The sequence below is a fragment of the Oculina patagonica genome, chromosome 6 (assembly GCF_052425735.1).
Source record: "Oculina patagonica isolate OP01 chromosome 6, crgOcupat, whole genome shotgun sequence".
Taxonomy (NCBI): Eukaryota; Metazoa; Cnidaria; class Anthozoa; order Scleractinia; family Oculinidae; genus Oculina; species Oculina patagonica.
Window position 1 is genome coordinate 15,320,802 of NC_135763.1, and position 66,081 is coordinate 15,386,882.

The 66,081-nt window shown below is 39.5% G+C and overlaps 4 protein-coding genes and 1 non-coding gene across 6 annotated transcripts; all 5 read right to left on the reverse strand.

Annotated features, from left to right (window-relative positions):
- Positions 1 to 4,996: 4,996 nt before the first annotated feature.
- Positions 4,997 to 58,745, reverse strand: LOC144655938 (protein mono-ADP-ribosyltransferase PARP4-like). Of its 2 annotated transcripts, XM_078516125.1 has the most exons (38): positions 58,517 to 58,745; positions 55,649 to 55,847; positions 55,152 to 55,227; positions 53,962 to 54,040; positions 53,316 to 53,444; positions 53,051 to 53,212; positions 44,539 to 44,856; positions 43,375 to 43,535; positions 42,587 to 42,695; positions 42,248 to 42,276; positions 40,863 to 40,961; positions 40,248 to 40,329; positions 38,684 to 38,782; positions 38,266 to 38,309; positions 38,078 to 38,181; positions 37,452 to 37,594; positions 35,930 to 36,014; positions 34,095 to 34,228; positions 33,373 to 33,537; positions 32,268 to 32,308; positions 32,047 to 32,137; positions 30,889 to 31,026; positions 29,994 to 30,086; positions 29,531 to 29,624; positions 16,384 to 16,457; positions 15,833 to 16,029; positions 14,940 to 15,039; positions 14,197 to 14,367; positions 14,035 to 14,115; positions 13,366 to 13,446; positions 11,186 to 11,287; positions 10,213 to 10,335; positions 9,343 to 9,486; positions 8,320 to 8,414; positions 7,686 to 7,986; positions 6,684 to 6,788; positions 6,098 to 6,233; positions 4,997 to 5,211 (listed from the first exon to the last, which is right to left on the reverse strand). In XM_078516125.1, the coding sequence occupies exons 1-35, from the start codon at positions 58,667 to 58,669 to the stop codon at positions 7,686 to 7,688; spliced, it is 4,296 nt and encodes a 1,431-aa protein (XP_078372251.1). In that variant the 5' UTR covers positions 58,670 to 58,745; the 3' UTR covers positions 4,997 to 5,211; positions 6,098 to 6,233; positions 6,684 to 6,788. The 2 variants fall into 2 exon arrangements, with proteins under 2 accessions (XP_078372251.1, XP_078372253.1); XM_078516127.1 differs by lacking the exons at positions 4,997 to 5,211; positions 6,098 to 6,233; positions 6,684 to 6,788; ... (3 more) ...; positions 10,213 to 10,335; positions 11,186 to 11,287 and adding an exon at positions 11,457 to 11,811.
- On the reverse strand, positions 16,635 to 20,491 carry LOC144655980 (membrane progestin receptor gamma-B-like). The gene has a single exon (XM_078516180.1). It carries the CDS (start codon positions 19,790 to 19,792, stop codon positions 18,635 to 18,637), a length of 1,158 nt encoding a protein of 385 aa, XP_078372306.1. The 5' UTR covers positions 19,793 to 20,491; the 3' UTR covers positions 16,635 to 18,634.
- On the reverse strand, positions 20,530 to 23,654 carry LOC144655978 (uncharacterized). Its single transcript, XM_078516179.1, has one exon. It carries the CDS (start codon positions 23,513 to 23,515, stop codon positions 20,645 to 20,647), a length of 2,871 nt encoding a protein of 956 aa, XP_078372305.1. The 5' UTR covers positions 23,516 to 23,654; the 3' UTR covers positions 20,530 to 20,644.
- LOC144656618 (membrane progestin receptor delta-like) lies at positions 26,020 to 27,664 on the reverse strand. Its single transcript, XM_078516862.1, has one exon. It carries the CDS (start codon positions 27,382 to 27,384, stop codon positions 26,263 to 26,265), a length of 1,122 nt encoding a protein of 373 aa, XP_078372988.1. The 5' UTR covers positions 27,385 to 27,664; the 3' UTR covers positions 26,020 to 26,262.
- On the reverse strand, positions 36,674 to 36,747 carry Trnag-acc (transfer RNA glycine (anticodon ACC)). The gene has a single exon. It is a non-coding gene; the product is annotated as a tRNA-Gly (tRNA).
- Positions 58,746 to 66,081: the final 7,336 nt, after the last annotated feature.

A 66,081-nucleotide genomic window follows, 5' to 3' on the forward strand; every position in this document is an offset into this window, starting at 1 on the left:
TTTTAAGGCTTGATTTAAACCTGTTTACATTAATGTCATTGATGTCGTGTCCGAACAAATGGTTTGGCAAATTGTTCCATTCCTTAACAATTCTAACAAAGAAGGAATACTTGAAGGCGTTAATTCTTGCAGATTTCGTTTGGATCTTAAACGGATGGTTAAATCTAGTGCTTTTGCTTCTACAACACTCGAAACAGGGATCCTTGTCAAAACCCCGAATAACCCCTAACAGTTATCATTGTTGTAGGCGTGGCTCAAATTTAGTTTTATCCCTAGGAGGTCTTACGGAAATTGGATCGAATATCTTCTACTCTTGCTAGAAAGCCTCTCCATCAGGGCCATAAATGGAGTCCCCCGGGGTGTCAAAGCGCCCCGCACCGAAGCATAATAAACCGATAAGATACAGTGAACTGGCGCTCAGTATTAACTTGACTTATCTGTGTGTCACTTTTAGATGATTATTTTCCGAGGGATTTGCAGTACCAGTGAGGCATCCGTTGTATTCCAAGAACGTCTACTCTTAATAATAACTAGTAATACGTGACTCGCAGGGCCTCGCGAAGCTCTGGGTTGGGGAGGGGGGGGGGGGTGTTATAAATAAGGAGTGGATTATTTGAACCGGTGATTTGTTGTTGCCTAGTAACGGGCCTGGCCGCGACACCGACACCCTCCTTCCCAGGGTCTACTTCGCTTTGAAGATGGCGGCTCTTTCTGATTCGTAAAGAGGTATAAAGCGTTGGGAAGCGCAGGCTATTTTCAAAATCATCGACAAATTATTGGATAATCGCATTTTGGACATTAATTTGATGGCATTAAAAAAAAGAAGAAGAACGAACAGCAGGAGGATTCGAAGCCTCCGCCCGCGCGCCCCTGATGGCCATGAAAGGTTTATAGCCTGAATAGGCGTTGAGGGAGTATTATGTGGAAATCAGTGTTATTTTAATCCGAAAAGAAAAACGATAAAAATCAAAGGCTCAGGATTCGAACCCACAAAAAAAAAAAAAGAAAAAAAAACCTAGCCGGATTCGAACCCCCGACCTCAGTTCCGAAGATCTGATTTCAAGTTCGACGCCTTACCATTAGGCCAACAGCGCGCGGCGGCCGTGTGACGTCATTTCCGCCACACACCAAGCTCACAAATATATATATATAGAAATATATATGACCGTAAACTCCACACGAGATTTCATCCCGCCTGATCCCTTTGAGGGACAAAATTATACACCCCGCTACGCTCGGCCTTCGGCCTCGCTTCGCGAGGAATAATTACTAGTAGGAAGAAGTACTAGTGTTCTCATAAAAATAAATAAATTACGAATTAAAAATGTTCTATAAATAACCTAAGAATAAAAAGCAGAGATAGCTTGGAAACGTTCCTTTGGCTGCATAGTCTTAATGTTCGTCGGAAGACAATTAAAAATGGATGCACCATGATAATAAAAAGACTTTTTAGCGACATCTAAATGAATGTTTGGAAGTATAATATGTCTTGTGTTCTATCTTGTAACCATTAAATATCAAAAGCATATTTTTTTCGAAAAGCTGTCCAATTGCTCCAAAGTAACGAACGGAAGAAAATCAACTCTTCGCCCTTCTGCATAACCTGCATACCCTGCATACATTTCACCCTTCTTAGAGATTGTCTTACTAAGACAGAGTAAGGGGTCCCTTCAAATAGACATCGCACAAGCCTTTGAAAATGATTTATTTTCTTGGGGTTAATTGGCGTTGTTTACATCAGTGGTTACGTACGGGCACGAAATGTAAATTATTTTAACTTAATTTTAAGTGAAAGGGTTTACATCATTGGACTTACCAAGAGATCTGGCACCAGCGTTTTTCAGCAAATCAATAAAGGTATTTGTGTTTATACCAATGATAGACAAATCATCCACTTTCCAGAAACCCTCCTGAAACACCGCAAAGGGAAGAGAAGTCATCGATTAACACAAGTCACGTAGATAATCTTGATGTATAAACAATTTCTCAGCATTTTCCTAATTATAACAGGACGCACCGTTGCAAGGATATGGTCTAATCAGCTTTCGTTTGTCTTCGTCTATGGTCGAATCGTTGGTTGATGATTGTTAATGATCGGGTCTCTGCGAAGCGTTCTTTGCGAGTTTTAGGGAAACCGATCGGGTATTTTCGGATGAGATCTTTGAGAGGTTACATGACTTTGGAAAATAGCTTAAATTGTGTAAAAAGGTCCAGACTAACGAAGGATTCAGTATTGAAATTATACCCAATTAATTTTTTTGCGTTGTGTACTACTCACCGAATTTTGTTTGGTAAAGATCTCTTTCATCTTTTGCCGTCTTGAGGAGAGTGTGTTAAACAGTTTTGGTTTAGGTTCCATTTTTTTACCAGAACTTCTTCGCGCTCTTGGCGCACGGTGTAAACCGTATTCTTCTAAAAAAACAAACAAACAAACAAACAAATTAACTCAATCAATTTAAAAAATAACTCAAGCAAGCAAACAATCAATCAAATCAATCAAATCAATCAATCAATCAATCAATCAATCAATCAATCAATCAATCAATCAATTTGGTTGGGTTGTCGAATAGGCAAACACGAAAACACAGCAATCATATAGCAAGTCAGTTTTGATTGGCCAACCGAACTGATCTTCAAAACTATAGATTATTGTGACGGTTCATGACGTCTCTTCCAGCATAGCAACCTGGCACGATGAAAAAAGCCAGCGTCTCCCTAGTTTCGTTTTTAAAGAAAGCCCAAAGAAACATACACTGAACTGCGGACTTACCCAAATTCAGCATTGCAATGTTGCTTTGATCATCCATCGCCTCGTAAAGTTCCTGCTGGAGATTCACTGTGGCTGGCTTTTTGATTTCTGGTTGAGGCTTGGGCTCTGCTGCAGCTTTCATCAATCGATCCGCGCGTGGGGATGCGCGGATTGCATGTAGCAGCGACATCCTTGGTGTTCCAAGTTCTGGTGACTTCCTAGCAGCCGGCTGTTTTGCCTCGCGGGGAAGACCGTGAAGAGAAACCCTTGAGGGAGGCCAAGGAGGTGGGCGTGGAGGGGAAGAAACTCCTTGGAAGGGTGGTCGAGGAGGAGGGGGTGGACAAGGAGGGGCCGAAACACCTAGACAAGGAGGAGGTCCTCCTGGGCAAGGTGGAGGTGGGGGAGGTGGGGTAGAAACTCCTAGACGGGGAGGAGGAGGAGGAGGAGGAGGTGGTGGTGGTGGGGGCACATCTCCTGTTTGAAATACTGAAGTCGGCAGTTGTTGTTGTTGTTGTTGCATTTGCTCTGGTTGAATCTTTGCCATTCGCCGCCTGAGGAAACCTACAATGGGCTCTGCCTCTTCCGCCGCCTCAGCAGCTGGTGTGCTGTCTGGGACTGCTACCTTTTTCTTCTTTAGTTTCCTTTGAAGGTTAGTTTTCGTAAGGGGAATTTCAGGTGGAGGAATTTGTTCTTCGTCTGTTGGTCTGACAAGTACTTCAGCTTCTTCTGTCGTCTGTCTCGTAAAAAAGCTGAACTTGTTCTTGGCTACTGGAGAAGACAACCTAAAAACAGGTTCTGGCGAAGATTGGTCTGTGACAAGGGGAGATGCAGGAAACCCAGCTTTCTTCTCTTCTGCCTTTGACTTTGCACTAGCTGAGGCCAAGGGTTCAGGTTCTGTCTGCAGCAAAGACTTGCGCATGCCAAACAACCCTCCTCCAACAGCTAATTGAGGAGCTGCTCCAGATTCCAATTCAATTTGCTGTGACTGGCCAAAAGAAAAACCTCCCATTCCTTTCAGCGGTGCAGCTAGTTTGGACTTTGGCTGTTGCGGCAGAGCGGAGCCGAACAATCCTCCAGCGGAAGTGGGTGCTGCAGTTTTCAATTGTGTTTCTTTTGACTGGCCAAACGAAAAACCTGTTGCTGCTGCTTGTCCTGAAAAGGAACCAAACGAAGAACCCCCAGTGATAGCTTGAGCTGGAGCCCCGACGGCAGCCGGTGGCTTGCCAAATAATCCTCCCCCTCCTTCAACAGTCAAAGACTGGGGAGTTGAACCAAATAACCCAGCTTGCTGGCCAAACAAAGAACCCGGAGGTGCTGCTTGCTCTGACGAGGCACCAAACAAAGATCCTCCAAGGGTAGCTGGAACTTTGAATGCAGAATTGTCAGGCAACAGTCTAGATAGTGCTCTTTTTCCAAAAGGAGCACGAGGTGCTGGTTTTGGTGGAAGAGCAGAGCCTCCCGGGGGAGGGGGTGCTGCAGCTTTTAATTCTGCTTCTTGTGACAGGCCAAACGAAGAATCCGAAGTTGCTGCTTGCTCTGAAGAGAAGCCGAACAAAGATCCTTTAACGGTAGGTAGAGCGCCAGCTGATTTGAACGCTGTCGCAGTTTCTGGTATTTTGTCAAGCTTATCTTCACGTGATGCAATCTCCGCGGCAAGCAATTTACTATGTTCCACGAGTTCCGTCAGTAGGTCTTGGCTGGGTGGAGGTAAGGATGACGGCGCCTCTTCTACCTCCCCAAACATGTCATTCGTCGCCTGAAGCATGTCTTCGCCCTGAACTACGTCTTCCATCAAGGTTTTTCGTCGTATTGTTTGTTCTTCTTCTCCTCTTTCATCTTCTTTGTCTTTTACCTTCTTGCTTTTCACTGCTATAACAAAGACAAGTTACAAGCAATTATTAACAGATTAATTGAAACAGTTGTGACTAAATTCTTCGACATTTCCAAACATTAAGAAATCGCCACTACTGTAACTTATTTTCGCGAAAATGAAGGAAATGCTAAACGTTAAACTACGCATAGGTCAGCATTAATGACGTGTGTGATAAATCGCGAACTTTTGATTGCTTACTGCTATTCTTTCTTGCCAATGAGGTCGACTGGTTAACCGTCACCATATTTAGCCCGGTGGTCTCCAGTCATAGCTGGCAACCCAGCTTTTAACACAAGGTAATATGTTTTCGTAGCACTCTGTTTTAAATATTTCCTTGTACTATTCCGTGTTGTTCAATCATGCAATACCTTTGACTGGCCTTCGTTCGCCTCTCCCTCTTTTTCACGCCGTGACTCCTCTGGTGAAGTGGGCGGGCTATACTGGGGGGACATTTCCCATCTAGGAATATCGGCGTATTCTAGTTCAAGAGGTGCAGGTGATGTCGGGCTGTACTGGGGAGACATGACCTTCGAAATAGCCTCTGACACATCGCATTCTAGGTCATAATACGCTTCAGGTGGAGCCATGGCTGCAATGATAATGAAAACATGATTGATTTAACGCTCCTGTGACAAGCAGGAGTGCTTTTGTTCAAGACTTGAATCTAATGACATGACACATTGTCCAGCGTCTTGATCAGCGTCTTCCTTTAAAAGAATTTTAAATATTTTATTGTAACGCGCATTTGATCATTTCCACATGACAATTTTGCGCGATTAAAATGATAATTCCTTCATTTTGTAAGATTTGCGATTTGCATTTCCCTGTTTTCAAACACGTTGAACTTTTTTCAGTAAAGCTAAAAAAAATTAGTAAATCATCAGGATACTGGTAAACTATCAACCTTTGAACAGTGAAATTTAGAGCCTTATCTTTGAAGTACTTTTCTTGCTTTTTTGAAAATTTCTGTTGTTTGACCGCGGTCGAGGTTACGAGTCGCTATACCGTAAAATTCCGGTTATAAGCCCTGGGCTTTTACAACTTCGAGGGGTTTGGGTGGGCTTATAAGGGGAGGGGCTTATATCCGGGAGGGCTTATAAGCGGAATAAAAAAACGTTCCCAAACGGGCCACGGGAGTGTTGATCGAAATACGTTTTTAAGTTAAAAACGCAACATTTAGCCCTGTTAAGCACTGTCATCCGGTAGAGGGGGGCTTATATCCAGGGGGTCTTATAATAGGATGTATTTTTTGGTTTCAGGTAGATAGATGTATTTTTGGTTTCAGCTAGATAGACCGGGGGAGCTTATAAGCGGAGGGGCTTATAACTGGAATTTTACGGTAGTAGGGACGTCACCAATCACAGCTGCATGATTATGAATGACAACCACCCTCAGTCACGCAAGGTAAGATTTTTCTTGGCACTGTCTCAAACTTGTTGTTAGACTATTTTTTTTATTGTGCAATCATGTAATACCTCTGGCTGGCAATTGAAGTGCCTTTAGGACGTTCAACTCTGGCATTCGTTCGGCTCTCTCTTTTTCTTTACGCCGTGGGTGGATGCGAGGTTTCCTGGAAGGCGTTCAGACGCTTCAAGGGAACGTCGGCACATTCTAGTTCGAGAGAAACTGGCGATTCGGGTATATTGGGGAGACATGTTTTCGGATGTTTTTTTTTAAATGAGAGGCAGAAATACAGCGGCAAATCAAACTACGAGACGACAAAATGGTGGACGACTATAACTGAATAGCCCTCTTTAGCTTCGTTTGTTGTTGTCCATTTCAGACCACATGAGTACCCGTGAATATTATCTCTTTCAAATTAAAAAAAACACGTAAACATGAACGAATAATTTACAAATAGATAAAGGAACAATTCTCTGGAGAACATCATATGATCTGCACATAGTTAACTATGATCTGCAAAAGCCTCGTTAAAAAACAAAACTGCAAAAGCCTCATATGTTGGACCGCTCTGTGGATGACGAAAAGTCAACGTGACATGCTAAATTTTCGTGCAAAAATATTAGATGACAGTGCACTTTCATGGCCGCTAATTCTTACCGAAACACACTTCCGAAGCGTCCATTCGTGTGGAAAACAATCCGTCATCACTATCACCATCGTCATCCCATGCATCGCTATCATCACTATCCTCCGAAAACAGTCCTGTCGAAAATCAATATCCATAATAAATCACTATTCTAGGTGTAAATGTTAAGAAAGCCGACTTTAATTTGCTATCCGTGAATTATTATCAGTCACGGGGATAAGTATCTTAAATCCAGTGCCAAAATCCGGTCTCCAAAATCAGACTCTAATGGTAATAAGCCACCCAACCTGCTATGATAAGTATTTGTGCTTTTTTTTGAGACTGTTCATAACCTTTCAAAGCAAAAAAAAAAACGTTAATGAAACTGCAAGCAAAGCCAGCGCAAGCGCGCCTTACGTTTGCGTTGGCGTCCAGTTCTCTCGCGATTTCTTTCCCGCGTTCAATGATCAAAGAAAAGAACGAGAAAATGGAGGGCTAGGAACAGTCGAGCTGTGTTTTGATTGGATAATACAATCGGAATAGACTGCTTCACTGATGTTTTGCCGAAAACGGCACTTGTTCCCCCGAACGGGATAGTGACTCATCTGCTGGATGGCATTATCTTCCCATGTGAAAACCCCTTTCACACTAACAAAACACATTAAGTTAAACCAGGTATAATAAAGTCGAACTTGGCAATCGAAAACTGAGAAACTTACTTTTACATAGGGTACTATTAAGATCTGACCTATGCTTTCATTGTGCTAAATTTGAAGTCGACCAACATCAGTTAGCAATTCCTATAAAGAAGCAATTTTAAACCGTGTTTAAGAAAACGGCCTTTAAACGTGTTTCAGCTGTGTAAATGGAGTATAGATCTACTGTGGACCAAGAACAGAAAATGCGTTTGACAATAAACACCCACTGAACGGTAAGGTGATCCTGCCGCCAGCAAAAAACGCACAAAAACCAGACAATCTTTCAATTTACAATGTACTTCATCCAATAAATAATTCGTGTGAAGTTTAAAATACCTAAGACGTTTCGTCTTTGTGTCTGTTTCCGATCCGATCCCGATCCCGATCCTGATCCTGATCCTGATCCCGATTCTGATCCCGATCCTGATCCTGATCCCGATCCTCCTCAGGCTCCATTTCAAACTCGTACAACTCCTCCTCCACCTCGACTTCCATCTCCTCTCCCTCTTCCATCTCTTCCTCACTGCTACTTGTACTAGTACTACTACTGGTGCTACTGGTACTACTGGTGCTACTGGTACTCGTACTGCTGCTACCACAAACTGAATGTTCGCTATTAAAGCTTGAGAAGTCTTCACTGAAAATCCAAAAAAATCAGCTAAATAAGCCGTCTTCCAATAAGCAGTATACAATTTGATTCAGTACTTAGTTGGAGGTGGAAATAAGGTATCGATTCTTACAGTTCAGACTATGGAAATAGGGTATGGAAATCACATATTTTGGTCTGAAATGGGGTAAAGGTTTCAAGGGGCAGACCGCACACCACACGACACCAAACATTTTGGGAAGTACCCACCCCTCCCTCGCCCGGGTTTAAAAGCCCCATCTACTCAGTGCCCAGTATCCAACGTTATATTCTAACGATTACTTTCCTCGCGCTATTGGACAAAACACATCACGTGGTACAGACCTGTAATCTGCAAGGTCGTTATCTGCAAGAATTTGACGCGCCTTTTCGTTTTCGCCCATCAGAGAACTGTACAAGTTTGATAGGGCGTAGACTGCCTATAAAACAGATTTCAAAGCAAATAATTAAGTAAAAAGGTAAAGGATTGTACAAGGAATGGAATCGTAGCCTCACTGTGTAATCGTAGCTTAACTTTTTTTAATCAGAAGTATCTCGTAAATATTGTAAGCATAGTTAGCGTAAGTACTATATCGTAGGTATTGTAAGTTATGTCTAATAGAGCGGTTTTCACTTGAGTGTCGAAAGTAAATTGCGTTTGCTTTGGTTTTGCATTACTACGCTCAGTGATTGGCTTAAAAATCTCGCGCCACTTTCTCAGCCAATCAGGAGTAAAACCAAAACCAATCGTGACTCGCTCGCGCACGTTTTCCCGCGCTTCGTGCCAGCTACATGTATTTGCTTCGAGTTTTGATTGGTTCACTGGATTGTCTGTGTCCTTTGTGATTGGCCGGAGAAATTACTTTGGTTTTGGTTTTACGACACTCAATTGAAAACTGCTCTATGTAGGTATTAGTACGTTTATATTGCAAATAGCAAAAGTAAACAAAACAATTCATTTCATTCGAAGACAGTTGAGCAGGAAATCCAGTTCAAGTTTCACCTTGATTTGGTTTACATTGCAGGGTTACCCAGAACGCTCAATTCGCGCGCACCAATTTATACTCCCAGGTGAAGAGAGGCACTGTTCAGTGAGAGTTAAGTATCCTGCCCAAGAACACAACACAATGATCCCGGCCAAGGCACGAACCTTGACCACCAGATCTGGAGTTTAGCGCAGTGACTATAAGCCCAGCACGCCTTCCCCAATTTCGAACAGTTTCAAATTTGTCGAGAGTCGACAAGATTGCGTGACAAATTCTGGCTAAGCAGAAGCAGCAGGCTGTAAACTCGGTTATTCTGTTCCCATTTGGCCGGGGATTGAAACTAACAATGTGTGGGAAAGGTATCATATATATTCCTGTATACCTTAGTTGAAACGGGTTCATCAGCACCAAGCTTTTCCTGTGCCTCCTTTATGATTTCTAGGTAAAGTCGCTCACACTGCAATACGTTGCACGTCTCCAGCACCTTCGCCTCCTCAAGCCTTTTCTCCAGCTTCTCTTCAGTGCTCTGTGGGAGGGGAGGGAAAGGAAAGTAACAACAGGCAGCCTGATGTTATATTTGAAATCTCTAATAAAAGGTTACTTGGTTTGAGACAGCGTTACTTTTAGAAAGTGGAAATGCTGATTAGTTATGTCTTTAGTTGGCGAAATGCTATAGTTAGCAAAATATGTCTTTGACAAAATTGATTTCCGGGAAGTTGTATAATAAACAGAAGAAGATTATAGAGGTATCCCATGATGCATAAACTTTTTATAATATGAATGGTTAGTTTTTAAGGTCTATATGATAGAACTTTTTTCCCAAGCCAAACGTCGAACTTCACATCATGACGAACCAAACTGAACCAAAACTGCAATTTAGTTCGTCATGATGTGAAGTTCGACGTTTGGCCTGGGCCTTAGACGATATTAAAGCAGGGAATGATGAAGAGCTTAATACACTCACCTCTTGGTTTCCGTATTTGCAAATAATAAGTCGCAAAATAAAATTTATGTGACATAAATAAACTGATTCGAAAAAGAGTACGCATTCCACTGCTTCTTTTTACAGTGGTCAAAAACCCATCTTTATAGGAAAATATTTAAGTTGAAACAAAATACAAAACACAAGCAAAGATTACGAGACAAACTGAAGGTCGCCTTTACAGGGTGAAAACTTTTACAGAATTTTTTAGTCTTTGATAATTGACGACCGCGGCATAAAATGTACATCTGGAAATGAAGGGTCTCTTACCAGTTCTTTCTTTTTGTCGACGTCAGGCAGTTGTTGCAAGCCCATGTAGGGTAATATGTCAACATCTTCCGCCAAAACCAGATCGGACATGGTGGGACCCTGTGCTTCGTCGAATTTCTCGTCCTGAAAAACAAATTCTTGGTTTCACGTGACGTCATCAAAATTCTAAAATCCAGAATCGCAAGACCTGAGTTTTCATCCTTCACTGGCTATTAGACGTCCTTAATATATTTTGTAGGTTTTTAGCTCGATAGCAATCGCCGTCTTTAAGATAGAGCATTTTGAATTTCGGAGTTTCACGCCACACGAGATCCAAGATGGCCGCCAGAAGGCTGTCACGTTCTCTTTAAAAATACCTTATCTTGCGATTTATAACAATCTGAACAGTTGATGTTTTGCTAGAAGTGTTTATGTGAATGTTTACTTGTTCACGAGGGGATCCGACCGCTTTTTGGCAAAATTTAATTCCAGATGTTTTCATTGACTTCCGGCGGCCATGTTGGAGTCCAACCAGTTGGACTCCAGCATGGAGTTTCCATACTGTGCTTTCTAAATTTGCGTGAAACATTTTGACGGATAACTCGAGTACGGAATTAACATACTGACCTGAGACTTGGATAAAAAGTTTATTTAGTAGTTTTCTACAACCTGTAATATTCTTGATTTTTTTTCACTCAATAGTTCTGGATTTATTTTTTCGCTGCGTGACAGTTGCGTGATAGTGAAAACCACCTTTAAAGCAGATTATCACATGTTTAAACAGACTGAAAGACGCACGACAAAAGGAAGACCGCCAAAAAATAACAAGAAAGACTCAAAGACTTTTGAAGATGGCCCAAAGATTTGTTGGGTGTATTTAAAGATTTTCAAAGCTAACCAGTGGGCTTCCGAAGACTTTGGAACGTTATCGGGAAATCACCAAACGTTACCGATAGTCTCCCGAAAAATAAACGAAGATAATCGGAAATATTACCTTTTCTCTATGCTCAACCGCTACAAAACTTGTAAATTTTGACACCACGGAGAACTCCTTGCTTAAAGAAATGATGTAATCTTTCCTGTCCCTCTTGACGATCTGAGAAACAAGAAGCCAATATAGTTATATTCATCTGAAGGAAGACCACACATGATCAAAAGTCAGTTTCTCCTTCTGGCATCAATACATCGTTAAGCATAAAGGTGTTGAGAATTATAAACAAATTTTATGTCTCGGAAATGTCATAAAGGCTGGTTCTCATATGATCGCCCTAATCGTCTCTGTCGCTTTTGTCGTTTGCAAAGTCTGAGGTGATTGGAGCAAGCAACCTTTTTTAAAGCGACAGAAGCGACAGAGACGATCGGGACGATCATATGAGAACCAGGCTTAAAGAAGCAATGAACCGATTAGCCAGCGAACGCTGACAGATGTTCGCCTATATATGGCTTCACACCACCGACAATAACTTCTCGGCGCTCGGCGGGTGAAAAGTTAAGTTTGAATTCGAGAAGTGGTCCATCAGGCCGGAGCCTGAGCTTATCCCAGCTTTTGTTGCTTGAAGTGTCTAGGAGAATTTCTACTCCCTCCTTGGAGGGATGCTTGTCCTTCCAAAGACTTTGCTCCTTTTAAGGAAACGAAAAAAACAACAAGATCGAAACAAGTTAAAATAGAATCCGCCAGGACTTCGAATAGTTATTGAAACAAATTATGTACCAAAATTATTAACACCTTATTGCAAGCTTTTGTGTAAGAAATCTTTTCTAACAACACCAAACATCGAAAACCAAATTCGAAGTTCCACTGAATTACACTGAATCGTGTGGAGGTTACATCCAAGCTTAGTGAAAGTGCGGATCAGGCAACAAAGTGGTACGAGTTAAACTTGCTGGACGGAAACCTAAAGAAATATCAGACGTTGAACATCGGCTGCAGCAAGACAACTGACTCAGGCACTAGTGCAGTGATCTATACTAACAATCAGAAAATTAAGACCGCAGATACTCTTAAACTTTTAGGGGTAACTATTGACTTCAAACTGAATTTTTCGGAACACGTTAGCTCAGCCTGCATAAAGGCAAGTCAGAGAATCGGCGTACTAATGCGACTAAGGAACTTTTAAGTTCCGTTAAAAATCCCTACTAAGGCCAAACTTCAGTTATACAAGTCAGCTGTACTACCATACCTTACTTATTGTCACCTAGTGTGGCACTTTTGTAGAGCTAGCGATGCACGCAAACTTGAACGACTACAGGAAAGGGGCTTAAGGGCCGTTTACAAGAACAAGCATGCTAGTTATACTGATCTACTGGAGAGAGCCAAGTTACCAACGCTAGCGAACAGGCTTTTACAGGACATATGTAGTCTCATGTATAAAGTTAAACATAGATTATGTCCTAATAGCATCTGTAACATTTGTAATGAGCATACTTCCACATATAACCTGGGACAATCAGATTTTCCTACTCCTAGATACAACACTGTTACTTATGGAAAGCACTCTGCGTTATGTAGGACCCAAACTATGGGGCAAACTTTCTACGGCTGACAGATCAGCAAAGACACTGCAGGCTTTAACAAACTGTATTCGCAAAAGGGATATAACTCGCTTAATGGACACCGGCTGTAAAGGCAGTGCATCCTATGCTGCACATAATGCCTCTCAAGTCAAATCATTTTTTTTAACAATTAGCTAAAGGTTTTAATATAATATTTTTCTACATCATAGATTATAATAACATTTTTATATGGCATATATATTTTTATTGTATTTATAATATTAGTATTAGTTTAGGTTTTAGCTTTTAGCAGTGTCCCCTAATTAGTATGGTGTTATTCCCAGGCTTATAAGGTTTTGACACTTAAATAAAGTTTCTTATCTTATCTTATCTTCAAGGCGATTTTACAAAATGCCTTCACGTGAGGTTTTGCCTATAGCTTCTGATTTTTGAAATTCATTTTCTAAGACTCTGATAAGAAGTTGTTGTTAGTGTTATCACGGATAATAATCTTTACCTTTTATTAAGGGTAGGAAATAACGCAATAGGATTTAAATTATTCTGGTATTTCATTTTTGTCCAACTTAAATAAATGTTACTCGAATTCATGGTGGATTCCGTGTTAAATGTTCTAAAACTAAAACAGTGACTAACAAAATGGTAGTTTCTTTCATGACAAACCTCGTGTCCAGTTCTCTCTTCGTGCAAGCTACCTTCGTCCCAATCTCTTATTATTGCTCGCGCGGTCAGTTGATGAAGAATCTATCAAAGAGGAGCAAAAAAAAAAAAAAAAACCCGAAAACAATCCTTTTGTGAGGGTCTGGATGTGTTTTACTAACAAACAGGCATGGTTTTAAGTCTCAAATCGTAGCACTGGCTGCCTGCCCTTTATACTCTATAGTTATTTCAGGCAGCCAGACCCCTAATTAGTTATTGTTACTTATCACTAGCTTTTTGCTTTTGTAAAATATTAAGAGGTGAATAAAGCTTTGATTTTTTAACTGATGAAGGCTTAAGCAATAGCCGAAACGTCTTGGAAAATAACATTAAAAACACAGTCAGCGACAAACCTTCAACAAACTATGTCTTCCCCTGACTACAATTACACTATTTTCAAACGTGAATAAAGTGTTGTTGCTTTTGTTACTTTGTTGCTTACTCACCTGGCAAATTTGAAATTTTCCTATTCAAACTAAACAACTCGTAAACAATAGGCCACTTCAAATATTTGCTGACTAAAAAATACATCACACTTATGACATTCATGTTTAATTTACAACGACGCGTGCCCCCCCTTTTTTGCTTTTGATGAAACACTGTCACATGTTTGATATATTAAAAAACACTTACTTTGCCTGTAGTAATGTTTAGGTCAGCGGTAGATACCATGGTTGATACCGTCTTTCCATTAACCTCTGCGGTCAAGGTCGCCTAGTTACGATAAATAATAAGAAGGAGAGCTACAGCGATACCAAAGATTTTGGATCAGAATGTAAACAGACCACCAGTTACCTGTGTACAGTTATCAGCAAATCCATACACGACTTGTCTGGAGCCGTTAAACAAGGACAACAGTTGGTGGGGGGCCTGCACCGGGGGACTGGTACCGGAGTCGTGTTGCTGCCAAGTAACCGCTACTGATGTGAGGCCTGGCTGCTCAGCTTTGGACAACTGCGACTTAACCTGAAATGTGAAGCAATAACTTATTGCGGTTTTCAGTGATATACGAACTCTAAAATTCAAAATCCAACTAACGATTGTGTTTTTCGCTGTTGTCAATCACAATTATGGTGACAGTCAATGAACCATGAAAAACAGAAACAAACAAAACGGATCCAAAACTGCTAATCACAACAAACAGACGCGACCTTTTGACCCGGTTGAAGTGAAAATGTTTTCCGAGAGGTCCGCTAAGATGAGTGACGGCAGCAAAAAACGTAAAGCGTTGGTTGAGAATTGAATTTCAGAGTTCGCATATCACTGAAAACTGCAATAAGCTACGGAAACCGGGGTAAGTAATATAAATGAACTTTAACAGCAAATCTTACTTACAGCAAGGCGCCCAAAAGTGTGACCACTTTTAATTTATTCACATTCTTTCGTGCAAATTTAATCCAATCAAAAGCCGTGGATAGCTTGCAGTTGACTTCTGATTGGATTAAATCTGCACGAAAGAATGTGAATAAATTTAAAGTGGTCACACTTTTGGGCGCCTTGCTGTAAACAAAACTGCACCGTGAAGAGAGATTGTGTACCTTCCTTTCCCATTTAGACTTGGCCTTGCTGTCGAAAAGCTCAGAGGCACCAGCTCCCACTTTTGACATGGCTCGCAGAAGGTAACGGTTGGCCGTGGAACTATAGGAATGATTTAAACCATACAAGGAAATAAGAAGACCTCAACATCGTCTAAATTACAATGTAGAATTGCTGACAATGTGATTTCAAGATAGTTTCCTATAACAGATGATATTCCAGTATCTTTGAATTCTCTACAAAACTTGTCCTTTCTCGACGTGGAGGTTCGCGTGGGGAATCTTTTTAAATGCAAATTTAAAGGAATTTTTCCACGGAGTCTTCATTCATTTTAGTAAAAATATCGCCTGCTTTGCTCTTATTTTAGCCCGTTCTGCTTATTTTGTGTCCATAAGTGAGCTACAGGCTGCAAAAATGCAAACATTTCCTGTTGCTGATGTTCAATTTGCAATATTTGTTTGCTGAAAATTACGACAGTAGTGCTTAATTCACCGACGCTAATTAAAAAGCCATTTTGTTTTTCCTTTTTTTTTTTGGAAACACGGATTTTCATAAAAATGCTTCATCTTGGGACTTTAAAAACAAGATCAGGATGAAGTGTCTCATTTGGTCAAAATAGTGCCGCTTTGCGTAAATCTTTTGGAAAGCACTTGAGTTTCCAGCTTTTCTTCTCCAATCAAAGAATGTCTTGAGCACCCACAAAAGATTCTAACGCTGGTGTTACAACGTTTGAAAAAGCGTCACGTTCTCGGTAGAAAAACCCGAGCTCCAAAAAATCCCTATTGTTCTCCAATTCATAAGTAGCGGTGACTACAGGGGGAGGTACCTATGTATTACTTTATATGACAACCGAAATCTTTAAGCACTTTGAGAAGAGGAAGTTTTTACCACCTACCTCACCCCAAACGTAAAGAGCCTGTCACTTTGACAGTGCTTGCGAATCAGACCAAGGGTGGTGTCCTCTTCTGTCACGTGACCATCTGAGATGAGGAACAGGTTGCGTGGGTGGTCAGCGGTGGAGAGTGCGGGCAGAAGGTAGAGTTTCTGAAGGACGCGCCATAACTCCGTGCTTCCTTTAGTGGCAGTTAAAGACTGGGTAAAGAAGTCATGATAACTACAGTTATTCAAAATGAAATCAAGTATTGCAGCTTATATTTTCTTAATCTATCCCAAAGTAGATAAGTCAATAGAGCGATTTTCGATCGAGTGTCGTAAAACCGAAACCAAAGTTATCACTCTTCAACCACAGAGGACATAGATAATCCAGTGAACCAATCAACACCCGAAGCGAAGCGTGGGGAAACGTGTGTGAGCGAGTCAACATTGGTTTTGGTTTTACTTCTGTTTGGTTGCGAAAGTTATGCAAAGCGTAAACAAATGCGAGTAAGACCAGCAAATATCTCTTAACATAAAAAAAAACTACTTGAATGTTTGCTGCCAGCTTACCTTGACAAATTCTACAGCGTCTTTGTGAGCATCTTTGTCTTTTCGCTTGCTACACGGAAACAGCTCAGAATGCTCTACAACAAGACAACAATACCGCATTTATTTGATTAAACGCCGCGATTCGAGGTGGAGGCTCTTATGGGAAATCTTTTTAAATGCCGTGATTCGAGGGCGGCGTTTATACCAGGAAAGCTATAGAGAACAAAGCTATAGAGAACAAAGTCAAAATTGTTTAAACTAATAAAGTAGGAATTATCACGTGCATTACAATTATCTACCGAATGCAAATAAATTCCTCACGGAAAAGGAGGAAATGCCAAGTGAAAAATACCGCGTACGCTTGTATGTTTCTCCATTTACATCTAATTGATAAAGATAAGAAAATTGTCAAATGCTAACAGAAGAGTAGACAGCAAACGAATTGCAATTAAGCACATAAACCGCCATTCAGGTATAACCTATACACAGCGACCAGCTAGAAGGCATGAGAAGGCGTAAGCTTCTTTTGTCACTGTGCACATATTGTGTGTTTTAATCAAAGTCTTTTCGAGATATCGACGTTTTTGCATGAAGTATGAGTTGAAGGTTTATCCCGTGCATTGTTCTTCGAACTTATCATTACAGTTTCTTTGTAGTTTAGTTTAACAATTTCCTATCTTCGCGGAGGAAATGCAGCCATATAATTTTGTCAAAAATGGCTCGTCCGCGCCGGGTATTTATACACATATTCCTTAACATTACACAAATAAACAGTGCAAATTTCACCGAGATCTGACAATTCTATACTTTAAAATTGCAAGGACCTTTCGAGGCAGTCGATTACGGCAGCGAAATTAGCAAATGAAACAGCAAAATATGCGTTCGACGCTTTGTTTTTGCGACGCCATATTTGAATTGTTATAGGTAGACCGCTGTTCAATGTGTTCAAGGCCGTATCGTTACGATTGCTCCACGAAAAAGCACGAACAAAAATACGGATATTTCCGACTACTGTCGGAGAAAACATTGCGCATATAATTGCGGCGTAAACAAATCGTTACACTCAAGCTGCGTTTTGTCTAGGCTCTGCGAGGGTCGGATATCAAGACCCAGGATTAAACAAAAGCCATATATACAGTGAATGCTTTCGAATTATATTTGAAGATGAAATACGAAAGAATTTTGCTGTCTTTGACTGAAATTCCACTCGAACTGCGTAGATACGATCGCATGTTGTAAAGCCGATTCATGCAACATTGCTGTCAACGGCTCAACGCGAGGTCTCTAAAAGCTAAAAGAAGCCCCCATCTCTTGCATTTGTTTTAACTTCAATAATATCTTTGAAAAGAGCGAGTTTTTTGGTATGGTTTATTTTTGACGTTTGTAATTTTTAAACGATGTAAGTGCTAGTGATTATTTATTCGTGTTTTAGTTACGCAATCCATTGTTTGTGCGACGCTTTTTATAGATCGCCTTTCAGACACACGTGCGTTGATATAAGAAAGCTGACATGTCACTTTTAAAATTGTTATATAACGTTTGTAAATGTGACAAGTCACGTTTTTTCCACAAGATCGCAAGTGATCACCCACAGCGGAAAGTAATCCCTTGAGAAATTAAAACAGTCCCTTGAGAAATTAAAAAAGTCCCTTGAGAGTTTACAAATATGTGGTTCCAAATCTTGTCCACATAACCCCTATTCTACCATTTTAGCTTGTAAACAAGCAAAAACGTCGAAAAAATGAAATAAAACAGATACAGAATAAAAAGTTTCCAAAGTAAAAAATTGTTGAAAATATTTATCTTTTGGAAGAACTCAAGTCCTGCATGAGGTCCAAAAAGAACGCCTAGATTATAACTTTTGTTCTTAAGCACAGAGTTTCACTTCTTGTAACTAATTGACATATATTTCTTTTAACATTAGTCATAAGAATTTTGTGACACATTAAGATTTTAAATTATCCTAGTCATCAGTCTGCTTGGCGGTGTAGAAAAAAGTTCTAATTCATAATTTATCAAGTAAAAACAAAGAAAATCATAACCGGAAGAAGATTTGGATACCCGGTCTTTATTAGCATAGTTTTTGCGATTTTATTTCTTCGTCTACTCCTTGAGACGAGATATCAAACACTCGAGACAGTGTTTCATCGGCTATCCAAACACCTTCAATTTCGTCAAAGATACTCCGATGCGCGTCGTATTTTCAACTCTCTTCTCGGTGTTTGGATATCCCGATGAAAAACTGTCACTGCTGTCGCTTGTGTTTGATATATTACTTCTCATCTCTTGGTTTTCGCTTTGCAAAGCTTAGTTTACCCGCAAACCACAAGACGATAGTAACATGTCCAGTCAGCACAATCATGGCCATGCCAACCGTGTTCATTACAGTCGGCTGTGAAGCAAAACGTTCCACGAGCACGCTTCGTCTTTCTTGGAGATCCATTTGTGCTGTATTGAAGGCCTGTTGAATGCCCATGGCGATCAGAATGTGAGCCAAGTTGTGACTTTGACCAAAATTATCGAAAACACCGGTCATTAGCCGCTCGGGAACTCTGGCAGCGTACAACACGGCGCCTAAACCGCAGAAAATCACGTGGCGCTTGAAATAGACCATGGACACGCCGTTATACGCCGGGTCGGCGTTCTCGCACAGTAGCAGGCGAACGGTATACGGCGACGTAATGACGAGCCAATTGACAACAAGGATAGCGACCCTGAGCACGGCTTTACAATTACGCCAACGTGGATGGCTGGAAGCACAACAACAAATGGTTACAAGGAGAGAGAAGACCGTGGAAACGGTCTGGAAAACAGCCAGCGAATCGTAAATCGCCCATGCTGACGAGCCCGCGGTGCGGGAGTAGAAAAACAGTGCTTGCCCAGCCGTAAACGTGTAAAATCCTATAGCCGCGTAATCAAAGAAGAAACATATTCTGTGGGAATTCTCCGACATGCAGTTGAAAAGATGAGCGAAGGAACTTGTGAAATACAGAACGGATATCCCCACGGCGAAGGAGATCAGCGGCAGGAAGAACGGATCATCAGTGGGTAAGGACGTCATGTTAACCGAAACGAAGAGTACCAAAGCAAGCAGGTGGCTCCAGACATTAATGGTTTCGTTTGTTGATCGAAGCAAACTTCTTATACATTCCCAGAAAGACAAACCAGGTCTTCGATATCCAGATACGATGAATGGTATTCTAAAAACATCGGGAACTTGGCAGTGTTTCATTTCATACGTCGTTTTGTCAGCCATTTTTAAATGATCTTGAACACCAGAACACCTGATTTTTTCTTCACAGTCGGTTGATTGTGAATCACTTTCGCGTCGGTAAAACTCTTTCTCCGGTTTGCAGTCTTGCGAAGAAGCCGCTTTTTCTTCACTTGGTCCTGAAGCTTGGTGAAGCCTTTTGTAAACTGTTGAATGCATTGTCGCCGTTTCAGGAAACAAAACTTGCTTATTTCAGCGGTGAGTTTTTCGATGACCTTGTCCTCAATTTGACTGAAGTTTATTCATTCGTGGTCCTCGGTGAATTAATACCACTTGAAGATTCCGCTAAAAGGAAATGCTTTTTGCCGCGGGTAGATTTCTTAATTTCTTAATTGTTCAAGCAGCTCGATGAAGATTTTAAAATGCAAATGAATAATTTCACGTCCTGTCTTTTAAACCTGCCAAATTGCCGGTATTGGAGAAGAAGCAAACACGTTTGATTTAATCCGTCCGCTCTCACCAGTCCAGACGCTTATCATAAATAAATAAAACCATCTTCTATTGACAGAAAATAAAACCAGCCATATGCTTGGAAAGTTCTTCACAAACAGTACGAAGCCACAAATAAATATCGCGGAAAATTCTCGCCGGCGAAACTGAGAACAAGACGAAACGATCAAACGGTCAATCTCGCTCTCACATCGTTGTCTGTCGCTCGCGATTGTGTCGTACGACGTTATCGTGGGCCTCGTCACTTCAATTTTAAATCATTTTTTTACCGGATTTGTTATACAGCTGAAGATAACTCTCAGCGGAAGAATAAAACACTTGTTAACCAGACAAAAGACATTTTTGAAACCTGGCAACTATCTCAGTCGAGTCGCCTTTGTTGCATAAATTTATATATTTAGAAGGTGAATTATTGGATGGATGGATAATCTTTATTTAAAACACGGTCAAATTCATCAGCTCACAATACAACAATCTAATTATAATATATATACAAGAAAGAGGGGAAATATAAAAATATATGTACAAAAATAAAAAGCTGCTTTCCACGAATGCCGTGCCCTAGAGTACTCGTTCAATTAGTTTTTTAAATTGCCCAAGGGACTCTGCTTGTCTTACGTTAATAGGAAGACTGTTCCACAAGATGGCGCCACTGTACGTAAAGCTGTTTTTGTAATAGTTAGTGCGCGGTAATGGAACATTGAGTTTGTTTTCAGAGTCCCTTAGGTTGTACGCGGTTTCTCGTTTTTCAAATTTAGATGATAGGTAGTCTGGAGCCAACCCGTGCAGAGACCTGTAAACCATCGTGGCTCTTTGAATTTGCTGCTGGCGAGCTAGATTTTTCCATCCTAGAATTTCAAATAAATCACCAGCGTGCGCGTCATAGTTTGAGAAGGTCAAAACACGGGCTGCTCTATTCTGTAGCTTTTGTAGCTTGTTTTGCAAAGTAATCCCACAGTTTCCCCAAACAGTACTGCAGTAGTCGAAATGCGGTTGTATTAAAGCTCTGTATATTAGGTGTAAGGTTGCTTGAGGGACCAGGTGCCTTACTCGTTTTAAGGCCCCAATCCCAGAAGCAATTTTCTTTGTTAGTTTCTCGATATGACTACTCCAATCAAGTCTGTCGTCGATGATCACTCCAAGTGATTTTGCAGACTTGACCTGGCTAACTTGAAAATCGTTTATTGCAACTTTCGGGGAACCTGTAAGATTACTAAGCCTCTGCCTAGATCCAATAAGTATAAACTCGGTTTTAGTCATATTTAGAGTAAGTTTGTTTGCTCTCAGCCAGTTGTGAACGTTTTCTAGATCTTGGTTTAGGCGTAACTGAATATTGTCTGTGTTGTCACTCGCGTATGTAAGATGGGTGTCATCTGCGTACATCCTTGGCTCACAATTTGAGAGACAATTCGGAAGATCGTTTATATATAATAGAAATAGTAGTGGCCCTAAAATCGTTCCCTGGGGGACACCACAACATAATGAACAACTACTGGAGAGCGAACCATTGATAGAGCACATTTGTGTGCGGTTTTCTAAATATGACCTAAACCATTGGTGTGAATTACCATATATACCGTAATGACTTAATTTAGACAAAAGGATCTCATGGTCAACTGTGTCGAAGGCCTTTTTTAGATCTAGGAAAACAACAGCATTGATTTTGCCGTGATCGATATTATATGCCCAAGTGTCTGTGGCCTCGAGGAGAGCCGTTACAGTTGAGTGAATGGCACGAAAACCCGATTGGTGTTTACAAATGATATCGTGTTCTTCTAAATAAGCATATAGTTGGTCATAAATAATTCTTTCAAACACCTTGGCCACAATGGAGATCACAGAAATTGGGCGATAGTTGTTAAGGTCTTTTCGATCGCCTTGTTTAAAGAGTGGGGTAACCCTCGCGCATTTCCAATCGTCGGGAAATATACCTAGACTTATTGATTGGTTAAAGATATCACGAATAGGAATGCAGATGAGATCTGCGCAGTCTCGGATGAGCCTAGCAGGTATCTTGTCAAGGCCAGTTGCCTTTGACTTGTTTAGTTTATTCAAAAGTGAAAGGACCTTATTTGTACTGGTCGGACGGAGCTGGAACCGTTTGTCTGTGCTGGTGAGATACTTTTGATAGTTGTCATTTTCTAAGGGATCAAAGTTACTGGCAAGTTTCGGACCGATGGTGGCAAAATAATTGTTAAATTCGTTTGATATCTCCGTTGGGTCAGTAACAGACACCCCGTTTACTTTTAGAGACGTAACTGATGTTTTCCCAGATTTTCGTGAAGTTAATTCGTTAATGGTCTGCCAGGTCTTCTTAGAATCACTAACATACTCGTTAAAACTATTTTGATAATAGACTTGCTTGGCTAATCTAATTTCGGTATTAACTGCATTACGTTGTTTTTTAAATTGCGTCCAATCATTGGGATCACTGGTTTTCATTGCTTTAATTTTTAGAAAATCGCGATGACGCATCTGTTTTTTTAGTTCGGAGGTAATCCATGGGGAACTGCGTGAGCGAACACGCATTGTTCTCAGTGGAACATGCTTGTCGACAATCGAAAGAAACAAGCATTTCCATTGTGACCACATTTCATTGGGATTAATTGAGTTATATACCGGATCCCAATTTTGTGACGCAACATCATTTCGAAAATGATTTCGATTGAATTTTCGAAAGTTCCTATAAGTTATAGTATTGTGTCCACCAGATATTCCATTAACGGATAATTTTCTGTAGGCAAAAACTAGGCTATGGTCGCTAATACTGATATGACATACTCCCGAGCATACAATCTTATCAGGACAATTGGTGTAGATCACATCAATTAAAGTTGAAGAAGTCGGAGTTATCCTCGTTGGTTCAGTTATAAGTTGCTGAAGTCCATAAACATCCATGATACTCATTAGTTTGCGCGTGTCATTGTCATGTCGAGTAGCATTCATGTTACAGTTGAGATCTCCCATTAGATAATATTCAATATTTTCAGAGTCGAGTTTCCCAATCAGAGTTTCGAAGGATGAAAAGATACCTATGGGAGAATCAGGTGGTCTGTACCACGTGACAACAACAAACGGCTTTGATCTCGGTTTTTGAATTTCTAGGCATAGATTTTCAAGAGTATCCATATTTAAGTCACTACGTATGGTAAAATTTATAGATTTTTTGACATAAAAGCATACTCCTCCACCACTGTCTGTAATTCTATCACGTCGAACTATATCGTAACCAGGAATGTTGACCTCACCGTCAGTGACAGTTTCATTGAGCTTAGTTTCATTAATCGATATAATATCTATTTCGTTATTTGCTAGAAGAATTCTAAGCTCATCTATGTGGGTGGTTAATTTATTGATATTTAAAGAGGCTAATTTAAAACCGCGTTGTAATGGCAATACTGAGCTAAACTTCTTAACGCTTTGATTTAACATTCGAGATTCCTCAGCATTGCCATTAGAAGGTTGAACAGGCACGGCATTAGTGGAGAGCGCATCATATCAACCTAAGCTTGACTGAAAATTCTTAAAAAATAGTAAGTTACCTTTAACATTAGGGTGTATTCCACCCCTGTTTAATCCCTTTTCTGAGATGTTTTGATGCTGGATAAGTTCCCATCCATTTTGTCGGCAGTAATTCTTTAGAAGTTTATTCGTTGTTTTCACCGCTTCGTTGAGCCCGTCCCTTCTGGAAACAAGTTCCGATAAGGTAACTGTGGCATCAGATGAGTTTTCGATCTGTCTGGCGAGATCAACGATCGCGTCGGCAACTTGCTGCGGTTCTTTATGCTTGAGGTCGTTAGTGCCAACATGTAGAATCACTTGATCCGGTGAAAGCTCCAAATTTGGTTTTAGGTAATCCTTCATAGCTTTAGTGGTGGCACCAGAGAACGATTTCACCACCACGCGATGGCCAACAGCCTTTCCCAACTGTGTACCTTGGATATTTTTTATCATGGAGTCTCCAATCAATAGGGTAGTGCGTTCTTTTTCTGGCACGGCATTTTCGGAGTCGTTGGTGTTAGGAGGTGGCTCTTTGTTCTTGTTTCTAGATCTTATGTTTTTCTTTTTCGCGCCATTCTTTGATTGAGCTAAATTCCACGCGGGGTCTTGATCAGAAGAATCCCTGGAGGGTTCTTGTGTATGCAAATTTGCTTCTTGATTTGATTTGTTTTCTTTCTCAATTTCAGAGTTAAGAAGTCGTAAAGCCGTCAATAAACTTTTGTTTTCGTCATGTAGTGCTTGTGATTCTTGCTTCAACGAGTTATAACGCTTTTCCATGTCCTCTAGCCTCCGTTTTAAATCATTGTTTTCGGCTTGGAGTCTTGTTTCATCTGACGTTCCCGCAGGAGAAACATTTGAACTTCTGAGTTCAGATATCTCACACCGGAGCTTGCCAATTTCGTTTGAGAATCTTTCGGTCAGCCCACGGATTGCGGAATCAATTAGCTTAGGACACTCAGAGTGGTTAATATCAGAGTCCAGTTTATGTTCTAATGATAATTTTTTACAAATTTTTTACAAAAAATATTCTGATTCGTGTTTATCTTTGTTGTATCAGGTTTTCACAGCGAGGGGTTCTCTCATTCTATTGTTTGAACATCGTACAAATAAAGGGAAAAAACGAAAATTTTGTCCTCATGTTTGTTGTGATTATGAAGCTTTTCTTTCGTGGGACTCGCAGCACGAAAGTCGCCGTTTGGAATATTTTTTGTAAAAAATTTGTAAAAAATTATCATTAGAACATAAACTGGACTCTGATATTAAAGATATTATACTTGTCAACCGCATGGCTTTTGCTAAAAATATATTTTCCTTTTTGGTATTGATTTTTGAAAAGGACGCACATACAAAGATGACATCAAACGACATCAGATAACGACATCAAAGAGTTATTTCATTAGGTATCATTTGGCCAGTACAGTGCATTAGACACCTTGGAACCATAAAATCAAGCAGTATTAAAATATTGGCCCGAAAAATGTAATTGGAGATAGTAATGACGATTTTTAGGACGGTTTTCAGTGAAGGAAACAAATCAAACAATATTGATTCGTTTGGTTTAAAATTTAGCTCGGCATTTTCTTGGTAATTCACCGACTTTTTGGCGTCGCCATCTTTATCAGGGTGTTAATTACAACACAACTTAAAGACGGTTTAAATTCACATAGTGGTAAAACGCAAATTTTCAACGCCAAGAATTAGCCCATTGTGCTAGAAGTTAGTAAGAGAATGATTAACATACAGCGAAAGCCAAAATACGCAGCAACAAAACTGGTGACAACATTATGGTACATTCCCTATGCAGTGTTGGCAAACAAAGTTTAAATTTGCAGTTATGTCTACATTTTTGGTTTGAAAGTAGAAGAGTTTGAAGATTTAGACATTTACTTGCAGTTTTGGCGGGAACCAGGCCGAGACGTACATTTGACTGCTCTGCGGTTTTTTTAACGGTTGATGCGCGTGTCGATGTGCGCGCGCCAGGGTCAAAGGACAACGAGAGGCACTTTGAGTTGAATATAAATTTTGATTTTTTTTCGCTTTTTCTTGCTTTTTGAAGTCGTAATTATCAATGCAAAATATGTCAGTCAACGCTAAAAAATCTCTCGAGGCAACAACGAATTCATTCTAAATATTTTCTTGTGCTCCTACATACTAAATAATTAGTTTGTGCGCGTGAAGTTCAGAAATTACACATCGTGACTGCCCTCTCATGTGTTGTTTCAAGAGATGTCACGCAACGCATGTCCTTGCACGAGGGCGTGACGACAATCGAACGACAAGGCCTTCATCGTAATGGTTTTTGGATAGTATTGACCAGTAGAATAAACTTGATTTGACATGAGTTACTCGAAAAACTAATCTGTTTTCAATTCAAACGAAATAAAGTACCACAAAGACTGATACAAAGTTTTAGCATAACGCATTGTTGTGTTTTAATGTTAGCATAACATACCATATAAACACTCGTTTAGTTATTAAATATAGCAAACCAATCTTGCTTCTCGGCGTTTTACAAAAGCTTTTCACTTGGAAAACAGAAGAGAAAACGCTAGTTTTAAATAATAAAAATATTAATTATTTCGCAGATCGCGACGACCCAATTCGGTTTACAAAAACTTGCAGCATGTAATTATCTGTCAGTAAAAAAAAATAAGTTTGCATATATTGTAAAGTTCAGTTCACGAGGATTTCGAGTGTTTACTGTCACTGTGTGAAGTCAAGCGAAGAGATCTTGCAAACCAAAACACGATGAGCAAATTTCCAGCCAAAACGAGCTGAGTCAATCCAATTGTCTCGAAGAAACTTGGAATATCTTCTGCAGCCAGAGCTTCTTTCCTCGCCGCGAGATCCGACAAGAACACAGAATAGGCAAAGTGGTCACCCAGTGTAGTGAAAACATGAAGGAGATTATGACTGTGCCCGATAAAATCGAACAACCCGGGTGCAAATCGCTCGGGTACACGGGTCATGTTTAACACCGCAGCGATCCCGAACGAAAGGAAACATCCTGTGAAGAGACGTACGGAATTGGGATTGCAAACAGGATCAGAAGAGCAGAAGATCAGCTGGCGAATGATATACGGTGAACAGTTGTACGCCCAGGAGACGATGTGGGAACCGGTGCGGATGATGAACCGAGCGTGCAGCCAGCGATGGCGAGACCTGCAACAGGAGTACGTCGCTCCAAACGAGACCAGAGCGGAGATGAATAAGAACAGTTCACGCCAGTCGTACAGGAGAAACCCAGATCCCAGAGGATGGCAGTAGAAATAGAAAGCTTGTCCGGCGGTGAACGTGTACACGCTGATGGCGGCGTAATCAAGGTAGTAACCGATGTGGAATTCTCGTTCGGTCATGGAGCTGAACATGTGAGCCAAGCAGCTCATCGAGTACAGAGTGCAACAGCCTAATGTAAAGGAGGTCAGAGGGAAATAGAAATGATCCGTGGACGGATTGTGGTACCACACGATTGAACCGTAGCGGGCGAGGAGAAGAACAATGGACAAAATATGGCTCCAGAAATTCACAGACTCGTTGTTGGTGTAGAACATACTCTTGGCGCATTCCAAAGCGGACAGGTTTCGTGGACGGTATCTGGAGACCAAACACTTATCCCGGTAAGCTGGCGGTATTTGATAGTCACGTAAGATTCGCGAGTGGTTCTGAAGCCGGGCCGTGCCATCTTTCACAACTCCATTCTTGTTGAGATTCTTGTCAAGGTCTACTGGATCGTGCGAACTAACCTCGCCATTTCGCTCGATTTGTGTCAGCTTCCCTTTCCTTGTGAGTCTCGTCGTCATATTTTGCGTCTTTTAAGACGATCGGTGCGGTCAAAGAGTTTATGTCGTTTTCTGAACCGCGTGCATTAAACCCGTTTGCGAGTTGATATTTTATAAATTTAGATATCAAGTGTAATTATGCAAATTGAATTGTGCAACTTATGCGCGTGACGCAATCCTTACACACAAGCTAAAAGGTTATGACATGACGGTAGAAGTTATTCTGCTGACGCTTTTCTTCAAATGAAAAAAATTCTGGTCCAAAAAGCGAAACTAAAAAATATATTCTATAAACCATCAAAAATAATGTTTTTTGTTGTTTCTACAGCGCAAAATATCAGTTTTAACATAATCCATTGTCTACAGTTCTTTTGTGTAGCCCGCCTGTATGAACTTGCTTTTGTGCTTTTCAACCTTTAATCCCAAGCTAGCTGGGCATGTAATAAGAATATATTACCTGAACATCTCAGTCAATAAAAGTATTACATACAATCACATTTAACGCCGAGTTATAGAAACGTTTATAATAAAGGCAATCAGAGGAATTATTGTGGCTCAGTCCTGGAGCTCAGCCGGTGGTTGATATTTTACAAACGTTTTAGAGAAATGCTACTGGCTAGAAATTAAAAACAAACATCTTACTAAATTGTTCCACCAGAAAATTAAATTTAAAATAAAACATTACGTTCGAGAATTTTAAAAATGCAGACGGTTTGAGTGGAAACGGAAAGACGAAACTGGCTATAAACATTTCCAAAATGCTACAAAAACCGCAGTAGATATATACAGGGTATTGTATGGAAAAGAACAGTGATGACAAGCTCGTGTATTGGCGAATGAATTGCTTCTCAAATTATCACAATATCCGTTCACAGCCTCCTCCTCTGGCGCTTCGAAGCGAGAATAACAAGGCGAGCCTCCCTTGCGCGCCCATTTCCCCCCAAAAAGAGAGAGGCGTCTGGGTACGAGGCACATTCGTATAGATAGTTGATTGCACTCATGTTATTTTGTTAAATTCTGATTGCATGGGTATAATAAGCCCGGAAAAATAAAATAAAAATTGCTGCAATGAGCGCCAAAAGTGTTGAGACAGTCGGCACTTTTTGAGTACCTTGGACAAATTTTACCCCTCACCCCTTCAATATAACCCCCTCCCCCCCGAAACAATGTTGTATTTGCTATCTGCAAGACTTGCCTCGTTTGAGTACAACATTGAAAAGGGGGGAGGGGGAGTGGTTCAGAAGCGGCAGCAGATTAAAGGTGAAAAAACGGGAATTTTAAATTAGTATCAATTTCATCCAACTGTCTCAAGGACTTTTGACGCCCATTGTGAGTATAGCTGAAGCTGTAATGCTGAGGTTGGCAAAAAAGTGAAACATTTAAAAGGACAAACGTTTCATCTCTAGGACATTGTCTTGGTGTAGATTATTCGAACACAAGATCTCCTCGCTACTGGTGCAGATCTCGAAGGCGTTAACTTGGCTCGCAAGTAACGCTTCCCATCCGTTATTTGGGCGGTCACATAACTCTTTTTGAAAGAAGGATCTTTGATTCCCGATGTTGAATTTTATCGTTGACGAAATTAAGTTTGCAATATTATTGTTTGATTTGCTTCCCAGTCCCCCCTCGGCGCTTGGGCATGATAAATGCACTGAAAACGAACGTGAATTTGCAAGGGCGACCGTGACAAAATAGAAGTACCGGATCAGCTAAAACCGAACAGCTAACGCAGAAATATTGCAAGGCTGTTTAAACGGTTTGGCACTATATTTAAATTCCAATATTTCGGAAGGCACGGCGTTCCTTCTTCAGGGTCTTACAGAGAATGATATGCAAATGCCTGTTTGAAGTCGTTACCGCCAATACCGATTGAAACCGCAAAAAATCTCGACAAAAAATAGGTCCTCTTTACGTTCACACTGCAATTGTGGATTCTCGATAACTCTGGACACCCCATAATCAGGGGGCGGAGAGAATGATAGAGAATGATATGCAAATGCCTGTTTGAAGTCGTTACCGCCAATACCGATTGAAACCGCAAAAAATCTCGACAAAAAATAGGTCCTCTTTACGTTCACACTGCAATTGTGGATTCTCGATAACTCTGGACACCCCATAATCAGGGGGTGGGGGTGGGGGATAGCCTTTCTCCTTAATATGCACTTACTGCTTCCGAACACGAGTATGTTAAATGTCCAATCCTCCTTCATATGACTGAGGCACATCAACAAGATTTTCTTGGCTTCCTCAAGGGGAGAACCCTGAAAATGGAGAGAGAAGAAAATTGACACCTTTGAATTAAAAGTGAGTGGAGGCGTCTATTTACTCGCAAGCCAACGCAACGTATTAACGATAAGACAGCTTCATTCAATCACAGACAACAGGGTCCCAATGAGGTTTAGGGCTCCAGGGCTTCAGGCCCTAAAAACCTGAGCTCCAAGGCCCCGGGTCTCCCCAGAACAAAGCTCCGGGCTGTGTAGCAAAACCGTTTTTAGGGCTCCAGGCTAAATTAACTGGGCTCTCAGCATCCAAATGGTTGGGGCTCTAGGTTCCACAGCGAAAATTTTAGGCTCCCGGGATACGGCCATTCCTTTGAGACCCTGAGAATAAAATAACACCTTAAAATTTACCTTCATTGAACAGGAGAGATCGAGCAAAAATAAGACTTCAACTTCTGACGGACTCTCAGCCTCAAACTCAGGATAGAATGTCAGCATGCACGCCTAGAAAAAAATACGAGTGATGAGAGTTAATACCTAAAACCGGACAATAGCTATTAAGAGGAAAATAAGGGTCGCCTAAAGCAACAGTATTCGCCGACTTAAGAAATTTCTATTTCAATTTTGAAGTAATTAAGTATGTATAGTCATTTCTTGGTGGAATGTTTATTATAACAAGAGATTATTTTGAAATACAATTGATAATGAAAAATAAGCGAAATTAAATTACGACGTTGCGAAGTAATAGTTACCTTGACTCCATTAGCGACCTTTAGGTTTGACTACGAGTACGAGATCGAGTACGAGTACGACTTTGGAATTTTGAGACAACTGTATCCCCCAAACTGTAACTCTTTCAGTGATTATACGAGGCACACAAATTTGGTTTGACAACTCGTAGTCTTACCCAATCTTGTACTTGTAGTCCAATCTCAAGGTCGCTATTATCAAGTAGAGAGAGAACGGTTGTAGTTTCGAATTTAAATATAAAGAACAACAGTTATCTCTCTACTTGATAATGGGGTCAAGATGACTTAATTTCATAGACAATTTGAATGTTTATTGCTTTAGATATTTCCAATAACGCAAGTAAAAAAGAAGACTTTGCTTGACGTCTCAAAATGAAAGACGAATGGTAGGGTTCTATACTTCAAGCAGTCTCTTCTTCCCTTTGGTATATTTTTCCTTCTGGCTTTCTTTAGCCTGCCCCTCTGGATAAAGGGCGACTGCTTGTAGTGTAGTTAGATTCTGGTAGATTCTGGTGATCTCAAATTCTACTCATGGCTACAGAATGTTTGCTGCTGACCTGACTGTCTGGCTTGCTGACGTGCCGTTCAACCCACATACGGGGTACGTGAATCTCTGCTAGACCAATCAGAAGTTGAAAACCATCTCCTAAAGTCTGGCCACGCTTCATTAACACTACTGCTTTGGTAGCTGTCCGCTAGACAAAGAAATCGACGATAAAGACTTCAGTGTTATCTCTTGTAACAAACATGCTCGCCTTTTTTGTGGTATTGTTAAATCCATGTAACAATGCTCGTTAAACACCGCTCAAATAAAATGTTTTAACACTTAAAGGGACCGTGTCACGGATTTTAGCCAAACTTAGGCATAGGGAATGACCATCAAATTTGTTTATATGTATACAATAACCTCTTAAAACAGTGAAGGAATATTTAAATAACACACAAAATGCAAAAGAAGGTACGGATGGCCAAAAGTGTCAAAGATTGAAACGGATTGCGATGTGGGCTTTTGAAATATGGTCCGGCGGAACAGTTTTCAAAGTTAATTTTGTCTACTTGTAACTTTAATTCATGACGCCCGAGAGACACATTTAGCTGAAAGGAAGCTATGGTTTTGTCATTTAGTATCAAAGAATTAATTTCTTTGCAAACATTTAGTTTCATAGCGAATATTTGGCAAAATTTAATAACATAAGATTAACTTAGCCGTGACATAGTCCCTTTAAAGCTGACTGGTCATTACATTTACTTTCACTTATTTATAGTAATTTGATAACTGTTATCTCAAACATAACGTAAATATTTTAACAGGAGGCTACGCTCACCGAGGTGGTTTGATATCTATGCAAGTATATCTTTTATTGATTGGTCCGTTTGTCTAAGGTTTAATATGCGATACTGCAAGAAAAGCCTGGTTTCCACTAACGACGCAAGCAGAATTGCAATAATGACACTAAATACAAACACCAAGGAAAAAACCCCAGATGCATTATACCGCTAGTGAACACCAGGCCTTCTATGCGCGCGTTTTTCACAGGTGTTATTCGTTTTGACCGCGCGCTACACCAACGTGATTTAATTGCTGGGTTTCGCGGAAGGAAACCATTCTATACTAAACTGTCTAAACTGATAAGACAGTAAGAAAGTTGAACAGTACAACTGGAATAGGCTTGAAACTTTCCCCTGAGTAACATCTATTTATTATTAAGTGTTACCTTGGTTCTAATTATATGAGAAGGAGATTCAAGTGTGCGAATCTCAAAGGGCATTTCTACACTCATTTCCACGGATAGGTCAAACAGATCGCTACAAAGGAAACAAACAGACAAACTTTAGACTATGTTTAAGGTGGTACCCTGACCACATTACAAAGAATGGGCGAGAAAAAGGCGGATGACTGGGAACCAGTTAGTAGCTCTGCCATCCCATAACTCACCTCTGGCTTTCGTCTTGCATCTTCACTGTCTGAACATCAGTCTAAAAGGAAACAAATGCTATCAATTAGAAAGAAACATATGAACACAGTAATTACTCGAAAAAGCGCCGTGGCGCTTGTTAAATTTTTCGCATCTCAAGTGCGGCGCTTATTCGAGGGCGGCGCTTATTTAAAACTGGGAAGCTACAAAGAACTAATCTTTTACAGTTATTCAAAATATCGTCTTTTCATTGTCAGTATATTCGTCTCTTGCTGAAGAGAGAAGTGGCGCTAGCTGTCCTGCCAAAGTTCGTGGCCTTTGCAACATTTACAGAACTACGTATTGTAAGAATGTTGGATAGAAAAACTAATCATGTAATGGGCGAGCGGTAAAACAGTCACATTGAACTGCAAAACATCGCTTATGATAAAAAGAAATGTCCAAGTTTGTGTTAGAGTTGCGTTATAGTGCTGTTTTCAGTTAAACGAAATTCGTCGAATAAGCGCCGCATCGGGACTGCGGCGCTTATTAAATTTTTTTGGCGGGGGGTGGCGCTTATTCGAGTAAATACGGTATACCGAGATCTGTGACGAAAGGAGACATAAAATTGTGTTGTCACCGGCGTAACTCTCTCTCTCTCTGTTCTCCGCAGAGGCCTCTTTTATTTTTTGAACGGGCTGAGAAATGGGGAGAGGTTAAAAGTAAATTGCCTGTAGTCATGTTAGAGGCTTGATCCATGCACAAATGCATTTGTTAACCGAAAAGAAACGACAAACAATTTCATAGTGAAAAGGACAATAACTGAACAAAAAATACACAGGCACATTGAAATAGATATTTGACTTTAGTACAAGGCTACTACATAACTCTGAGACAGTGCAAGAAAACAACGCTGTTACCATTCAGGTGAATTGAGATTTGTTTCCCAAATTCATCTTTTTTACCACTATTGTTTGATTCTAGTTTACATTATACCTTATTACATTAAAATTTCGGTGACACTTTAATTTAGCGATTATTCAAAAAATCGCTAAATTAGTGTCGCTAAATACGGATTTTTCAAAATCGCAAAATTAACGTGTCGCCAAAATTTCATGTAACAATGTAACACAATATACAGTTAACCTGAGTAACTTCCTCCAAGGCCTTGTCACGTGTCCACGGTGCCAAGGAGCCTGGAAGCGAGAAACAAATGTGTTCCCTGTCCACCGTGAGTTCAGTGACGTATGTGATCTTGATTAACACTAATGCACCGGGAGGAAGATTTCCTACGCTGACGGTGAACACATCCTGAGCGAATAAAAGAAGAAAGCAAACAAGCTGTTAGCAATGAAAAGACGTTCTCTACAACCATTACAAGTTCTCTACAAGAAGTTCTTTACAAGAAGTTCTCTACAAACCATTCAGGGTTTTAGTTTTTTACGTAAGGTTAATTAACTGATTATTTTCCGTATTTACATTACATTACATTACATTACATTACATTACATTGCATTGCATTGCATTGCATTACATTACAAACTGGACAGCGGTAAACAAAGATACCACAGCAAATGGTATAAAAGGGAGGATTGCATAATGCGCCAAAGAATGTCTTTGTAGGAAGCTCCTTAACATAAAATAGTTCTGATTTTTAGCTTAGGTGTTTTAAAATGTTTTATCCAAATGTTAATGTATTATTTTTATGCAGTTAAGCAGCTGTTCAAGTTTTATATGAAAAATAAAAAAAATAAAAGAAAACAGTTGTTAAACTTGGTTGTGCGAATGACTGGTAGAACCCACAAGTCTAAGACGACTTTACATAGGGCCAAACAGGATCATGGGACAAACAGTGACACGTGACATACCGGAGTTTCCTCGTCCATGAGGTAAGCCCCATGCCCCTGGCTAATGGCTTCCCGATACTCCTTGTGAGCCTGTTCTTTCTCTTTCACTTCACCAACGATATGCTTGCCGTTGATGAAGGCCTCAAAGCCACAAACTACAAGAAGGAGTACAACAGTTAACTTTTAACATAACTTTCCTGTCACTACTGAGTACTCCACCTGACGTGAGATGCTGGGCTATCATTCCATAGATGATTTAATGTGAACACACTGCACCACGAATGTGATTGAGAGATGATTTTGTCAGCCAAAATAACATCATAATATGATTTGTTATGATCCCACACGAATGGTTAATCATCACAAGAATCATCACATATGATACATTAGCTTGAATTCCTGTGGTGAGATGCAAGTTACCCACCCCCACCCCACTTGAATTTTGTTAAGTAACCCTCAGACGTGTTCTATTGGAAATCCGCGATATTTCGATTCTGATTCGTTCTCCCACTGTTCGCTGATAGACAACTCGCGCTCGTTTTCTACGAGCGAATAGTTAACTCGACTGCGCCTCGTTGCTATTTGCTCATGGAAAACTTGTACTCGTAGTTTTAATTGTAATTATATTCAGGGGTGAAGAGAGGCACTGTGTGCAAGAACACAACACCATGACGTTGCACAAGCTTGGACTTTAATCTTTACTTAGAATCCAACATAACTTCACCAAACACATTTCAATATACCAGTTTTAGATCGCCAGCGGGAGGCGAGGCGGCCTTATGGTTAGCGCGCCGGACTACGGATCGAGCCGCCCGGGTTCGAGCCCTGGCCGGGGTCATCGTGTTGTGTTCTTGGGCAAGACACTTGACTTTCACAGTGCTCTCTCCACCCAGGTGTATAAATTGGTACCGGCGAATTATTGCTGAGGGGCACCCTTACATGGACTAGCATCCCATTCAGGGGGGAGTAGAAATATCCCTAGCCACCAAAAGCCGGCAACAGAACCCGGGATAAGCCAGTGCTCGACACTAACTTTTTTGGATACTAGGCAATTGACTAGTAGGTACAAATAATCACTAGCCCACAAGGACAAGTCACTAGCCCCACCCCCCCCCCCCTTTAAAAAAACAAAAAACAGCCAAGTTTGAATCAGCTAATCTCTTAGCACTATATTTGTTTGAGTCCACACAAGTACATCTTCCTTCACTGAGACGCAGCAACGATGCTATCATCCAACTCGGTTGAGAATTTCTTGACCGTGGATCACACTTCTTTTTCTCTTCATGCTGTGTGTATTCCTCTGGTGAACAATGTAAATCTGGCTCACGATTATCGGCCCTTGAAGGCGGTTTTCTTGTAGGTAAAGTGTTACAAAAGCTTGAAATCATGCTCGCGCGGTCACTCGCGCGAAAACCCCAAGATGACCGACTTATTATGGCTCACTCCCAGGTCCCTTTTGGGTGTCATGGAAACGAGGACAGAGGGTCTTTTCCAAGATGGCGTCAGGTTTGCGAGTTGATCGTACAATATAAATCTGTATGCGATGTGGGTTGCAAGCGCTCTGGTTTAAATTACTCAAGCTATGGAAACTAGATCCTGATGAAGGTTTCTGAAAGAAAAACTTCCCAAGTTATAGAGTTGTAGTTGATTTATTTTTCCACGAATCTTACTAGTCTATGGGATAGTAGGAGAGTACTTTTACTAGCCAAGCATGAAATTTTACTAGTCCTGGGCTAGTGTACTAGCGTTAGTGTCGAGCACTGTAAGCTCTGGCAGTGTGGGCCGCATGTCTCGAGGCTTCCCTTTTTGCCAAGATGGCAAACTGAAAAACAGAAACACTTTGACTTGAGACAAACCTGCAGCCATGTCGTCCAAAGGAAAAACGTACTTGGCTTCTATAGGTGCTGTACTGGTGTTTTTATACTGTTGAAAGACTATCACCTGAAGAGAAAAACATTAGTACTGCTGTAAAATTATGGTTCTCTTAGGTTACGGCAATATTTCCCTTTCTTGGTTTTCAGCTAGGCAGCTTTAATTTGAATGATTATAGAAGTCGTAGCTCTTTCGCTTCCCGAGTTCAATCTTCGTGTTAATCAATAATGTTCCAACGTTTACAGCTAGCTACAGCTATTTCGAGAAACGTTGTCGAAAAAAAAAAAGCACAAAACTGCACAAGCCAATCCCTAAAGGTAGTATGGGTAGACGTATTGAGCTACTGCACGTGTAGAATACTAATGAGATATAACAACAAAATAAGGGCAATTTTCAGGTTTTCTTTCTTTTCAGACATGTCATCATGTCATCATGTTTTTTACCCTCGGATTTTCAGAGTAGCTTGTACAGCTAATATCTCCGAGCATTTCAACAGTACACAGCACGATGGGCAAAGACCAGACCACAACACCGGGAACTCCATGCCCTACTCTTTACGATAAGTGTGTGAGTTCTTTTACGTCCCATGTTAACCATAACACTGAAGATGCAGGAGACGAGGCCTACGGTTTATCGTCCTTATCCGAGAAGACTAGAATATCTAACCGTTTGCAGATGTCATTGCAAAGGCAGCATATTCTACTCAGTTATTTTAAGACCCTGAGTGTTGGTCCGGTCTGGGACTCGAACCCGAGACCTCCCGCACGGTAGTCCGGCGCTCTACCAACTGAGCTAACCGGTCGGCGGTAGAAACAAGGTACGTTTAGACTCTCTGAAGTTCAGAAGAAGTTTTCCTCACTCAAAGACATGCGACAGTAAATGTAAAGCTACAACTATAGGCCTCCTGAGAAGAAAAACAAATTCTCCACGTGCAAAAATACAAACTTGTAAATTTCCTCTAGGCCAATATGCAAAATTTCAGTGAATACCCAGACCACCTTTCGGTCTTGTCGCGTGCACTTTGATGTTTTTTTTTCCGACAACCTTTCTCGAAATAGCTGTATATGACTTTGATGAAACCCTTGTGATATAACCATTCACATTAAAGCACTAGAGCAATGAGCAGTACTTACATGTGGTACTGTTTGTTCGCTGTACAAGGTGGTTCTAACTTTCAAGACTGTGGATGAAAACCTAGTGTGGGACCATTCAAATGAAACCAGTTGAGCAGTAATTTAAAGTCTGCTTCTGGTTTACATTTGCCGAAAACAAAATGAAATTTCGGTTTTATGTTTAGATTGGAACTGAAACTACCGGTACGTCAGCAAAAAATGTGGCAAGCCCCAACTTAACAGCTGTATAAAAAACATTGCCAAACACCGTATTTCACCAAAGAAGAAGACAGCATTTTTTTCTCTTATTTCTCAATATCATCGAATCCTCCCCCCTCATATGATAAAGACAACATTTGAATGCCTGAGAAAACCTTGGGGACGTGTTTGTTACCTGTGCTGCAAGATCCAACAACCTCGCTTTGATATCAACAGCCTGCAGAGGGATAGGCTTGTCACCAGTCCCCTTAAGTCCTGCCTCGACCTTTGTCAGAGGATCCACGACTGACATCACATCTGTTAGGTCCACACTGGAGTCTGGGAAAGAATACTTATCACGTGATTATTGAACCCTTTGATTTTTTTTTAAGAGACAACTAGATGCGTTGACACAATAATTGTGAAGGGTGTTCAACTGTGATTGGTATTCTGTTGAGTGAAGTTCTATTAACTAGTCTTCCAACCGTATAAAAGCTCAAAATGTAGCAATTTCCAATTTAGTGCCGAAAGTAATCTGGAGTTTCTTCGGTTTTCTTTAACTACGCACCGCGATTGGTTTAAAAGTCTCGCGTTGCTCACTCAGCCAATCAGATAAAAATCATCCATCACGACGTGATCACGTGTGTTTTCCCGCGCTAAGTGTTGGTTACGTGTAACCCCAGAGTGAAACACCGCTGGGCAAACGGTTTACGTAACGATTACATGCAAAGCTGCGTGCGTATGCCTGTGCCATTATAGAACTGCTACCATGAGAAGATGAGAGGTACTTTTTAGTTTGATATTAAAGTGGAAATTTAATACCTTCTGAATCAACTTCCATTTCTTCATCTGAAAAACCACTATCAATGGAGATGTCATCCCTAGGGAGAACTTGATCACCAGGCAAAACAAATTCAACCAGATATCTGCGGAGAAACATAGTTTGGTATATGAGGCGGGCACACGCAACTTTTGCCAGGAAATATTTATACAAACATTCTTTCACTTACCGTATTTTCTGCTGGTTACCATTGTAGATGGCAAATTCATCGTCCTAGTAAGTGAAAGGAAATCGAAGTTTAACTACATTAGGTAGCAACCCAAGAGATGCCTATTCTTTTTCTTTGACCAAACAATGAAAATTACGTGAGCAATAGGGAAAAGCTCTCGCTGTATACCCTCGCTGTATAGCCAAATTTATCTAGCGTATTGCTTTTCAACGCAATGTAACGTATGATTTGTAACAGGCACGTTTTAAATCACTGTAAACTTTCATAACCGTCACACTGACGATGACGGATGTACCGTCGAAACATGTTTGTGAAAATTAAAAAAGTCGTATTATTTTTGAAAATTTCTACATTTTTGCTGCTGTCTCGACCATTTGAAAATTCAAATTCTTTTACAATCCAGTAAAAGAAAGCTGACCTTGAAATCCGAGGGCGCATCCTCTGTGCTCATCAATCCATGACAGCTGTCATATCCAGACGGAGGCGACGTCAAGTCCATGGAAAACTTTCTGAACTCCTTTAACAAACATAAAATATACACGTTAAGCCCTGGAGGAGCGGAGACGCGAGTAGACGTACGTTCCCCAGTTTTATCGACTGGCGATTCAGTTTAGCCAGAACTTACTGGCACTTGGGCTTGCTTGCGTTCACTTTGATCAAAGTTAAATTCTACCCAAGCCGACGCATTTTTATCGCTGCTAGGCCATCCAACACGTCACAAGTTTTGCTGTTTCCTTTAAAAACTAAATTACAGCACGAGAAGAAGCACTGAAATAGTTTTTCTGACGATTTGCGTTCGCAAGCGAGTAAACGTGTGGGTCCGTTTGGCCACGCCCAGCGGAAGTCTGTACGCAAGTTCATATTTTAGAACTTGCCTACTTGACTTTCCGTTTAGCCAGCGCTTTTATAAAACGTTTAATGAAGTGCCTTTAACTGGTTGTTGTTAGTGGAAAGAAAGTCCTAACAGAGTTTAACCAACCAATCAAGAGACATAACACCGATCCCGGCATCGTTAAGTTTGTTTACTAACTGCGTTGCCAATCACATAAGTCTGTGAGTTGGAGGTATCAAACTTGATACGTGCACTTTAAAGGGACTGTGTCATGGCTGAGTTTAGTCTGTTTTATTAACTTTTGCGAAATACTCGCTATGAAACTTAATGTTTGCCAAGAAATTACTTCTGTGGATGTAAATCAGCAAAACCATAACAACCAAATTTTTGTCCTGGGCATTTTACCATATTTATTCGATTAAGCGCCCTGGGCGCTTATTAAATTTTTGGACCTTGAGAGTGGGCGCTTATTCGAGGTGGGCGGTTATTCGAGGCTGGGCGCTTCGCGATTTTCAACAAAAAGAAGTCTATTTTTGTAACAAAACAAAGCAAAATTTTGACTGTTCATTGAAAGTTTTTGAAAATAGTAAGAAAACTCGGTCATGAGGGAAGTCTTCTTAGTAGTACTTAGTCACTTTCAATAATCAATACTCCTCTTGTGCACTTCAGTTTCTTGAAGGGTGAGGGATGGGCGCTTATTCGAAGCTGGGCGCTTATTAACTTTTCCTACCTTCAGGGTGGGCGCTTATTCGAGGTGAGCGCTTATTCGAGGTTGGGCGCTTAATCGAATAAATACGGTAATTTAAAGTTACAAACAACCGAGATTGACTTTGAAAACTGTTCAATCCATTTCAACCTTCTTCAATTGTTGTCCATCCGTACCTTCTTTTGTATTTGCTGTGTTATTGAAATGTTCCTTAACGGTTCTTAGTGGCTATCTTTACATTTCACCCAATTTGGTTGCCATTTTCCGATGCCTAAATTTGGCTAAAATCCGTGACACAATTCCTTTAATTACATGTGTAGTTGTTTGCTTTTCATTGGTGGAAAAGCTTGGAAAACCAACAAAGGTGTCTAAAAGTTTTCTGAAAAACGACACGCTACGAGACATGTACTGCAGTGAATTTACATATTATTTGGTAAACCATACCTTGACATTTCCTAATGCCACCTCGTTAACAAGCATAAGCCTCGTTCCCTTGCTTCCTGGGGCCGAATACTTGGCACTTGTGCTAAAACAAACAATTTACTTGTGACTTGTCAGTTCTTTAACAACGGACTTAACGTTTATTCCCTACGATAGCTTATGTGATAAGTCTTTGCAATTTTATTGCACTGTTTTATAAAATGCCTGCTCACGTGTAGGTTCTGAGGAAAAGACGCTTATTTAGCGTAGCCTTGAAGAAGATAATTAGAAAAACTGTCAACAATAACCTTAGCTCCCAGGTACCTACACAACTAAGGCGTCATAATGGTGGTTTTTAATGAGATGGTTCTTCATCGTTGACTGCGAGGCCATTCAGCCTCCATTAATTATGCAAATCAATGGGAAAAACTATAATATTTCCACCCGCGTTTCGCGTCGCCGCTTGGTTTTTCCGTCTTATTGCTTTCTCCTAGAGCTAGCCTCTCGCGCATACGCCCTTTGGGCTTGCCAGGAGAGGTTACCCAAAAAGCGTCTGCGCGAGAAGGTTTTTTCACATGGCATAGGAAAATTAGAAAAGAAAGAGAGACTCAAATTTTATTGCTCTCATTTAGTCCATACCTTGCAGAACTGGCAAAGTAAATTCCACTTCCTAACATTCCTGGATCAGACCGTTGACCGCCAAAGTCATCTACAACAATTTTGGGCATTAGAAGTCCTCTGCAAAGAGTGAAACATGTTTCAAACACACAGGAACCCGTGACCAAACACGTTTCAAAATGAACTTAAAATTTCAATTTTAAAAACAAATTTGTTAAGAATACCTTATTACATGAAATTTTCGCGACACTTTAATTTCGCGAATTTCGCGATTAAAAAAAAATCGCGAAATTAAAGTGACGCGAACAATAAGTGTCGCGAACATAACATGACGCGAAAATTAAGTGACTCACATGTCATTAATCAAGAAAGAACGTTCAGTACCACTGAAGGAAGGAATCTTCAATGTAAATGGATGTTGTGGTCATTGACTCAAGAACAATAATTCACGTACAAGCATGAACTGCTTGTGGACATTGTGAGAACTGCTCTGTTGTAACTGTTGATATTTAGCCTCGCAGTTGTTTTTTTAAATTTGACGTTATTGTTCATTTGATAAAGTCGTTTTATTTTATTCAAGGACTTGTCAAATAATATTGCTAAAGCCTGGTTTTCACTAGCGACGCAAGCACAAACGCAAGTGCAAGCGCGATCACGCAAAAAGGACAAATTTTGACCATAAGCATCCAAATGCAATGCGCTTGTGCTTTTGCTTGAGTCGAAGCTTTTTTCACGGAGAAATAAGAGCTGTTATCCTTGCGTTTGTGCTTGCGTCGCTAGTGGAAGTTAGTGAAAACCAGGCTTAAGGAATTGTACATTGTGTCTTACTCAAAAACGCGAAATTAAAGGGACTATGTCACGGCTAAGTTAATCTTATGTTATTACATTTTGCCAAATATTCGCTATGAAACTAAATGTTTGCAAAGAAATTAATTCTTTGATACTAAATAACAAAACCATAGCTTCATGGCAGCCAAATGTGTCTCCCGGGCGTCATAAATTAAAGTTACAAGCAGACAAGATTAACTTTGAAAACTGTTCCGCCGGACCATATTTCAAAAGCCCATATCGCAATCCGTTTCAATCTTCGACACTTATGGCCATCCGTACCTTCTTTTGCATTTTGTGTGATTTAAATATTCCTTCACTGTTTTAAGAGGTTATTTTATACATTTAAACGAATTTGATGGTCATTTCCTATGCCTAAGTTTGGCTAAAATCCGTGACACGGTCCCTTTAAAGTGATTCAAAATACAAAATTTTCGCCAAATCGCGAAATTTAAGTGACGCGAAATGTGCGCACCTCAAAAACGCGAAATTAACAATATTGTCGCGAAAATTTCATGTAATAAGGTAGGTGTTAAGGTAAAGCTGTCGGTCGACCGCCGGTCGACATGTCTACTGACCTTGAAAGTATTCCCACAAAGTTTGTCGCCTGCAATGAAATTTAGTGCACATTAGTTCAAACTAACAGCAGCTAATTTATCTATCAGTGAATGGGCCAAAGGTTACAATGAAATGAAATGAAAACTTTATTAACGTGTCCATTTGTTTAGCTTTACAGCTCATTAGAGACGCAAAGACTATGTTAATTCTAAGATAATAATATACTGAAATATAAAAACAAAAAAGAAAACTATGAGACATGAAGTGACTAGGAGTACGGCAACTACCCCTGGATGGGATGGTACCAGGCTTTTAGCCAGGATATAAAAAGTGGGAGTCCAAAATTTTTATAACCTTACCTTTGATGAATGGAATAGAAGAATTTGATTTCCAGTGTCATAAGGAAAAGCACTTTCTTCCACTGGGCGGTGGATGGAAAAAACATTGAGTACTTTGATCTTAGAATCACTGTTAGAGAAAGATAGAGGGAGAGAACAACTAAATTCAGCTGATAGGTTCAATTCCCAGACAGACACTGCATACAGTGTGTAATTGCAACTCAAATACATGTACTGGCGTAGGCTTTTGAGAAGTACTTTCCAATACGCGTTATTTTCCCGATAAATATATGTTAGATTCCTTGTTGCTCATAAGCTGCCCTATGACTATTACGTTCCCTTGTAACACGCACTTAACATGTGTCAAGTCTGTTAGTGGCTCTTAAAACATTAGGTATTGTCACAACAAGGCTTAATTTGATTCCTGTTCCTCCTTTAATGATGCTATTATGCGGTTCCAAGATATACCCATACTTACCCTATAAGGGCCATTGAACAGTCTGAAAGGAGGAGCTCAAAAGCCAAACTTTTTCAAGGGACGTGGAATTTCCAGAGGGGAGGGGAGTCAAACCCAAAACCCTTCCATGAGAGGGGTGTGGATATTTTATGACGAACACATTGTATAACCGTAGTTGTCTATTGTGGAAACGTTCTTCCTCCACGTTTTCTTACATATATGATGCTTCACACGATATGATGCAGTCAGGTTTTGTGCCGTCTCGACATAGGGGCAGAGAAACTCTTCTATGCACCTAGACTTGAGCTACAACCTTAAGAATAGAATCATTAATAACAAAATACTTAATTACCCTATTTCACTTGAATTAACAAGCTCTTGGATCTTTTCAAACTCATCGTCGTCATGTGTCAAACATTCAATGTGTGACTTGAGTGCCCTGTACTTGGCGTACACACTTTTCCTTGTTAACCAGTTTGTAGACTCGCCAATACTGACCATGTCTTTGATGAGCTGTTCAAAAATAATATCACAGACAGAATATGAAAAGGAAGACAGGTTCAGCTCACTGAAAATCTTGCTTTGTTTCCCTTTTTCCCTCAGTCAAGCCACAGCTAACAGGCACTACTCAGGGGCCGCTACAGGATTTTTCTTAGGAGGGGGTGCACCACTAAGGAATGGCGTAACTGACTTTTTTTTTTTGCAGAATACCATTTGTATAAGAAAGCTACAGGTCCTCTCAGCTTAAGGGGGAGGTGATTCCAACATTTAGAACTCATTACAGAAAATGTGGGGCCTCCCATCTTGTAGGTAATATGGTAAGATTAGTGCCCCATGTATTCCTAATGCGTATTTTAGGCATGCAATATGTGCAGAGAGCTATGAAGCTGTAGCCCTATGTATGCATTGCAGGCCTATCACACTAGCACTAAAGGCATGCAATGTGTGCAGAGAGCTTTGTAGCAGTAGTCCTTTGCACACATTGCAGGCCTATCACACTAGCACTAAAGGCATGCAATGTGTGCAGAGAGCTTTGTAGCAGCAGTCCTTTGCACACATTGCAGGCCTGTCATACTAGTATTATAGGCATGCAATGTGTGCAGAGAGCTATGCAGCTGTATTCCTTTGCACACATTGCAGGCCTATCAAAATTATATTATAAGCATGCAATGTGTACAGAGAGCTTTGTTGCTGTAGCCCTTTATAGCCCTTTCATACTAGCATTATACGCATGCAATGTATGCACTGAGCTGTGTTGCTGTAGTCCTTTGCACACATTTTAGGCCTATGATGCCAGCCGATAATGAAAGCACAAGTACAAGCACAAGGAACAAACTCTTCCGTTTCCTCTTCCTTTTGATTGCATTTGTGTTGTGATGTGTGAAAACAGAACACAACATAAACACAAGTGCTTGTGTTGGCATTCTTTCTATTTGACATAAATCTCTTATGCTTTTGCCTGCATTGCTAGTGAAAACAAAGCTTTAGATATTGAAATGTTAAAGATATTCCTTACCTGACACAAGTCTTGTTTTTGTGCAATAAGGCGCTTTGATGTTATTCCTCTTCCTCTGTTCTTGTGAGGAATAACTGAGAAGAATTCATCGGAAAGCTTCTGAATTGCACTGACACCTTCATCGGCATCTAATGATTTTCTCAATAAAAGCAGAATAGCTTCAGCTTTTTCTACATCTTCAAGCTTAACTGAGTCGACAGAAGTGGCGAGAATGTCAGTCAGACTGCCTGTCGCTTCATTCCAAATGAAATCAATAAGGTTTGCAACTTCAGGGGAGATGGTAGAGTCTTCTTCAGAACAGTAGTCACTGACTGTCATCTGAAAAATAAAATGGAATTATTGGATATTGATAAAAATAACTAGCTCCTCTAGATGATTTACCTTTCTCAAAATGAGAATTTCTTAAATGTTTGATTTATTAATTCACTGGTAATATGATTTCTTCTCTCCACTTTTTCAGCAATATGTTCTGGTACCATATGGTTGCTAAATTGGTAATTGACAAAAAAAGAACTTTACTGACATCTTTTTGAGAACTTTGAATAGATATATTCAGTTTGACCCATTTTTTCGACTTTTTTTGCTTGTTTACAAGCAAAAAAAGTAGAATAGCGTTTACCTGGGCTAAAATCTGAACCGGAAGGGATTGCATTCTTGTTAACTCTCAAGGGACTGTTTTAATTTCTCAAGGGAATACTTTCCGCTGTGGGTGATCAAAGCGCGTGACTTGTAAAGTGTCACTCTATAGTTGTGCTTCAGCACTTCCGTTCTTGTAGAAAAAACGTGACTTGTCAAATTTACAAACATTATATAAGAATCGAAAACGTGAGTAGCCCAAATCTTACGTCACATAACCAATTAAGAATGTAAGGGGTTCAGCGCTCGAAGGCAGCGAAGTTTAAAACGATTAAGAACGCAATTTTTACTAGTACAAGTCTTTAGGCGCTAATATTAATTTAACCTAAAATCACATAGCGAAAACAAAGACCGCTTGGACATGTCCAAGCTATTTAAAACTACCACTACGTCAGACCCATGTCACGCGATCTCTCGCTTGTAGCTATAAATAATCATTCACCTATTTTCAGTTTGAATACTCTTCGCTCTGTTTGTGTGAAATATTTATTGTTGTGTTACTCAAGCGTTTGGCTCGGAGCGAGTACAAGTCGTACAATTTACCCGGAACGTGTTAAATATTGCAAAACAACGACTTATTTTCTGGATATCCCAATTTTTGTTTTGAGTTTACGGTATTTTGAGAATCGAAACGTTATCGAAACGTAAGTTGCAAGCTCAGCAAGAATGTGTCAATGCACGGGATACACGTCATCGCGCCAGGGGAATTACCAAAAGCTTGTCGGAAGACGCTAAACGGAGAAACACAATGGGATAGCCTTTATAGTCTACTCTTTATTTTGGCGTGATTTTGGCTTTCTTTTAAATGAACTGGTTTGGGTTATTTTATTGAACATTCGGAACAAAATAAATATTTGCATGCGTAAGCAGACATTTTTCCGGCTAGGCATGTGGTTTTAATAAACAAAAGATGACGTGGTAAAGGAAATTCATGTCAAGTTCACTCCGTGACTAACGCAAACACGACTTGTGTGTTTCTCAAGTGACTGCTTTTCTAAAGATTTTACTGTGCGGCGCCGTGCCTTTAATTTAGCCAAAGCACTGAAAGAGGTCAGGAGGTCAAACATTACCCGCACGAACACACTAAAACGTTGCTAATAGTTAACCAAAGGGAACTCATTTCGTGACGTGATTGATTATTTCTGCTGAGTTGCTCAATTTAGAATTGCAACATCATCTAGCAAAGCGCACTATTACTAAAAATAGATTTCACCACAGTGAGTCGTGAGTCGGACATCAATTTTAGTTTTGGCAAAGGCTTTGTATGGAGGGGACGCATTCTTGACAAGAAAAAAAGGGCGAGAAAGGCACAATTTGAGGCCGAGATTCTCGAAAGGCTCGAAAAATGATAGATTTCAAACATTTTTGCTTTAGTAAGTGAAAAACAGATTGAAGGTATCCAAAAAATGGCCCAAAATTGAATTTATTAGTCGAAGATCCGGTAATGACACCTTGATTTCCACTGCAAAATTATTCAGGCTGCCGAGAAATTTAAGCGGCGGATAGCGAATTGCTATCAAATTATATAATTGCGAAGGATAGCACTTGTATGTTTGCTTCATTTAGGCACCGGAAAGATCGTCGGTTGCAAGAAGTTCAGAATTCTTCCCGAATTTGACGGCACTGATCGCCGGCCATCCGATCTGTTTTGACACATGATAGATAGAGGGCGAAAATATTATGCTATTCAAACGCCTTTCTAATGGAATTGACGGCGGGTTTGATTTAAATAAAGCTATTATTTATCCCCATTACTATTACAGACTGCAGCTACAGCTGCTGAGCTCGAACAGTGTATATTAAATAGTATTTGCCGCGACAATTGTGTAACGAAATTTTCCTCTTTAAATATTCGGGTCAGGCAAGGGGACCGATCGGACGAGCAGGGATCCATATTCATTTTTTCTCCAAGTCGTCAGCCGGGCAAGTATGCAAGATGACATACTTGCCCTGGCAAAATTTTACTTGCCCGTTCAAAAGTGAAAAATGGCGACCGTACAACAAGTAAATGAAAAGTTGACTTTTTTGTTATTATCACATGTATGTAACACTGTGTATACATGAAATCTTCAAGACAACGAATCTGTTTTAATAAAGTTTGATTCACAAGTATTTGTTAATGAGACTTTTTACTTGTCTACCTTGGCACACCCCTCTGTAACAGACCTGGTGACATCTGATTTTCCACCAGGTTTTTAACCAAAATCGACCAGGGAAGTCAAATATCCACCAGGTTGATTACTTTTTTTCACCAGGTAAGGGTAATGATATAAGTCCTTTTAAGCATTCGCGTTATATGGCAAACAGGTCGTTTTGCGATCCCCGAGCGTTCTTCGTTCTATTACCACCACTAGATCCGCAATGTAATTGTCACAATGAGCCAATGAGTTATCATACTATTGACACTGTCAATACGCACTTGGACGTGAATCAGTCGCCGGGGTTGTATTCCTGAAATCTTCTACAATTCTAGCACGTTGTTGTCGATCAGAGTATCATACACGGCACGCAATGCATGCAGAAGCGACCGTCTATTATATAAGGCGATGGACTGACGTTATCGCCTTAAAATGATTCCTCTAGATGCATGTTACTTTTCCAGTTCTTAGCAGGCCTATACGCATGATTTAAAACGACGGTTCTTCGGAGCGCCAAAGATCTGAAACGTGAACGCCGAAGATGTAACCTACTGGGGATCCAGGGGGCATGCCTCCCCTGGAAACTTTGAAAATTATACATGCAGAAATAACATTTCGTGAGTTTGGAAGGGAGTTTCATATGTAACTAGGCAGCTTAAAGTAAACTTAAAAAACACCATTATTTCTCGAACTTTTCAGTTAATACCAAAGCTCCGTATTTTTGTCCAGACAAAAACATATGCGAAAACTGAAACTGTGTATGCAATATTAATTCATAAACAACTATTTAAGAGTTCATATTTTTATACGGAAATTGATAACAGAAACTAAAACCACTGTCCATCATCCATATTTGCAAAGAGTTTGAATTTACTGGTATTAAAAGGCTAAAAGCTGAGCGTGATTCTATGCAGGTGGAAGAAAAACAGGCAAACCTGATGTTATGATCAAAAGCCATCTAGGGGGGTCAGGGGGTTTGCTCCCCCTGGGAAATTTTTATATTTGGGCCTTCTGAAATGGCTAGAAATTCATTTAAAAATGTTCATTTGGAGAAATTTATCAGTTTTATATACTGATAAATTTAAAGTTAGTTAATAAATAAGATGCCCCACCCCCTACGTGTAGTTCAAAATTACATAACCCACCCCTTTTCGAGGGCTCAAAAACTGTTGACCCACCCCCACCCACCAGTCCCTAAATTTAAACGGTCCGTTTACCGTTAATGTTTCAAAATGTTCAAAATTCCGGCCCTTATTCATTTTTCCATTTTCAGAAGGTCAAAGAATAAAGACGTCAAAATAGGAAAATTGTTTGCTTATATACTTTACAGGTCGAATAAATTGTCTCTTTTTTTTTTTATTTTTTTTTTATTTGCAAGTACTTACGACATTAAGCATACAACATTACGATGATTACAAAATATAGATAACTAACTTTACAAAAATTACTCTACTTTATGAAGTCAATACTATTAACATTACAACACTTTCGAAACACTTAGGCTAACATTACAACACTTAGGCTAACAATGCAAAAAGAAATAACAAATAACATTGCCTATAATTGTTACCAGAAAGAAAAATGAACGATGTAGCGAGATACAAAAACAAAAGGAAACTAAATGTTTTGTAAAAAATTCCATTTCTTGATATAGTTATCGTATTTACCGGATTTGATAGCAATATGTTTTTCTAACGATAGTTTGTCGCGAACGAGGGATATGTACTCGTTAAACTGAACTTTATTTTTTTTTGCCGGTGTTAAGGTATAAAAAGTATTTTCCTAATATAATAAGATGGTTTAGGGCTAAACAACCACGAGGAGAGTCCAATATACCATATAAGACATCTAAGTTCGAAAGATGGACTCCTTTTCTACTATGAATATTGTACCAATCTTGAAAATCTATCCAGAAAGTTTTTGCTTGAGTGCACTCTATAAAAAGGTGCCAGATGGTATGGATTTCGGTAGGGCAAAAAGGACAAGTTGGGGAGTCAACTTTCTTCATCTTATGTAATAAGCTATTCGTAGGTAGGATGCGATGGATGATCTTGTACTGGAACATCATCATTTTGATTTCTTTTGTAACGTTAAAAGGTAAAAGATAAACCTTACACAGATTGTTCTTTTCTACCCCATATTCAATAAGTTTCCTTTCTGCTGTGGGGGGAGATAACTTTTCTAGGGATAACAGTTTTTCATAGAGAGTTTTACAACTCAACGATTCGCTTATTGAATCAAGGGGTTTAATGGGTAGTTGGTTGTTAGAGTCTAAAAGCTTTTTCCACGAGCGAGGGAAAGCAGAAATGATGCTGTAATACTGTAGAAAATTAAACTTAGTCTTGAATTTTTCGCAAAGAGAATTAAAAGATAGAAAGCGATTTTTTTCTGTGTTAAGCAAGTCTGATATGTGCGTGACTCCAGCCTGATGCCAATGTGGAAAATAAATCGATTTTTTATTAACAATGATTGTTAATAAATTGTCTCTTTTTCGGATTAAGTGAGCAATGAAAAATACGTTATGATGACTGCAGTCCTCCAGCAAGGCATCAATAATTTCATGCAGGTGAAAGCTACGCAAAGTAATATTTAGACAGTACTTACAATTTGAGGCAGCTTAATTAAAATTTACCGTAATACGCCGCTTGAATGATCTTGTATGTACTTGAATCGAACTTGAATAACTTTCGTATTTTTTGCATAACATTCTATCGGCGGGTAGCCTCCCACGCAGTCGTTCTTAGGGGCGATCGTGTTTCACTCCTCCCCACTAGTGGGGAGGAGTGAAACACGATCGCCCCTAAGAACGACTGCGTGGGAGGCTAATCGGCGGGCTACAATGCTTTAAACACGACATTATGCATCAAACGCCTCCCAAAATGTACCCTGCGTGGCCTCAAGGCTGCTAAAGCGACGGGAAAAAAGCCCCTCAATACTCACCAAGAATTATGTCGGTTAAGCTGATAATCCTCTGCGTAGTTATTCGATAAAATGTTGTAGAAAGCTGGATCAAAAATACTTCTACACATTTATTTTGAGCCGCGCGGGCCGGCGCGCGGGCTGTTCAAATCGCTCTGAATTATTCACAAGCTTGTATTACATACAGAAAAGGATACAGACCTGTTTTTTCTTCATGACAGCAGACGTGCATGACAGCAGAACAAGCGACAAAAACAATAGAAAAAAAGTTAACAATTACTTTTTGCTATATTTACATCAAGTTATAGTTAAATAGTAAATAATATTTTTGCCGCGCGTCGTTTTCTTTTGTTTATAAAGATTTTGGGTGATTTTTCGTGACCAGGTTAACACAATTCTTCACCAGGGAGAAATAAAATTGACCAGGGATTTTTTAGAAAACCACCAGGTACCAGGGAGGTCAAATTTCCACCAGGGAGGGCAAAATAACCCACCAGGTCAGGTTTCACCAGGTCTGTTACAGAGGGGTGTCTTGGCTGCCGGTTTACAAATTTCACAAAACATCACGCCCCCAAGCGGCTTGCGATGTTGCGGAAGCGTATGATGCGGGCACAAATGAAAGCCAGGGCCTCTTCGACTGCAACCACGGAAGAAAAGAACGCTTTTGCTCTTCTTATTCATATTTGGTTTGTTTTTCTGAAGTGTTAACATTGCTTTTTTTTCTTTGCTGGCAGCGCCAGACCGAGATAACGGCAAATTTTGATCAAAACATCAGCTGATGCGATCGCCTCGTGTTTTCGCGGATGCAGCTGCAGTACAAAATATCAGCGGTTGAGAGCTTGAAAATTGAGCCTGCAATGATTTCATTGATGGAAAATGCCGCATCAGCCAAGATGGCGGCCAAAATTATGATTTTATCGCGACAGAAAGTTGCAAATTATGTTCTGTTTTCGAAAAGTTATGAATGGATGAAAAGTGGTCAGAACGCAAGTAACTCATAAGGAAACTTAATAATTGTATTTTTTTTTCATTAAGTCAAACTTAAGTCGTCCAGCGGACGAGTTTATGTAATCATTTGGTCGTCCATACGATGTTTTAGTCGTCTCGGACGACCGGACGACTGCGAATATGGATCCCTGGACGAGCGTTTCTTTGTGTAATTTTGTGGTGGCATAAATCTGAGGTTAGCTCTGTTGTGTTGCAAAATGTGCCACTAAGAACAGTGTAAACGCTTTGCATTTCTCATAAAAATGTTTTCTTTCAGCAAATCCCGGCAGCAAATCGGGCCTTTATAATCCATTCAATAACTAAGAGTAAAACATTTTACACATTTATTGAATAATCGCTCTGTTTGACAAACCTTTTGTTTCAAACCACGGTTTGAGCTTTCTACGTTGCACAGGTAAGGCTTTCCGAAGTCCGAGCCAATCTGGCCATGGTTTTGTGAAACAATCGCTAAATATGCCTCCAAAGTGCCCGCCAACCATACATTGCTCTTACAGAGCGGTTTGTTTGTCCGAATTTTGACTCACACCGGGGGTCAAATTCTGTGACGTCATTAGTGCGCTTCGCTAATTGCAACATCATTAAATGTGTTAAGTGATATTTATAAGTGTTTTTGTAGCTTTCGAATAACAAAATGTTTTGTGAAACATTTGAGAAGAAAAATAAGCGATAGGAAAATAGAACGACGTTTCGATGACGCCATGTCATCATTATCAAGTTAAAATTATAATACGGAGTTCAGGCTTATATAATGATCTAGGGTGTGATAATATATTAGCATATTAAGATTTTAAATAAACAGTTTAGCACGCACAGAATCTGATTGCGTGTTAAGTTTCGGCTTTATGTTTCTAATAAAGAGCATTTCGTAAATTAAACAGTCCAACTTCGTGCGGCATTTCTTTAAAACAGAAAACTGGTCTTGTACATTGTAGACTTGCAGCTGGTGGTCTTCTTTTAAGTGTCGGTTTTGTAGCCTTTTGTGAAATTACTTCCGGTGGAAGCAGTAAACGTTAAACGTTTCTTCCGTTCAGAAGTTAATGCATCGCCATTAGAAAAATAAACAGCAACTGTTTTGCTGGAAATGTAGTCGTTAGAAATGGGATGTGTAGCCGTAAGGTAAAGAATAACGAGGAGAAGCGGCTTTTGGTAATATCCAAACGAAAATTTAACTCTCAATGTGGGGTTAAGATTGCGTGACGAGACAAAAGGTAACTCTGTCGTGCGTAACCTAACCTGCGATCAGGCGTTATTTTTCTGCATTAAGCCGAGTAGAAATCTTTCTAACTCGAAAGGAAACAACTATTTCGATTAAACATGTTAAAGGCAAACGTCAAAGTTTACCTTTAGTTTAACCAAGCCAAAGTATATGAGTCGAAAAGCACCCAGCCGTCGCGACTGACAAGTACAGCGTTTACTCCGCGAAAATAAAAAAATGCTTGAACTGAAAGACGTTTGAATTCTTCCATGATATGTTCGAACAACAATGCCCAGGATAAACCTTCTACTCATACCATACTAACTTCATGCAAAAAAAGTCGATATCTCGAAGAGATCTTTGATTCTAACAACTTGATTGAAACTAAACCAGAAAGTTGAAAAAACAAAAGAACTCAACACTTTCAAAAATTTAAACATTGTTGAGTTAGAAAAAAGTAACAGCATGCATCATGGCGAATTCTTTTAGTTAACGTTACAATAAAATATTGCCTAGTACCATAGGCCTGCAATGCGTGTAAATGGCTGCAGCAACATGACCCTCTGCCTGACAAAATGAAAGCCAATGATTGCAACTAACAGCATTACATACACACCTGCATCATTTTATCAGAGCCAATCTTATGTGACAGAATAGACTCCACCCTGGAAAAGCTATAAGGTGGCTGTGTCTGCCGATCATACAGAGCAGTATAAGCCCCTAGTGCATCCATTGCAGTTTCAAAATATCTGCATTCCTTGGTTCCTTTGTCACCTTGCTGTGAGAATCAATACACCAGAGTGTTAGTATATATACAGTGGAACCCTGACATAATGAAGTGACAAGCGGCTGCATAAATATGTAATGCATTTACACCATACCCGCAATCCTTTAAGGTTTCCATGGTGTGTAAATATCCGGTATCTTGAGCCGGTGCAGGGAACATGTGGAGGAATAACATGAAGCTCCAGAGAATAAAACAAGACAGTACTGCCAGAGGAATCTGATCCCTGAAAGAATGTGGTGATACTTAAAATGACAATATAGTGAAAACATTGTTTGTTTTACAGAATTGCACATTATTGTAATGTAGCTAGGATGTTAATACATTCAGGGCTGCAAATAATTTATTTCACTTGAAAGGACATATGTCGTCCTAAGACTCCATGTTGGTCAGACAAAACAAAATTGTGGTTGGACAGATTTGTATTCATCGTTGCCATAAAATGATTTACGATCAAAAAATTGTCCGGACATCATGCCCGACCACACTTGGAATTTTGTCGGACATGAGCAAATTTTGGTTGGCCAATGTCTGATGACCGACTGTTATTTGCAGCCCTGTACATTTATACCCTTTTGAAGACAAATAAATGCCTGGCTGTTAATAGGCATAATTGCAACATAAATCATCTGCCTTCAGTCTGTAGATACATGTACCACAAGCTTCAGCCTTGACATGTTTGCTATCTTTACCTCCTCTGATAAATTATTGTTTATTTATTAATTATTCCTAAAGTTACTTACTTGCAGAAGAATGTCTTTTGTTATTTCACATCTTTCTTCATCAAAGTTTGGACCATCTGATGCCTTATAAAGCAAAACCCTGTGATGAAAAGGTAAAGACATGCTTTGATGTTACAATGTATCAACATTATGTTACAGTTACTCTGTTCCCATTAACTCTGGTTTCTGTCACATGAAGCAACTAATAATAAGTTGCTGTTACACCGTAAAGCTACAGTGTAGGGGTGTATGCCTGCTAGGGTGCAGTTTATTCTACCTCTTACACTGCATATGCGTGCCAGGGGTGTACGCTTATTCTACGTACAATAATATATAGCAGCCACCTTGAAACACAACATGCCTGCATCGGTCACTAGAGAAGTGTATTTTTTGCTGGTTAAATTTCAGTGTAGACTATTTTTGAAGTGAAAATCATTTTAGAAAAGCAATTCAAAGAGAATATTAAAAATAAATTCAGCTCCTCAATAAGTTTACCAAAAGAATGCATATCCTCAAAATTCCCTAAAACACACTAAATTGGACCAAGCAACATGTAGTTGAGACACAAATGCCACACACTTTTCATAAATGTGTTAACTAATACATACTAGTTATGCAACGCTTTTGAGTGGTATACTATGGAATATCCCACGAGTCACTTGTATTTTCTCGGTATACACACAAGCCTTTAGGCGAGTGTGTATACGAAGAAAATACAAGTGACAAGTGGGATATTCCATAGTATACCACAAGAAAGTGTTGTGTAACTATTTTATACCATGCCATAGAAAAAACGCTCACTAAATTTCATCGAGATCGCAGCGCACGATGGGAAGGTTGGGTTAAATACCGTCGAATATACAACGGCTTTCCTGTATTCTGATTGACTGTATTTTCTATGGCATGGTAAAGGGGGTAGACAATTTTTTATCCCCCTCTTCCAGCAATTCACCATCCTTCCTTTTCATAACATGACAACGAAACATTGACAACACTGAAATGGGGGAAGGGGAGTTGGAAAATGAGCTGTGGTACCCAAATGAGTGGAAATTAGCCAAGTGTCACAACAGTTTTGTCCAGAATTATAGCTACTTGTGTGGTTTCAAGTACAGTGCACAAACAATTAGGCCACTGCACATCTCCTGACAAGTAATTTATAACAACATTTTAAATTAATAAAAGTCATGTCAATATAATTTTTGTTGCCCTACCTTATTTTGTTAAGATCTGGCAGCTGTAATTTCTTCACTGCTTTTGCTGCCTTTTTACTAGTTTCATGGCTCCTGGCTGTGGCATATAAAAAAGAAATTAAAAATGTGTTTAGTGTGTCTCTCCCTTTAGAATTGGCACCTCTTAAGAGTGAAAATGAGTGCAAGCCATATGCAGACGAAGAAAGATTCTCACTGGTACTTTTTACTCCAAATGTTTATTTTTAAAATTTCATATAATCACCTCTGTCACATCTATGTTAAATAGTGCCAGTGCTGTCATGAAGTTTTTAAGCAGCCACATACTACATTGAAGTTATCACCTCATAGCATTTTGCTCTGTATGCAAGTGTAACATAACACCAATAAACATCGTCACCTTTAACATTGAGAAAGCTCAGCCCTAACACGTGTTATGGAACATGGCCCTTATTAACAGCCCTGGGTGCCTTCCCAGGCCTAGGATCAAACACTGGGTTTTTTGCAACTTACTTACTTACCAACAATTTTTCCTGACCCAAAGTTCTGCGACTCAAGGGTTTCCAACAAAAGAAAAGGCTGCGGATCAAGAAGCTTGCCAGACTTGATGCACTCAGTGATGAAATCAAATGACACCACTGGAATTCCATTTTTTACAGCAGTTCTTCCTTTATATGACGACAGAGTCCTTTCGGAATTACCAGTAACAAGAAAGCTTGTCTTAAAAAAAAGAACAATGCAGAAATTAATTTAGTCTTCATGTAGATAATTTTCTTGACCAATCAGGAGCCCCAACTATTAAAAGAACTAAAAATTTAACATTGTTCTAGGTCGTTGTGTAACTACAGTTTGTAATAATATGTGAGTAACACGGCCTAATGCAAACATGACTACGAATTTACGAGGTATTGAATGGTGGCCTAAATTAGCTTGTCAGTCTCAAAAACTCGGCATTAAAAACCAGGTCTCAAAATCTCGTATTTATTTGAATAAGGCAGACAAGAATTATTGTAACCCATGATATAAACAATAGTAATTCTTTTAGCCTCATGCATCATTCCAAAAAATATTGATCACACTCAAGCAAAGCACTTGATTTGAATGTTAAGAAATTGATTCAATTGTATGGACTGTATGGAGCTGTAGTCTAGAAAAGTTTTAAATTGTGTCTTTAAGGTAGTAGAACTGCTATAAGTATGTCCAATTTGAAAATTAATAACTCAAACATTAAATCATTTTTCAAAATAAAAGTTACATAGGCTTATTAAACAAGACCTGGACATTCAGGAAAATGATATACAAGGTGTCAATTTTCACACCTTAGGTGTCAATTCGCGGTCAAATCGAAGGCTCATAAAATTAAAGATTGCCGATTTACGGCTTTCCTTTAAAAGATACAGAGATAATTTCAACTGGAGCCGATTTATGATAGAAACGTTTAATTACCTACAAATACCCGGAGTATGCCAGCATTTACTTCTGGAGATAGAGCATTCTAGTTATTTTTATGTGTGCCTCAACTTTGAACAGCCATAATTTTGTGAAAAATGTCTGGGCCGCTCCGGGTATTCACACACAGTTTCCTCGACATTACACAAATAAACAGTGCAAATTTCACCGAGATCTGACAATTCTACACCTTTAAATTGCAAGTACCTTTCGAGGCGGTCTGTTACAGCGGCGAAATTAGCGAATGTCAGCAGCGAAATGTGCGTTCGATGCTCTGTTTTTTTCGACGCCATATTGAATTCTCAGAGGTAGACCGCTGTTCATTGTGTTTAAGGCCGCATTGTTATGATTGCTACACGAACAAGCACGAAAAAATACAGATTTTTCCGATTACTGTCGGAGAAAACATGGCGGCGTAAACAAATATGATACACATAGCAACGCCAAACTTCGCAATTGCGTTACGGAACTCATGCTGCGTCTTCTCTGGGCTCTGCGAGGGTCGGATATCAAGACAGCTTCTTTGTGAGCTTTAGAAGGCTTAAAAAGAGGCATAGATTTAGTCGATGCTTTCGAATTATATTTGAAGATAAAATACGAAAGAATTTTGCCGTCTTTTCTAAAATTTCGCTCGAACTGCGTAGATACGATCGCATGTTGTAAAGCCAATTCATGTAATATTGCTGTCAACTCGAGGTCATATCGACTCGGATGGCAGAGCGCTAATCATTAACATCGCAAAATGGTGCTTATAGCAACCAACTTTCGCCTTTTTTTTCTCCACTTCTAAGCTAAAAGAAGCCCCCATCTCTTGTATTTGTGTTAACTTTATTAATATCTTTGAAAAGAGCGAGTTTTTAGGTATGGTTTATTTTTGACCTTATAGCAGTTCTAATACCTTAAAATATCTTAGTTATTATTATTCACCATAATTCTTAAAAGTGGGTCATCACAAGATGGGAAACTGTTGTCATGAAAAGTTTTCAAAGTGCCACTTATTTTGTCAGATTGATATATATGTTTACAAATATTTAACTATTAGACGGCAGTCATTAGGTTTCTATTGGCTGACAGTTGGCGAGTGAGGTGCGAAGCCCCAAGCCAACTATCAAAGTTGATAAAAACCGTGAGCGAGCCGTCTAATTGTTTTAGCATAACCCACTTAGCGATCTATAAAACACAGAATTTCGCTAGAATCAATTTCTGGAAGCAGAGGTTTTGATTGATAAAATTCAGCAAAAACACTGAGCTTGCGCTCTGAGACTGAGCTATCTATTGATTGCGTGATAACCTAATAGGCGGTCAGTGGGTTATGCTAAAAAAGATACCGGTAGAACTTGTATAGGGGTGTGGCGATATCTGGAAGGAGAGGTTTGAAGGAGGGGAATCGCCAGTGTTGAAATTCAGGATAAACAATTAGATGGTGTCCTAATATGCACTGTATGTAATAACTCTTCTTGATAAACTTTGGTTAAGCCTTTCCCCTGAAATTATAGGGTGTTTTTCGCCTGATTTTACCACGGGGAATTAATTAACCCATATTCATTTTGCAAGACTAGTAAGCTTAATTATATATGACATCATTAATTTTGTCTTATTTTCCCAATATTTATCAGTAGCCATCAACAAATTGCTAAACTAACAAAAATATACAAAATCAACAGTAAAGGTAAGTTATAACCTAAATTTAACATTTGCAGAGCTTTCAATACTTTCAAGATTTTCCAAACTTTGATGACAAATTTAGGCAGATCATGCACGATGTAAGCTATGCGGAAATACCTAGCTAGCCTTAGAACTGGCATGATGAAACCACTGGGACAAATAATTACACATAAAAAGTAGGTTATCACATAAGGGGAGAAAATGCATAAGAATTTTTGGATGACAGAAGTTATCCGAAATCTAATGAGTTAAAACTGCGAGCTAGAGATTCGCACCTGCTTTGTGAGAATGTATGACAGAATGCCGCCATTATTAACAATCTCTTGTCGGATTTCTTGCTTCCTCTTGAATGACAGCAGATAGGATGCAGCAAAATCAACGACAAACTGACAACTGTGGAATATATCAGAGACCTGCAAAGTCCCCATGGCTCGAAGATGAAACTAAAATCTTTCAGGTCTTCTCCACTTTCATTTTGCAACTTTCAGCAGTTTTGTTTCGGGTTCCGCTTTTGAGATGACCTGGGAACTATAAAGTTGTTCACCAAACGACTTCCGGTCTTCATGTACGCTGTAGTCAAAAGTCGTTCGACTGCAGAGGGTCCCTGCCGCCTATATTTAGGGAAAACTCCGTTAATTATGCTTTATGCTCAAACTGCAGTCAGAAAAGAATTCATTTTATTGTATGGCTGAATCCGCGAGCGGGCAAGATGAATCGAATCCTGTGTTCTGATTGACTACCCGAGCGGGCATGATGGGCCTCTCTTGCCAGCTCGGGATTTCCCACGATGGACCCGCAATTCAAACGGTGGAATTAATTATTGCTAGTTATGGCGAGTATTCCGAACAAAGTTATTCCGAAGCAATCCGAAGGCAATTGCGCGGCGCGAACAAGCAAGTACTGGTCAGCGATCACCATGCGATATGGTCATGTGACACCGGGAGATCGTCATCAACCGGTGGCGTGCGACGACAAATTAAAATCATACAAATGTGTACAACCTGCTATTGTATAATATTGTATTTATAAATTGATTTCTACAGCTGTATGTTAAATTAATTTGGCATGGCTCCTAGGGCGTTGATGAGAGAACATGTTTTAAAAAGCAAAGTGAACCTTTCTCTTCATACAGATATGTCAGTATGATCTGCATGAACAATGTTTACAGGGTGTACTTGGATACCCTTTAGTGGTTCCATCACTCTTCAATTACACATTAAACTTTTTTTATATTATATTTTATTAATTTTTTCCAGTTTTACAGATTTTAAAAGAAATTAAATAAACTAAATAAATAAATAAATTTATAAGTTAAGAGGTAGATAAATAAGTTAATAAATAAATAAAAAGAAAAAAAGAGAAAAAAAAAGAGAAAAGAAGTGGGGTGGCTGCAGAAGCAAATTAAAACTGATAATTTTAACTTAGTGTTTCTAAAAGTATTTCCCATTTCTCAAGGTGCAGATTTAGTTTGTTCTTTTCCTTGGCAAGGTATTCCTCTATTTTGAAAATCTTTTTGAGGTGTGCAAGGAAGAACACATTAAAGTTGGATTATCCAGTTTGATCATAATTATTTGGATCAGGTTCAGATAGAGCAGTTTTCACTTTTAAGTGTCAAAATAAGTTTTCTTTGCTTTTGAATTACTTACTTGTTTACTTTTTAGCAGGGAGTGTTATGGCTGTCGTGTAAATGCTTTATTGCAAACCATCTTGTAAGATCAAAATTCTGTATTGATAAAAAATGACTTCCACAGGAAAAGTAAATAAAAATTAATTATATCAGACAAAAAGGTTTGGTTTCTTGGAGTCAAACGATCTCCATTCACCCAACTAGTGTAATAGCAATTGCTTAGTATAATGGAATAATTAAAAGAATCACTTTATTTCTCATTGCGGTAGCCAATGATAAAATCTGGCGCTTCCACCGATTACTACGTTAACGTTAATTACAAGCAGACAAGGTTTTCGTATTTTTTCTAAACGCAATTTCTCCGCGATCAGATGCTAAATTCTCATAATTATGCGTTTCACATTGTACTGATATTTTGAAAAGAAATTTGATGGTCAGCATTCCTCGACCACTGTTTGTTTTTAAAAGTATCTTACAAGTGTAACAACGCTGAAATTTTTATGATTCCTCTTCGTTTTCTGTACAACACACGTTTTTTGCGATAGTTCTTACACTATCTCTAATTTCCTTTATCCTCCGATAGTAAAGCAAGGGATTCACAATAGACGAGGACAACACAATGGCCCGCAAGTATTTATGGCCACTAACGATGAATATGTTTCGAATTTGTCCATAATGAACACTATCAAAAGGCAACACACGTACGGACCGTAACTCAGTAAAAATATTGCAAGAACATACAGAATTGTGAATACAGATTTTTGTATTTTTCGATGTTAATGGCGTTTTGATTTGTTTGTACTTGACTTTGATGGTGACGTATGATTTTAAAAACTTTGAAATAAGCGAAGAAAGTGATGAAAATACAAAGTGCAGCCCCCAAAATGAAAATGACAGTAAATGCGCTAAAGACTCCATTCGTATAATACCAGCTGTACACTTGACAAGCGAAAAAAGCAATAAGCAAAACTACAAAGTTAACGTGATATAAATAATAACGACTCGACGCACTGTTAAAAGAGATCTTCGGCTCATATGCAGCCATCTTTCTACAGCTATTATTGTCATGACAAGGCCTGTTAGAGAGGAAAAGTAGAATCCAACGATTTGTGAGATAACTCCAGCAATGCAGATCACCTTTCTGTTTTCAGCTAATACCGCCGCAAATTGGAACATAACGAAAAACGGCTGACTAAGTAAGCCAGTGCAAAAGTCTGTGAAGGCCAAACCAGCAAGAAGAACATAAGATGGAGTCCTGAGAGACCGGTTCTTCCAAATTGCCGCCAAAATGAAAGTATTTCCCACCACTGCCATCGGTGCTAGAAGTGAGATGACAACAATCTAAGTTAGTCAATAGTTTTTAATATTTTATTGTATTAGTTTTATTTAGTTTTTAACATTTTTAACATTCATTTTAGTTTTTAACGGTTGGTGTGATATCTTAAGATTTTTACCGACCTAATTATATGTAGATGTAGATAGATGTACCTGATAGTAAACTGAGGTGCTTTTACTGACCGTGATTTAAATCAAATAGAAACGAACACCAGCTGTCCTGTAGACGAGAGGAATTGAAGGCCATTGCCGAGAGTTGCTTTGAAGTCTTGAAATGCTTCGCTGAAAATTACGTGAATAGTAAATTTAAATTTAATTTTTAATTTTTTAATTTGGCTTTTTCACTTTGCTGATTCCCTTAGTCCTACTCTTCCCCAGCAATTGATTGAAGACTGTTTTGCGATATTGATCAGTTCTGAAAGGATTGTCTCTGTATTTTTAATTTGGCGTGGAATGATCAGTATGCCAACTGAAGTGTCTCAGTGGCGTGGAAATTTAATCAGACTGAGCTAAAAATCGTACAAACATCAAAGATAGGACAAAACACCTTGCGGGAGTTCGAATTTATTGATTACATCGGCCTTATTTAGCAAAATACTTTTACTCAGTATTCCTACATTCATTTTTAAATTGAATTTGTTTGATGTTTATTCAAGCCGGCTAAACTCGTATTAGGAAGACATGACATTCAAATCTCTTCCAGCAGAGACCGCGTAGCATTTTCCAATTGTCCAGATAAGATGTCCTTTTTCTCAATAATACCCAATATAATCAACCAAGAGTATTAATATTGCCATAGATATAGAACACAGGATTTCGTTTGTCACAATTTGTCTCATTTATTTAAGTAGTACATTATAAGTTCTCAAACTGCACCACTCAATCCTCTTCGTGCCCTTGGCCGTTACCAGAGACCGCTACTGCTGCCTGTTCTTTGTTTTCTTCCTCAGCTCTCTCCAGCTGACTCCGCTTTCCCGCAGCTCGTTTTCAACTGTCCGTCGCCAGTTCTCTTTTGGTCGTACCCTTGCTCTTTTCCCAGATTGAGTCTAGTGCATAGCAACTCCGGGAATTGATGACGGATCCATCCTGAGGACTTGTCCGATCCAGCGCCACCTTCTCTTCTTCACCTCAGAGCTGATATTGTTAGTTGAGGTTGCCCGGCGTAGCTCGGCGTTCGAAATGATGTTAGGCCAGAAGATGTTCAGAATGCGGCGTACAAAACTGCACCAGTTTCCTGAAAACACAAACGTTTCAGAAATCATTTAAAAAAATTAAGGTAAAAAGCTGTTAAAAATATGACTTAACCACCTCTATTTGATCATCTTCAGAGTGACAAGTAGATAAAAAACGTTTAGTAATACTTTTAACATCTCAAACCTTAATTTCAATATATATTTTTTGGCGTTTAAGAAATCGTTTCCAGTTTAAATAAAAGTGGTATGTTATGGAAATGGGATATATTGTAAAGGATACCCAGCAGCGGTTCTGGCAGTTAAAAATCTATTGGTTTTAAGATAATTGTGTGTGATCTGTTCAGGAAAGCTAAATAAAATTAGTTGAAGCAGCGAGCAAATTTGATTACATATCGAATAATCTGTTTTCATTTCACAGTATCATTACAGGAGGAAATGACACCTTCTGAAAAGAACCGTCCGAATAGCACGGAAAATTCAGATGTTAGGTATCAAACTGTAAAATAAAGACAATGTTTCTTAACAAAAATGTGCTTGCTTTCTTATAAGCTAATGGATAATCCATTATACTCTTTTTCAATACTGGCAGTATTGAAAAAGAGTATAATGGAAAAAATGCCAAATATTTTGGACACTCTTTGGTGAAGAATTAATTGGTTGGTCTGGAAGCTCAAGGGATAAACAAAGATAAAAAATGTTGACCTTCCAGGAATGACTCGTATTTCATTAAAAAAGATTGTAACCCTTAACGAATTACACCTTGTTTGATTAAAGACAGTACGCTATAAAAATTGGGTATTATAACTGTGTCTCTACATGATACACCGTTATAATACCCCAAAAAGTAATTTTAAATATATTAAATAAATGAATGTGTGTCCAGCAGTAGCAGTGAAATATATATATGATAAATGCAAATGCGGCCTTACACTACTGAAGACCTGAAAAAAAAATTTTCAGGCTCTGAGCGGGAGTCGAACCCACGACCTTTGCGTTGCCAGTGCAATGCTCTACCACTGAGCTATCAAAGCCACATGAGAGCGGTCGTATATGGGTAATCCCTTTATGGTGGACATGATACTCGGCCCAAGTATATGTGAAATAAATGAATGTGTGTCCAGCAGTAGCAGTGAAATATATATATGATAAATGCAAATGCGGCCTTACACTACTGAAGACCTGCAAAAAAAAAAAAATTTTTTCAGGCTCTGAGCGGGAGTCGAACCCACGACCTTTGCGTTGCCAGTGCAATGCTCTACCACTGAGCTATCAAAGCCACATGAGAGCGGTCGTATATGGGTAATCCCTTTATGGTGGACATGATACTCGGCCCAAGTATATGTGAAATAAATGAATGTGTGTCCAGCAGTAGCAGTGAAATATATATATGATAAATGCAAATGCGGCCTTACACTACTGAAGACCTGAAAAAAAAATTTTTCAGGCTCTGAGCGGGAGTCGAACCCACGACCTTTGCGTTGCCAGTGCAATGCTCTACCACTGAGCTATCAAAGCCACATGAGAGCGGTCGTATATGGGTAATCCCTTTATGGTGGACATGATACTCGGCCCAAGTATATGTGAAATAAATGAATGTGTGTCCAGCAGTAGCAGTGAAATATATATATGATAAATGTAAATGCGGCCTTACACTACTGAAGACCTGAAAAAAAAAAATTTTCAGGCTCTGAGCGGGAGTCGAACCCACGACCTTTGCGTTGCCAGTGCAATGCTCTACCACTGAGCTATCAAAGCCACATGAGAGCGGTCGTATATGGGTAATCCCTTTATGGTGGACATGATACTCGGCCCAAGTATATGTGAAATAAATGAATGTGTGTCCAGCAGTAGCAGTGAAATATATATATGATAAATGCAAATGCGGCCTTACACTACTGAAGACCTGAAAAAAAAAATTTTTTTTCAGGCTCTGAGCGGGAGTCGAACCCACGACCTTTGCGTTGCCAGTGCAATGCTCTACCACTGAGCTATCAAAGCCACATGAGAGCGGTCGTATATGGGTAATCCCTTTATGGTGGACATGATACTCGGCCCAAGTATATGTGAAATAAATGAATGTGTGTCCAGCAATAGCAGTGAAATATATATATGATAAATGCAAATGCGGCCTTACACTACTGAAGGAAATGTTTTGCACTTCAGAAAATGGTGCGTGGATCATACAGTAAGCATCATGCAAAGATCAAAGATAACACAAAACACCTTGGGAGAGTTCAAATGAATTAATTAAATCGGCCTAATGACATGATACTAACATTTGTTTCCACATTCATTTTTAGTGGATGTTTTTTACCTACTAGAACGAACTCATATTTTAGTTAAAAGATAAAAATTACAAAAAAGTATAATTAGGATCCCTTTGCATGAGCCCGAATAAAGGTAAACTCTAATGCTACGAGCTTTGCTCATGAAGAAAATTCTAGGAGGGGCCTTCAGGAGTAAAACGGAACCTGGGATTCGCCTTTTTTACTGGGAAAACAAGATTTGGTTTGCATTATTTGCACTGGAAATCACAAACCTGAAAAATGAGAATGGGTCTAGGATTTGTTCAAAATTTGGGCTAGCATTTGAAAAAGATCAAAATTCTGTTGAAATGAAAAGTGACTTGTACATGCAAAATGAATAGTATTTTATTTTAACGATCAAATGATCTTCTTCATTTAACAGTATTGTTACAATTAGTTTTTAGTGGAGCCAATAACCCTGACTTCCACTCTTGGCTCATAAACTCGTAATTACAATGGTTCTATTTAGTATTTCCAAATGTAATTTCTATTTGTGGTTAAAAGATTCCCATTGTTAGTATATATTTTGAGCAGAAATCTGATGGTTATCATTCCTCAACCACTGTTTGTTTTTTTATAGTTTCTAACAAGTGTTGCAATATCTAATTTGTTATTATTCCTGTCCGTGTTCTTTACAACACAAGTTCCTTGCGATTCTTTTTACACTATCTCTTATTTCCTTTATCCTCCAATAGTAAAGCAAGGGATTCACAAACGACGAAGAAAACACAACGGTAACGCAAGCATTCAAGGCCGCTGTCGATGGATCTGTTCCAAATTTGTCCATAATGCTAAATAACACCCCTCTGTAACAGACCTGGTGAAACCCGACCTGGTGGGTTATTTTGCCCTCCCTGGTGGAAATTTGACCTCCCTGGTACCTGGTGGTTTTCTAAAAAATCCCTGGTCAATTTTATTTCTCCCTGGTGAAGAATTGTGTTAACCTGGTCAGGAAAAATCAGCCAAAATCTTTATAAACAAAAGAAAACGACGCGCGGCAAAAATATTATTTACTATTTAACTATAACTTGATGTAAATATAGCAAAAAGTAATTGTTAACTTTTTTTCTATTGTTTTTGTCGCTTGTTCTGCTGTCATGCACGTCTGCTGTCATGAAGAAAAAACAGATCTGTATCCTTTTCTGTATGTAACACGAGCTTGTGAATAATTCAGAGCGATTTGAACAGCCCGCGCGGCTCAAAATAAATGTGTAGAAGTATTTTTGATCCAGCTTTCTACAACATTTTATCGAATAACTACGCAGAGGATTATCAGCTTAACCGACATAATTCTTGGTGAGTATTGAGGGGCTTTTTTCCCGTCGCTTTAGCAGCCTTGAGCAGTTTGGGTAGCCTGCGTGGCCGGCGTTCACGCTTCG

Excerpts from the sequence above, each read along its gene's own strand:
- LOC144655938 (XM_078516125.1), bottom strand. The coding sequence starts at position 58,669 with ATGGGGACTTTGCAGGTCTCTGATATATTCCACAGTTGTCAGTTTGTC. Across the intron at positions 15,040-15,832 it reads CTCTTTACGTTTGGGGTGAG|TTCCACGGCCAACCGTTACC; the intron begins GTAGGTGGTAAA and ends TCATTCCTATAG. Across the intron at positions 14,368-14,939 it reads AGTCTAAATGGGAAAGGAAG|GTTAAGTCGCAGTTGTCCAA; the intron begins GTACACAATCTC and ends TTCACATTTCAG.
- LOC144656618 (XM_078516862.1), bottom strand. The coding sequence starts at position 27,384 with ATGACGACGAGACTCACAAGGAAAGGGAAGCTGACACAAATCGAGCGA.
- LOC144655978 (XM_078516179.1), bottom strand. The coding sequence starts at position 23,515 with ATGTTAAATCAAAGCGTTAAGAAGTTTAGCTCAGTATTGCCATTACAA.
- LOC144655980 (XM_078516180.1), bottom strand. The coding sequence starts at position 19,792 with ATGCATTCAACAGTTTACAAAAGGCTTCACCAAGCTTCAGGACCAAGT.